The sequence below is a fragment of the Chenopodium album genome, chromosome 4 (assembly GCF_948465745.1).
Source record: "Chenopodium album chromosome 4, dcCheAlbu1.1, whole genome shotgun sequence".
NCBI lineage: Eukaryota > Viridiplantae > Streptophyta > Magnoliopsida > Caryophyllales > Amaranthaceae > Chenopodium > Chenopodium album.
Genome location: NC_137837.1, coordinates 12,881,215 through 12,952,853, shown reverse-complemented (window position 1 = coordinate 12,952,853; position 71,639 = coordinate 12,881,215). Strand labels below are relative to the sequence as shown.

Below are 71,639 nucleotides of genomic sequence, written 5' to 3'. Positions count from 1 at the left end.
CAAACCAGCGCCCGCTGGGTATCCATCGGGCCAGACAGAAGCTCGCTCGTGGCTGGGCGTATCGAGCTTCGGGCGGTGGTCGTGTGCTAGTTTGCAGGGCAGATTTGCAGAGGCTGTAACTTTTGTTCTAGAGATTTTATAAAGTTATGTGACCTATCGTTGGAAAGCTCTTCAACTCTAGTTTCCAACACAATTTGAATCGCTTCAATCCAATATGTTAAACTCAAGTTATGATCAAAATAGTGACCAAAGGTCAGTTTTGACACTTTGCAAATCTTTGTTTTTCTTCGTTTTAAACTCAAATTTATTTCCGTAAGATGCATAGCGACCCTTGTGGATGCTGTATTCATTCCTCATGCATATAAATATCAAAATAAGCTTCCACAAACATATATCCTTTATTTAGCAATCCTCGATCCATCGACTTTTCATCCTTTCAATGCCCGATTCTTCCAAAACTACTCCGAAAGCGTCCAAATGACTATGAAATCACCTAAAACATTAAGAAAAATACAAACGAATCGTAATAGAGCACAAAAGAAACAAACAATTGCGACCTAAAAAACGCCTAAAAGACCTAAAAAGCAACTATAAAACTACCATAAACGTGCATTTAAAACCCATATAAATGTGACTCATCAGAATCCTCAAAAGGTCTCGTGGCTTGTTACTCCTTTTGGTGATTTTTACTCCTTTTGTTCTCCATTTTCATCTCTTATTGTTTGGTATATATTAGTGGGTGTGTAAACCTTATGTAAACTGATTTTGATTTATTTTACCCTCAATTATTAATAAGAGAAGATTAAGGGTGGAGTCCTCAAGAGATCCTGTGGTTTTTTACTCTTCATATCGAAGAGGTTTTCCTCGTATAATTATCTATATTAATTGAATTATTATTGCTAGTTTGTGCTTTGTTGAATTGTTGTTGCTGTCCATTAATTGGTTTAGTTGGTGAATTAGTTTGGGTTGATTGGTAAATAATTTTTGGTTGATTATCTTGATTGTGTGACATTGTGGCCTTGTGGCGTTGTTGCGACCCCCTTTCAATCTCTACAATATTGAGTGTGTAGCACGAAATCACTTTAATTTTTACAGGATATAGCATAATTCCTCTGTTCTTTTTAATTGACACGTTTCTTTTTAGTTGACATGTTTCTTTAGTCACGTTTGCTAATGCACAAATTCAACCCTTCATGTCTTTAATTACCGAAAAGAAAAAATTATGAAAAATTGATATTATGTAAATATATATCGTGACGAATATAACAAGATCTCACATGACTATATTTTTTATTATGTATAAAGCACAAAAAACGGTTAAAGGGAAGTGGGTGAATAGTGCTAAAGTCAAAACGTGTCAACTAAAAAAAACGGAGGTAGTATATTTTAGAGTAATAAGTTGTATGAGGAAATATAGTTAACTAAATCACAAATTCTTATATGTAGCTGGCTAGTGTGTCCAGCTATTATAGGGGTTACTTTGTTAGTGTAATATGGTTACTTGGTAGTGTTAAAAGGAGTTACTTCGTCGGTGTTATAGGGTTAATTGATTAGTATTATAGGGGTTATTCGGACAATATTACAGGAGTTACTTGATCGGTGTTATAAGGGTTACTTTGTTATTTTATAAGTGGTCACGCGGTGTGGCCAGCCAAACACAAGATCAGCTGAAAAGACCTTTTTTCTGCGATACACCAAGTCGTCAAGACCATCTTAATTCCCGAAGCTATAATCGTCTATTAAGTTAAAAATTAACCAATCAAATACTTAGTAAAGTGTGTTAATAACTTTGAAACCTAATCAAATTACTAATTTTTGTAGTACGAAAATCTTATACCATATAGAGTATCATGATGTCATTGATGGTGAAATCAAACTGCCAATAATAGGCGTTCCGACCCATTATTACGACATATATTACACACTGAATTGCTCCCATGTCTATTATGAATCTACTAGATCGTGGAGAGTTATGATACATTTGCAGCAACATGTCCTTGTAAATTAATAAATAATATTATAAACCAAATTTAAATTATGGAAAGGGATTTATATAAACAAGCTTATATTAGTTAAAAATGAGTTATCATAATGAGTTAATTAAGTAAACTGATAAATTTATTACCTTAATAACAATTAAGGCAGCTAAAAAAACTGTTTTTTTTTTAAGTTTGCCCACCCGGTTCACCGGAGATTAGCTCCGATTATATCCGAATTTGACTCGGGTAGCACACCTGACTTATGGTGGGTGAGTCTCCCAACAAAAGTTTCTTCATATGGTGAGGCTCGAACCTGAGACCTCTCTTAAGCGACATCAAGTTGCTTATCATTTGAGCCAACTTTTGATACCAATATTGATGAAAGGAGATTCAAGGACAATGTTTTATAAAAAGTGGGTTCAAATGATTTTTTGTGGATAATGCAAAAGTGTTGGAAGGATAAGGGCAAGAAAAGGGTAGGCGACTTGTGGCAAATGGGATCCATGATGATTAGCTATGTTGCTTTTTAATCGTCACATTAGTGAGCGATGATGGTAGATCAATAAAGCTTTTGATATATAAACCGAGTGTTTACTTGGTTAGTTATTTTGTGGGTAAATTATGGCATATTTGTCTTACCTTTGTTGAAGTTACAAAACATAATATTCACGGTGTCAAGTTTAGGAAAGATTTTAGATTAAACTATACCCAACTTCAATCCACTATTGGAAGATTTCAGTTTTTGAACTCTATTACAAATATCTCTCAACAAAGAATGACTGAAATGGAAACCTCAATTGTAACTTTAATTCTTATGGTTTGTGAGGTGGCTGAAAAAACACAGGTACCAAATGCGGATATAACACCAAGAAACTTATGGTGATTAAGCACATCTATAATCTATCTATACTATATACTAATATATTCGAAGTGTTATGGAATTTATTAATTTATAAATAATGTTACGTAATTTGTTACGCTATTTGGGTAGAGAGTTCTCCATAATAGCATTGTTGTTCGGGGTAATCTGTTAAAGCGTGGAATGAATGTTGATGAGATTTGCCCTTGCTGTTGTGATAATGTTGAATCCTTGAAGCATGCTCTTTTTCTTTTTCAGGCTGCCCGTATGATATGGTATGTTTCTCCCCTACGCCTTGATCAGGGGCGGACCTTTGTGAAGGTTCACAAGGGCTTGGCCCCTGAAAGGTTTTTGTAAAAAAAATTAAGGTGTATAACTTAAAGCTCAAATATGCTACATTGCCATTTAAGCCAAATTAGCAATACGTCTATTCTTTTGTTATTTAAAATATGATTTTTTTTCTTAATTAATTTATTCACTTGTATCAAACTCTATAATTCATATTTTAACACACCATATAAAAATTAATTACCTCTGTTTTTTTTTTGTTTTTTTTTTTTGCAACTTTGAAATATTTTATATCTCTCAAATAATTCTCCAAAGTTGCAAAGAATATAAAACAGAGGTAGTAAAAAACACATAAATTAATTGTGCTATTTACTATTGAGCAATTTCTATCTTATTCCTGGAGTACCATGAACAAGGTACTCTAGTTCGTATATGTTATTTTTAATAAGTACATATTATTTTATATTTGTATGCTATTTTTTTGTTTAACTATATAAGTGAATAACATATTGTTTTTGTAAAGTAACATAATATTATTTAAGCAAAATAAGATAAGGTTTAGGCAAAATAACTTTATCATTATTAGAATGGAGTATCATTTATATAATACTAACTCTGTTATCAATATTGTCATGCATGATTTATCATGTTAAAAGTTTTTGGCCCCCGATAAAAAAAGTTTCAAGATCCGCCACTGGCCTTGATGTCTCACACATGAATATGAATTCCATTTTGGGTTGGCTGCAAGCTCTGGCTACTATGTACACTAAGATTTCTTGGTGGGATCTTGTTTGGTGTATTCTGTGGGGCATGTGGCTGAGACGTAACGCCTTTTTGTTTGAAAAGAAATATTTTTCGGTGGAGTAGGTCATAGGAAAAGCATCTAGCCTTGTGGCTGAGTTTGACAAGGCAAATGAGTTGAGTGTTTGTATGGTTGGTAATGCAGGCGGGAGTCCCCAATCTTGGTCTCCACCTAGAATGGACACTTTGAAAATTAACTCTGATGATGCGTGTTTTGTTGACAACATTATTGGTTTTGGGGTTGTGATGAGGGATGGGGTGGGGAGTGTAATGGTGGCTACCTGCTGTACAAAGTTGGGTTCTTACGAAATCGAAGCTGCTGAGGCTACTCGTCATGCCTTGTCTATTGCTTTGGAAGCTGGCCTACAACACGTGATTCTTGAGGTGGACTGTTTGAATCTCTATCATAAGCTAAAAAAGGGCTCTTGTGAACTGTCTGATGTTGGTACAATTATTAGTGATATTCTACATTTAGCTAAGCTTCGTATCTCTTTTGACCTCTCTTATGTGGGAAGAAAAGGGAATAATGTTGTTCATAATTTAGCAAATGTTAGAGCAACTCCAATGGTAAGCTAATTATGAAATTAGCTTGCCATGCCACCTAGGATTACAAAGCTAATCTACCTTGTAGCTAATTAATCCCACAATGGTTAAGCTAATTTTCAATAATTTTTTTTATTTATTTTATTTTTTTTTAATTCCCACAATTTGCTAAGCTAATTAGCTTAGCTAAGCAAATAGCTTTGCCCAGCTAATTTGGTAATGCAATTCCAATGGTTAAGCTAATTATTTATTAGTTTCATAAATTGCAAGCTAGTCCTAATTTTACACTGTTGGAGTTGCTCTTAGTAGGACTCTTAGAGATTTAAGGGAGTGGATTGTAAAACTTCCCGCTTCTGTCACCCTTGATGCTACTTGTGATGTAAGAGATGTAACTTAAACTCTCTTTTGTTTTGTTTTAGTGTTGCTCCTTTTGTGTGTCAAAAAAAAATGTTAATATATTACTTTTAGGAGTAGAGCCAGAATTTGTTTATGGGCAAACATAATATATGTATTATTATACTCTATTACAAATTGAACTATAACACACTTAACATAAAAGGTTGTAATGTTTAATTCATAACCAAAACCAAAGGGATGTCATGGCTCATGCCAGCTTCCTGGTTCCGCCACTGATTACTTCATCAATTATTATTTAACTTTTTCAATATATTTAACTACATCTATTTTAAGTATAGTATGTTGAAGCTTGAAAGTTTTGATGGTGATGAATTTAAACTAAGCAAACTTCGAATCTAATAAGAGTTTTCTAAGTGTTGTGATCTAGACATGTGAAGTTGACTTTGAAAGTGGAAGAGTAACTTTGTTTATCAAGACATTCTAGAAAGCTCAAGGAAAGTTAAGATAGAGAGAAGAAGAGTTCCCTCACAGGAACTAATAAAGTTCCTTTACAGGAACCTAAAGACGGCAAGGCATGAAAGTGAATTGGTCGTCTGCGACAAAGACAACAATTTCTGAAAAACTTGGTCTGCGAATTTCAAGTTTAAGACTGGAAGAATATTGACGACATGAACTTAGTCCTGGATTGCGTGAAGCCTAAGTATCCTACGTGATTAAAGTATTGGCGCAACAATTTAGTTTAAATAATGTTTCATCTTTAGAAATTGTTGTAAATATGTTAAGTAGGTTATGCATGAGATTTATTAGAAAATATGACAAAAGCTTGGCAAGCGTATTAGATTTAGAAAATTAAAAAGATAATTTTTAAGAAAGGATTTTCATTGGAAAAAGATTTATTTTCTTAAAAACTGATTATCTGAAAGGATTTTATTCTGTAAGATTATTTATCTTTATTAAATTTTCCTAAAAGATTTTCTTCAAAGATTTACTTAAAATCGTGTTTTTAGATTAAGGAAAAATTACATGTTTATCTTTTAAAACCCTACTTTCTATACAAGCTAGACTTGTATATATAGTAGAAATCTGAAAATACATTTTTGCGAGTTTATGCATGAAGAATCTCTAAGGGTGCTTAATTGTGTAAGTTTGCCAAGCCTTTAGCTTTGTCATAGTATTTTCGGATTTCATGCATTGCTTGCCTCTCATATAATAAGTCTATACTTTGTAATTGGTTGGGATCTTGGGTGTGTTATTGTATCAAATCTTTGCATACAATAGTGAGATTTGTACTTAGGAAGTACGAGTGAGTCTAGGTCAAGGACATAGACTGGGTAGGATAGAGTCCTACTCTGTAGCAAGTTCATTATGGAACTTGTGAGTAAAAGGTTTGATTATAATAGGTTTGTAACTTGTAAGGTTTGCCCTATTACAGTGAATTGGTTTTGTTTGGAAATCCTTTAGAAGGGTCGAGGTTTTACTTCCAGTTGGGCCCCGGAAGGTTTCCTCGTAATACATTGTGTGCTTTTCTAGTTCCTTTAACGTTTCTTTACATTTTGCGAAAAATAGTCATTAGGAACTCACATACAATTCGCCCCCCCCCCCCCCTCTTGTAGTGTTCTTCTGAACTAACATAGTACCAATAAATTAATCATTATAAGGTTACATATGCGAAATTGATCTAAAATCTAATTTATACAAACAATAAATTATTACTTACATGTACAATGTATGTAAAAAATAATACTATCTTCGTTACAGGTTATGTGCAACGATTTGACATAAAGTAGAGAGGAAAAATGTCTAATCGTTGCACATAACCTGTAACGGAGGTAGTATAATTTAAAAATATGTATCATTTTGTAGTTGATAATTTGTGAGTTAATATAAAGTATTATTTTGACTTATAGATAATTGCAACTAATTTGAAATTTACTTAAATACTTTTCTATTACATAAAGCTTGTTAATTTATTGTAACGAGTTTCTTTTGATTAGGCGGGAGAGTTTAAAACAAACATAACTGATTTTGGAGATCGGTGCGATTATAGCCATTATTGGAGCTATAATTCTTACCTTTTATGAGGGAATTGTTCTAAATTTTGCACCTCGTAAGCTATAAGTTCCCGAGGTTGTCCACATATATCCTAAGAGGGAAGAGCCACGTTGAAATATCATGATTATTACGGCATTCTTGCAGCTATTGACAACTCTTTCTTTTTAGCATTGTCAAATTTAATTAGAGTTACTAGTGTCTTTTATTTAAATTTTGTTAACTTTACCTCTTCTATACTTAGGTACCATGTTTCTCATAAAATTCAATGTGTATGGTTTGATTAACATTTTAGAGCAAGTAATTAGAATGCTACACAAATTCTCCAAGGGCTTCAAGGATAATATTGGGAATGGGAGCAATTTAATATGTCATATTTGCCGTAATTAAGGATAAAAAATAGGGATATTGGCAAATTATTTTCACCATGATGTGTTATCTTAAGATTATCAATATATTATTTTTTAAGCTATTATTAAAAAATGTTTTATTTGATGATTAATAATCTGATTTAATTGGTTTAATTGTAGGCAATTACCTCTTCTGGTCTCTAATGATGATTTTAGCTACATGGTGTAATGCGAAAATAGCTCATATTTTATAACTACAATGTTTAGACTACTCACCTTCATAATAGTTTTTATACTTAGCCCATTCATTTTAAATAGCCCCTTCACTTATGAAGGTACATATTTTTAATAATGCTGCCATTATTTAGATTAATAAATAAAAAAAATGTAGCAAATGTTTCCTAATTAATATCGTGTTTTTGTTTTTGCAGCATGATTGGATTCATTGTTGTACTTATAACAGGATTTTATCTTGTGATTTGAGGTAACAAAGATATAGCAAGGATATTTCCTCCAGAGATGAGGAGGAGAGGACGTAAAAGTTAATTCACACTTGGGTTCTTTTCTCCAACATCCTCTTATTAGGGTCTGTTCTGATTTACTAAACTGAACTGATGGAGATGAACTGAACTGAACTGATGGAGATGAACTGAACTGTTTATCAGAGAACGAAATTAGGAACTGGACTAATTGGAGCTGAACTGAACTGAACTTAACCTGAAGAGAACAGACCCTTAATTTGTTGCATTTTTTTTTTTTTGAAATTTGTATCGAACTGTGTATGGAGGAGTATGGATGATATCATTTGACAAGAAAGATAATCTCAAGTACTTGGATTATTAGTGGATAGTTAGGGACTATTTTTTTTTTTTATTGTAAGGATGATATTACATTAATTTTATTGTAAGGCGATCCATTTAAGGGTAACTTTAACTATTTTTATGCTAACTTAACCCCTTAAAGGGTAACTTTTAATTTGTCGTTAGTTTGAATTTTATTTTAACGTGTAATTTCTTATAGATGCATGATTACGTACTATAAAGACTAATATGATTAATCTAATACGAAGTACATAATAAGGTTTTTGTAAGATGAAATTTACTATTAGAAAATAATAGCTTTTGAAGCATAAATGGGAAACTTTGAATACTTTTAAGGTAACTTTAACTCGTTTTACAATAAATTAACGTAAATTCGCCTTTTTAAAGAATTTGTGTTTTTTCAATATAAAAGAGTGCGTTGATTTTGAGGGTGGTACTCATGGTAGATTTGAAGCAAAAAAGCTACACATACATCCAATGTATGTGTATGTAGGAGCCACATACATTATTATATGGCAGCATATTATTGGTAGTTAATATGGCCCCAAACTCCACTAATTGTAAATTTTCATTCAAATTTGAATTGAAATTTTTTATTTAATATAATGTTTAAAATTCAAATGTTTTGTCATTTCCAAAGCTAGTAATTTAATATATTTCTATTTTTATTTTTATTTTTTTATTTTTTTTTATTTATTTAAGAAAACTGTTCATTTCTTTATGAACATCGTTCTAGAGAAATAGCTAAAGGGTGACCATGGAAGGTGGGAAAAAAAAACTTTGAATCTGCTTCATTATCGTTATATAATCTTGAAAGACATCCTCAGTCAAATTAATCGATGTAATTGGACAAATTAATCGAATTTAATTGGAAAAATTAAACCACGTGAGATTATTAAGAATTTCAAGTTTTAATTAAGAATGTAAATTGGTGTAATTATTTTCAACTTTTATGGGGCTGATGAATATGGTGAATGATGAAGGAGGAGGCCAAAGTTCAGAGATTCAAAGCAACCAAAAAAAAAGAAAGAAAAAGAAATAGGTAAGAGAAACAGAATAAAATTGTGGAAACTAGTGTAATTATTTGCAATTACAATGATTTATTTTTCCACCATTAATCGTCTCCAAGGAAATGGGCCTATTTGCAGAATATATCCTTTATCTACCGGACTACTGAAATGAGTCTTCTTGTTCTTCTTCTCGATTTCAAATGATTTTGTATTTTGAGTTGGAATTACAATAATTGTTAAAGATACAAAATTAACCTATTGATAAATAAATAAATATGACATTTGAAGGCCGATAACAATAATAGTTGTAAATGGTGTAAGGTCGTGGACAATGGCGAAAACCCCCCAATAATTTCAAACATTGTTGTTTGATAGTATTTTAGTAACACAAGAAGTTGTCTTTGGTAAGCTCATATCTTAAAACGACACAACAGTTCATAATATAATGTTTGAAATTTTTTAAGTAACTCAAGAAGCTATGTGATGAAAGCTAGCTTTAATTAATTGATAGATATGCAAACATTGACATGTTGTTACTGATTTCGATTCTTCACTGGCACATATTTTTCTATTTTATACCTTTTGTTGTAACCCTTACAATGATCTTGTGCGATTATTTTTTTAATTATAGTTACAAAAGTAGAATTTGTAATTTTAAATCAACATTAGTCTTAGCTTGTGTAATTGTATTTGTTTCAAATAATTTCATGTTATGAGAAAAAAAAAATAAAAATAAAAAAAAGTCGTTCTTATCAAGTCCTTAGAGATCTATAGTACTATATAAAGAGAAAGGCCATTTTGGTTGATAAATTTGACTTTTCCCAAAATGCCCTTTTCTTTATGCATAATTACATCTTAAAAAAAAAAAAAACTTCCTTTAGGCGGTATATTCAACAAAAATAACTTCTCTTAGGCGGTTATTAGCCTATTTATTCGGTTTACTTACCACTTCAAAACTTCTCTTTTGTTGTTTTGCATACTATTCAATTGCATACATTTATATACTATATATATACTAATACATTTGCATCACTTTTTCTCATGTTAGTTTTTCTTTTTATTTCGTCTTTTACTTTTATAGATCTTTCCTTTTTCCTTTCCTTTTTTCATGGGTATAATGACTATAATCTAATGGTTTATACAATAATTATATTATATAATTATACTTTTTTTTTTTTTTTTTTTTTTTTTTTTTTTTTTTTTTTTTTTACAGAATAGATATACTGATTTCAGTTCACTTTTCATTTTATATAGTACGTCGTACTAATCTTTCCTTTTTTTCATGGGTTATAATCTAATATTTCATACGTTAAGTAATTATTTATATACGAAGTAGGTTGACAAAAAATATTTATATATTTAAGTTGCATCACTTTTTCAGGATTTCATTGTAATCTAAATCTTCCACTCACTAATTTTACATGGATAATTTTTGTAAGTATCTTCAGTTGTTCTTCATTATTTCTTTAAGTAAACTCGGATAAATTTTATATCGATCCGCAATACTTTGTTATTTACATAGAAAATTTGTAGGTGGCTTAATATTAAGAATTTTTCTACGTACTTGGATAATTTGTTGAATACTTTGTTAGTTTATATATATATATATATATATATATATATATATATATATATATATATATATATATATATATATATATATATATATATATATATATATATATATATATATATATATATATATATATATATATATATATATATATATATATATATATATATATATATATATATATATATATATATTTCTGTATAGTTGATTTTTTGTAATTTAATTTGTCATTTGTTTTGGTTAGAGGAAGTAAAAGGTTAAAGCAACTCCAATGGTAAGCTACAAAGGCTTGTAGCTTGCTTTGCCATGTCAACTTTTAGAGGTACAACCTTTTTAAGCTAAAAAGTACTTCAATGGTAGTTGTAGCTTGATTTTCCACATCAATATTATTTTTATTTAAAATTGTAAAAATAAAAAAAATAAATAATTAAAAAAAATAATAAAAAATAACTATGAAAAGTGAAAGATACAGATTACAATCATTACATTACGAGTGAATTTGTTACGTAAAACCTATTGTCTTGTAAACTCCTATTAAAAAAAAAATAATAAAAATAAAAATAAAAAAATCTTCTCACCAAAAAAAAAGGTCAATATCACTTATCTATATGTCAGTTTTTTTTAGGAGACTTTTGAAATTTTGAAATAAATATTAAGAAATTTTGAAATAAAAACTTTGGGTTGTTCATCCTCAATACATATGTCAGTTGATAATAATGAAAATAATATCTTAATATTTATTTTTGTAGAAAAAGATAAAAAATGATATTTTTAATTTAATTTATAAATGTTTAATATCTTTAAGCAGTGTAGCTTAACTCGGCAGTACTACTCAAGAGAGCAGGTATTTTAATAGTGCTCCAATGGTTAAGCAACATTTTTATTATTTTTCATATTTGCAAGCAAGTCCTTAAAAAACACCATTGGAGATGCTCTTATGGCCTATTACAGTGGTTGCCAAAGTTTCGGTTAAATTTGATTGTTTTTTGGTTGGTAATTTTGGTATGAAGTAGTAAATATAATTTATTGATCAAGTGATTGCAATTGATTATTTAGTAATATTTTATAAGTATTCGCTCTTTATTAATGCGCACAGTTTTTATTTTGGGAGAAAATTTTAAGTTTGATAACTAATAAGGAGAAAATCTTAAAAGTTTCGGTGTATTAATTCATCTTTGAATGGAATAAATATTAATTAGAAACATCAATAAGATTTGGAAGGATATAAGTATATACGGAGTAGTGTTTTTTTAACATGTTGAGTTATACGATATGTTTTCTCATTACACATGAATTTTTCTAAATAATATTTAAACTATTTAAAACATCTTATATTTTTTGCACGCATTGCGTGCGCCTCTAACCTTGTTTAGATAATGTGAGAAAGACATAATAAATGGAAAGTAATAAGATATGAAGGAGAATTAGTAAAGCAAATCTAGTAAATAACAATATACTTTCACATCAATAATAAGCGTTGAATAAGATCACAAAGAAGAATTAGTAAAGGTAATCAAGTTAACAACAATAATATAATATATAATAGACTTGTAAATTGAATTATTTAGGTCCTTTATATCAATTTGTCATTCCTTTTTGATTTATCATAACATATTTCGATCTACTCCGTATTATATTTCAGTTTAGGCTTTGTTTGTTTCAATATTAGTAAAAAAAAAAGAAGGGAAAATAAAATAAAGAAAAACTATATCATCCAATGTTCTAGTTTGATATTAATGGGTTGTCAAGCTGTAAAAACTAGGTAATGGACAATTTAGTTCCCTCTAGGTTTACTCTTTGGGAGGGTTTTTTTGGTTCCCTTTAAGGTTTCTTCTTAGGAGGGTTTTTCTAACCTCCATTGCTAGATTTTTTCTACTTTTTTTGAAGGTTTTCTTTCAGTCTTTTCTTTTCTCTTTTTTTTTTTTTTTTTTTTCTGATCTCAATTGTAAATTTTTGTAGGAGTTTCCACCAGTGTTTTTACCGGTGGTAAGCCCCAAAAAACTTTTAAATTGCTTTCAATGGATCTAGTCTTTATGATGGTGCTTATTTTATTAGGCTTAATTTATTTTTTTGTTCGTCTGCTAAAGATTGAAGATTTAGGGTTTCGCGGTCTTCAAAAGTATCTAGAAGGCCATATGAGTTTTTTCACCTAAGCAACTACTAATCCGTGGAACTCAAGCCGAATTAGTGCTAACTCACAGATTGTATTGCTTCAGATGAAGTTTTTATTAAGGCGATCGTTGATCAAATCTGCAATGTAACTAGTTGTAAGTTAATTTGTACTTGTGTTGGAATTTTAGATTTCCTGGGAATTTTTTGTGAGTGTCGTTTGGTTATTATTCATAAATGAAATCTCTTTTCTTCTTGTAAAAAAAATGTTCTATTTTGATATAAGTAAAGGAAAAGAATAGAATACACTATTATTATTCTTTCAAAAAAAATAAAAAAAAAATTGAAGAGAATCTATTATTTATTACTCCCTCCGTTTCATAATTAAAAGTCAATTTCTAACATTTATTACTCACATAATAAAGAAAAATAGGCTTCTAATTATAAAACAGAGGGAGTATCATTGTAGACACTCATTTGTGTGTCCCCAAAACCAAACCCAGTGATGAGTACCTTTCACGTCAAATCATAATCGAATGAGCTGAAAGTGTGGAAAGTCTAGTGTTGCGGTTAGTTTTTAATTCTTTTCTTTCTCTTTGTTTTTGAAAACCTATTTTAAGAAAACAATCAATCCAGTTTGGTTTGGTCCATGACAAGGGTCCAATAATAGTATAGTTGGGTCGGGTTCGAAAAGAGCTTTCCAACGATGTGTTATAAGCCCAATTCCGATGAATAATGAGGAAGTTATGGCCAAAATAATAAACTGGGTCCGGTTTGATATTTATATGCGGCCCAATAATCTAGAGGAGGGCCTAATATTGATTTATCATTCATAATTTAATTAGCATTGATAAATTGACTTTAGTTGACTTTTAAGAGTTTTAATTAGAATAAAAGAAGTGTTTTTAAGGAAAATATAATTTTACCCTCTCGTACAGCTAAATTTTATCAAAATAAGAAAATGCGTGGAAATTTATTTCCAGCGTCTGGCTGGCGACAGGACCAGCGTCTGGCGACAGACCTGGCATCTGGCGACAGACCTAGTGTTTGGCGCTGCACTCCAGCGTTTGGCGACAGGCGCGTGTTTGGCGTTGCGGTCGTGTTTTATTCTTTTCAAAACTCTGATTTGTTTTTTATCATATCCGGCTGATTTTCTCTATAAATAGCCTCCTAAAACCTCCGTTTTCAATCACCAAGTCTCATCAAGAATCTCTTGATTACTCTCTCCCTCTCTCTCTCTCTCTCTCTCTCTCTTTTCTAAACTAGCTTTTGCACACAAAATTCTGCATTCACAAGATCTAGAAACACCTAGCCAAGTTCGAAGTTGTCTTCGCTCTAGACGTGAAAGGTTTTAATTTCTGAGGGTTTGGTCCCAAATCTCTCTTTTGATTATTTAATTTAATTGTTTGATTATTATTTTTCTTGAAGTTACTAACGTGTGTATTTTGTTATTAGAAAGAGGTACGAGGCATCCAAGTAAGTGCTTTAATTGATTTATTGATATTATGATATAGAAATCATGTTTAGGTTGTTATTTTAATTTCTAGTATCATGTTAGGATGTTTTGATCTTCCTACTTCCTAGTATCATGTTTAGTGTAATAACTATAATTTCTAATATCAAATATGACAATTGTGATTCCTGCGATGCTTCCTATTCGTTTCCTAATATTCATGTTAGTATCATGTTAGGGCTAAAGCTTTGATTTTTATGTTTAGTGACATGCTAAGGTTTGTTATTAATCTTGTTAGTATCATGCCTAGGATCTTGCAATTATTATGCTTTAACATGATTATGATCATGATCGTGATTATTATTATAATTATGTTGATTATGATTATTATTATGTTGTTTGATGTTTATTATTTTTTATTGCTTGATCACGCCTTTTATGCATGTTTAAAGGGAATTGGTACTTGTAATCACGCTTAATAAGATAATTAATAATCTTATTTAGGGTTAATATGATTATAATTCAAGTGAACGCCAATAATAGTTTTGTTTGTGCATTAATATTCAACCAACATAGATAAATAGGTTTAGGGTAAACCTAATGATTGCATGTTAGTCAGAAAGTGCACATGAATACGATCAGAATAAAGTAGAGGCCTATTATTAGGGCAGGTTCAATCTCTTTTAGGTTGGATTTGTACCTTCATCCCCGAACTTCCAGTCATGGTTCCAGACCTATTGGAGTTAACAATCTCCTGGATCGTTAAGGGGTGTAACCTTCACCTTATGAACGGTTTACAAATTCCTAAAACTTGTTGGCGACTCTTTTGCTCTATCTTCTTTCCCTTTGGACGCCATCATGCTTAACTGTATGATCACAGTGGGGTTCAAGTTAGGGGTAATGCTTGAAATATTTCCTACAATCATATTAATAAAGGAAGAGAAGGGAGGGAAAAACTAATTTTAAACTTGAAATATTTAATTTCTTTCTTTCCTCCCAAATTCCTCCAATTTTGGGAAGAAAATGAAAGATTTTGTGAATGAGACTTTTCCTTCCATTTTCTTCATTTCTTATTAAAAACAGAAGATTATGGGTGGACTTCTGAAAAGGTCTCGTGGCTTTTTATTCCTTTTGGTGATTTTCACTTCTTTTGTTCCCTATTTTCATCTCTTTTGGTGATTTCAATTCCTTTTGTTCCATTTTCATCTCTTATTGTTTGGTACATATTGGTGGTTGTATGTAAACCTTATGTAAACTGATTTTGATTTTATTTTACCCTCAATTATTAATAAGAGAATATTAAGGGTGGACTTCTCAAGAGATTCTGTGGTTGTGTACTATTCACATCGAAGAGGTTAGTTTTCCTCATATAATTCTCTATATTGATTGAATTATTATTGCTTGTTTGTTCTTTGTTGAATTGTTGTTGCTGTCCACTACTTGGTTTAGTTGGTGAATTGATCTTGGCCTGGTGAATTAGTTTGGGTTGATTGGTAAGAGTATTTGGTTGATTATCTTAATTGTATGACATTGTGGTGTTATTGTGACCCCCTTCGTTCCAATCCCTACAATATTGTATGTGTAGCACGCAACTACTTAATTTTTACAGGATATAGCATATATTATAGAGTAATAAGTTGTAAGAGAAAATATAGTTAATTAAATCACAAATTGTTATATGTGGCAAGCCACACCGTGTGTCCAACTATTAATATAGGGTTACTTTGTTAGTTTAATATGGTTACTTGGCCAGTGTTAAAGAAGTTACTTCGTCAGTGTTATAGGGTTACTCGGTTAGTATTATAGGGGTTACTCGGACATTATTAGATGAGTTACTTGGTCGGTGTTATAAGGGTTACTTTGTTCTTTTATAAGTGGTTGCGCAGTGGCCAGCTAGCCACATACAAGATGAACTGAAAAGACCCATTTTCCGCGATACACCAAGTCGTTAGGATCATCATGAGTTCCGAAGCTATAATCGTCTATTAAGTTAAAAATTAACAAATTAACCAATCAGTTACTTAATAAAGTTTATTAATAACTTATAAACGTAATCAAATTACTAATTTTGGTAATACGAAAATGTTATACCATGTAGAGTGTCATGATAGTGAAATCAAACCGTCAATAAATTGCTCCCATGTCTACTATGAATACACTAGATTATGGAGAATTATGATACATTTGCAACAACATGTCCTCTAGATTAAAAATAATATTATAAACTAAATTTAAATTATGAAAAGGGAGGTATATAAACAAGCTCATTAGTTAATAATAACTTATCATAATTAATTAATGTAAATTGATAAATTTAATACCTCAATAACAATTAAGGCAGCTGAAAAAACATAGCTACCAAATATGGATATAACACCAAGAAGCTTATGCTGATTGAGCACATCTATAATCTATCTATACTATATACTAATATACTTACATACTTCATAGTGTTAAGGGATTTATTAATTTTTAAATGATGTTACGTAATTTATTAATATATTACTTTATCGATTATTTTTTAACTTTTTCAATATCTTTAATTACATCTATTTTATTATAAAACCAATACATTAATCATTATAAGGAAATAATATCCGATATTGATCTTAAATTTAATATATACAAAATGGTTTAATAGATGCAAACAATATATTACTTATATGTACAATATATGTACAAAAATAATATATTGCAAAAATAATATCCTAAAAAAAAAAATGTACAAAAATAATATAATTTAAAAATATGTATCATTTTGTAGTTGATAATTTGTGAGTTAAGATAAAGTGTTCTTTTGACTTATAGGTAATTGCAATTAATTTGAAATTTTACTTAATACATAAAGCTTGTTAATTTATTGTAATGAGTTTCTGTTGATTAGGAAGGAGAATTTAAACGTACATAGCTGATTTTGAAAATCTAAAGTGTTAGGTGTGATTATACCCATTGTTGGAGCTATAATTCTTACCTTTTATAAGGGAGTTGATCCATGAGCTATAAGTTCCCGAGGTTGTCCACATATATCATAAGAACGCCAAGAGTCACATGTGTTGAAATATCATGATTATATGACATTCTTACGGCTATTGGCTTTGGCAGCATTTTCTTTTCAGCGTTGTCAAATGTAATTGAGGTATAGCCGTATAATAGTGTATTTTATTTAGATTTTGTTAACTTTACCTCTTCTATAATTGAGTACCAAGTTTCTCATAAAACTCAATGTGTATGGTTTGATTAACATTATGAGGCAAGTTATTAGAATGTTACCCAGATTCCTCGAGAGCTTCAGAACTAATATTGGGAATAAGAGCAATTTAATGTGCAATATTTGCCACAAATTAAGGATCATAAATTGGGATATTGGCGAATTGTTTTCACCATGATGTATTATCTTATAAGATTTTTAGTATATTATTTTTAAATTATTATTAAAATTTGTTTTATTTGATGATTACTAATCTGATTTGATTGGTTTAATTGTAGGCAATAGACAATTACCTCTTCTAATCTAATGATGATTTTAACTACATGATGTAACGCGACAATAACTCATTTTTTACTACAATGTTTAGCCCACTCACCTTTATCATGGTTGCTATACTTAGCTCATTCATTTTAAATGAGCCCCTTCACTTAGGAAGGTACATATTTTTAATAATACAACCATTATTTAGATTAATAAATAAAAAAATGTAGCAAATGTTTCCTAATTAATATTGTGTTTTGTTTTTGCAACATGGATTGATTGTACTTAAATAGGATTTTATCTTGTGATTTGAGGTAAAAAAAAATGATAATTTCTTCGAGATATGAGGAGGAGAGGACATAAAAGTTAATTCATACTTGGTTTCTTATATCCAACATCCTCTTAATTTGTTGCATCATTTTTTTCTTTTTTTTTATAGAAAATTGTATGGAACTGTTTATGGAGTATGGATGATATCATTTGACAAGAAAGATATTCTCAAGTAGTATAAGGCGAGTGTACATTAATTTTATTGTAAGACGATCCATTTAAGGGTAACTTTAACTATTTTTATGCTAACTTTAGAGCATCTTCAATGATAAGATAATTGTTAAATTAACTTGGTATGCCACGTATAATTTTAAGCGAATCCTCTTTGTAGCTATTTTGTGTCCTAATGGTTATCTAATAGCTTGCTAATTAAATAAGCTTGACTTTCTCAGTTAGATTTATAAATTTAATTATTTTAATATATTAATCTTCAAAAAAAATTGGAAACTTTTTTCTCAAGCAAATTAGCTTGGACAACTAATTGTACTTTTTAGCTCCAATGAAAAAACTAGTAGCTACAAACTGTTAAGAATTGCAAGCAAGTCCCTAGCTACAACCATTGGAGTTGCTCTTAACCCCTTAAAGGGTAACTTTAATTTGTCGTTGGTTTGAATTTTATTTTAATATGTAATTTCTTATAGATGCATGATTACGTACTATAAAGACTATTATGATTAATCTAGTACATAATAAGTTCTTTTGTAAGATGAAATTTATTATTAGAAAAATAATAACTTTTTAAGTATAAAGGGTAATTTTAAATACTTTTAAGATAACTTAAACCTGTCTTATAATAAATTAACGTACACCTGTTTTTTTTTATAGAGAATTTGTGTTTTTTCAATATAAAAGATTGTGTTGTTTTGAGGTGGTACTTGTGGTAGGTTTGAAGTAGTGTAATTGAAAGTGTTATAACAACTTTTTCATCATACGAAGTACTAATAGCTTAAGGGTGTGTTTGGCATCATTGTCGTTTTTGATTTTTTTGTTTTTTTCTCCTAAAATAAAACAAAACAGTGTTTGGTAAAATAGCTTAAAAAAACAACTTTACACTAATTTTAGAGAAACTAAAACAAAAAACCTAAAACATTTCAAAGCATTTTTTGATGTTTTGTTTTTTAAAAAATTAAACACTATCAAAACCCACGCTCATATCTTTTATTCAAAAAAAAAAAAAAAAAAAAAAAAAAAAAAAAAAAACCACGCTGATATCTCCTTTAATATTTCATCTTTCTTCCTCAAGCCCTAAGAGCAAGCAATTACAATGCCTTTTCTCTCTTTTATCTTAATTTCCTTTGTAATTACCATACATTTCTCCCTATTGTTCTTACTATGTTTTTGTTGGTGAAATTGAATTTCTTTTATCAAAATTGTTTATTTTTGTTCTTAAATTTTTCTGAATTTATAATTGTTCTTTGTAGAATTTTTATACAATTTATTTTGGGTTCTTGTATTTGGGTTCATGAAAGTTCAGTCCTATCGCCATTGTATAAAATCGCCTAAGTTGTGATGAGATTTGGTTCTTGATAAAGTATGAATTTTTAATCTCATCACCATGGGAAATTTTTTATAGTTGGTACTATTGCCATTGTAAATTTTCAGATGTTGAATAATAAACCTCTCAAGTGTCACCTCGTGTAAGTGTCCCACATTGGTTGAAAAAGAAAGAGTTAAACACTTTATAAGGCTAAGGGGCTACTCTTCTTATTGCCATATGGTTTTGGGATGGAACGTCATTGGACTTGTGAAGTGGACTCTCTCTCTTAGTTTGCGGGTGCGGCCCAGACCCGCATTTAATATGGTATTAGTGTCAGGCCCACGGTATGGGACCTCTAATGGTTTGAGTATATTGCTAGGCTCAAAGTTTGGGACCTTTAATGACATTAAGTATTCTGGGCCAAATTGAATTAGATCAAGTGATGAGTTTTGTCATAATAAATGCAATATCTATATCCCTATCTCTATTATCCACGAAGAAGTTTAACATCATGAATACAACATTAACAGATTTGTGCAAAACTAAACTCTCTGTGTATTCGTAATAGTGTTGATATACAAGGTTGGCAAGCAGGCAACCTTTATGTATTCTGCTTACTTTACACCCATAAATTAAACAATGCAAGTATACAACAGCTCTCTATCTCCTCTTTTACTTCTAAAATCTAGTAACAAGAGTATGATTCATAGTTATCATACATTCAATACTATCATCATAACAACAAAAAGACCGAGAAGAAGAAATTAATATAATGGAAAAACAAAAACTATGCACAAATAAATTAGTTGCAAGATGGAACTCTTCAAGCTGAGATATATACGCCCCAGAAGTGAACAAGTGATTCAATTCTTTTGATTTTTGAAATATGAAAGACACTGGCTTACGCTTCCGCTGCAATGTTTATAGTGTTCACTGGTCAGATGAGCATATTAGAACCTCTGCCATGATTACCTGAAAGATATATAAGAGACAAGTTAAGTGCCATTTTCAACAATACTTGCAAAAAATGTTGAGTAAAGAAAATTCCTTTTGATCGGGGATTAATAGTCACAGGTACTATCTTAGAATGATTTTAAATAAAGTAATGCAAAACCACTCAGCACTAGCTAATCTATTACCATGTGCTATACAACAAGACTGTAGAGTCAAAGCTTCATTAAAATTTACAAAAAGGCTGGTAGGAGATGATTGCACCGTTGAAGAAATACAAATTGACAATTGATTAGTTTCAAGGAAGAAATTAAACAGTTGAATACAAATGTAAAAGGACCAGAAATGAGTTTAGAAAATTTACAACAAAGATCCAAATTTTGAGATGTGATAAAAAGTATTTCACCAAAGCACGACTGAATGCGCCCACGGCTTGAGCTTCATTATCCAAGATCAAGTTCATTTCATCAAATTTTTATAATCAATTAAGTATTCTGCCCTATGGTTAAAGAGCAAAAGAAAATAAAAAGGGACAGAAGGTGTAATTTTAAAACACAGACTACAGGCCATTACAAGGCATTTGACTTAAGCTTGAAGAATTGTGTTCAAAACTTTGATTTTTACAATCAAAAAAATTATCTTTGAGCTCAGTACCAGGTAAAGCAGATACATTAAGAATCCCCCTTTTTCAGATTTCAGAGTTCTCTAAAAAACAGAAACAGGGTGCAGCTAAATGCAGAGGATAAGCAACACATAATATCTATACGTAAATACTTACATAGATTCCTAGCTATAGGGGAACACATCTATTTCTAGGAAAGATTCAAGATTATAGCGGAACTCAAGATCAACATAAAGGTAATTTGGTCCCAACACAATTTCAAGGTTTTTACTAATGGGCAAATCCTCTCATGCAAGAAAACAGACATAATACATGACACGAAGAATGTCAATAAAGCACTAACCTTTCTAGTGGGTGAAATTTAACATTCCTTCTGATTCCAATCTTCCGTAATTCTCGGAGGTGAGATACAATCTCCTGTATTAGGCCTTCCTCTCCATTTTTAAGCGTGTTGATAGAATGCTCAATAAAAGACTTGTCAGCTTCGAGTGCTTGTAATCTCTCACTAAGACTGGATACCTCATTAGCAAGTGCTACAATATCAGCTTCCTTAAGCATAACTGCTCCTTGTTCAGCTCCAGCAGACTTGGACTTCTTAAAAGAATGAGCACGTCTTATCAAAGTCTGATGGCTTCCTGTGGGAATGAAGCCAACTTTTTCTGATATTATGCCATTCTCATCAGTTTCTATCTTCACTTGACTCCTTCCAAACAGCTTCGGTTCACATAAATCCTGCCCTTGCTCTTCTGATTGATGACCATTCGTCAAGTCTGAGTATGCTTTATTGCAGCAGAAAGCACTGAGCTTTTTCTCCAGATTAATTAGACACTCAGAAATATATTTCCTTTCATCTTCAATCACTAACAATTGATCTTGTGAACCAATCTTAGTGTTTTCATCCAAGGCATTAAAATTGTTAGGAGCACCTCTACTTTTCTCACTGTCAGTAGTGCATGCATTTGAAGTCGACTCCCCAACATTCTCCAAAAGTGACTCATCTGGATATTTGGTTCGGTAATATTCAAGCTCTGCTTCTAAATCTTGAATCTCTTTCTCTTTCTCTGTTACAAGGTCGTTATACTTATCAAGAGCTTCCATGTCATATTCAGCTTGCTCTTCCATCATCCTTAGGTCATGTGAGGCTTCCATTTGCAAGGCAGCTTTTTCCTCCTGTAGTCTCTGGATCATTGCCATTGTTTCATTTGCAGCGATAGAAGAAGCATTCCTTTCTTCCTCCAACTCTTTCAGCAAAGCAATCAATAACTTTCTATCATGCTCAAGTTGCCGTCTCAACCGATCAAGTTCACTTTCTCCTTCAATTTCACTAACAATACTAAAGTCCAACGAGTCTACTCCAGATTCATTTCTATCAAGGGAAGTCTTAGAATCATTTCTTTCAAGTGAGCGCCTCTTTTGCAAAAGTTTCATCCCAACAGAAGTAGATGAATCATAAGCCTTGAGCTCATCAAGATTCCTAGAAACCCCAGGGCTCAATATATCATTGTAAAGAAATTCTGATCCTCGAGACAATTGTGAGAGCAAAATTTTTAAATCTGCACTGACTCTTGGTGAGTCCTTTCCAGACAGCTGCTCGGCCAGCTTACCAGACAACTGCCTACCCTTGCTGCTGATAGCTAGCTGATATGCATCACCAAGATCCAAATGACTAGGCTTTTGCAAGCCACCATCCTTATGTTCAGACCTCGCCTTTGAGCTATTAAGACATGTATTACTTTGCAAGCTCTCAAACTCCTTAATTTTGTCAGTTCCATGTCCCAATGCTTGCGCGTTGCCAGATTCTTCAATTTCCAAGTCATTTGAGTCATTGACATCCACTTTTTCCTCCACAATTCCATCTTCAATATTTGCTGCAAGCAGTAGCAGATCCAGGATTGTCAAATAGGGTGAGCACAATTATAAAAATATTATAGTTCAATTTTGTTTTAATAAATGCCCTCTGAAACTAAAACAATGTTATAGCTCATAAGTAATACCCATTTTTAAGGAAAAAAAAAGGTATTAGAAAACTGAGGAAATTAAAAAAGGGGAAATATTAGAAAAGTAAAACAGAAAACTTAAGTCGATTGTGAACTCAGACCCCATGACCTTCCGGAGATAAGTTAAGTGTGGAGTAAAGGAATTGCTAGCAAGCTAGACTGCTAGAGCCTTATCATTAGTAAGATATGCATCAACATATTTGTACAGAGGGTATACAAGTGTCTACCCTTTGCGCTATATAAATCCACCACTTATGCAAGTCAGAGGTATCAGGGTTTAATACTATGCCAGGAACACCTGTATATATTGCAGGCCTAAGGCAAGAAGCAGATAATAAGATACGCTTCCTAGTCCCTCCATCACAAAATATCTCACTTCAGAGATTTCCAGATTACGGCCTTGTTTGGCAAGTGGCTGTTGGCGGTTGGCTGTTGGCTGGTTCACTTGGCTTGTTTGACCAGCTGGTATGTTTGGCTGTTTATAATGGCTTTTGAAATTGGCTGTTAAAGCTGACTGTTTATAAAAGTGTTTGGTAAATTAATTGTTGGTAGTTGGCTGTTTATTAGATAATTTGTGGGCCAACAAGCCAAAAGCCAACATAAAAGCTACTCAAAGCAGCTTTTTCATTTTGGCTTAAAAGCCAGCTTTTTCACTGGCTAAAAAGCCAATTACCAAACACATATTTTGGCTGTTTGACCTCATAAAAAAGCCAAAAGCTAACCAAAAAGCCACCAAAAAGCCATTTACCAAACATGGCCTACGTGTTCATTATTCTCTGATATAATAACAAACTGTGTCACTTTATTTAAAATCTTCTGCTTAAAACTGATACAGGTGGAAAGAATTATATGGTAAAAATCGTTAAACCATATGAAACATATCAATTCAAATTTATTTCAAGTGAATTAACGATATGAACTGAACATTATCACAATGAGCTGACACTATAGTAACAAACTAACAAAGTGGCATTAGTTCTCTTCTAATTTTCCAATTACTTTCATATCAAAATTTCACAAGGACCAATAAGGCACCAGAGGAGGGGGGGGGGGTAATTATATAGAGCACTGCAATAAAGATTAAAACTTAAAATGGGATAATTAAGGAAAATACAAGGAACAAATCTTCTCCACTTACATCCATCTACTGGAGTGCTGATAAAGACATTTCCATCATTTTGTGACTTCAACACATCATTCAAAGGTTTTGAATCTGTTGATGCAGATGTATCAAGATTACTATGAATCTCTTGCCAATTAAGTTCTTCCAATCCGTGACCAATAGCAGAAGCAGGCGCTACTGATGGGTCGTCATGGAGATCAATGATGTTGGATTGCGCCAGATGTAATGTTTCTGAGGGTTCAGGTGATATAATTTTTAGATCAACTGGCATGTCAGAGACAAGATCATCTTCGGATACAGAAACAAAGGTTTTAATTGGTGTAGAATCTAATATGATGTCTCTTAGAGGATCATGAGACATCAATGGTCTTGAGTCTTCAGCATCAGACATCTGAATATCTGATTCAGCATCAGAGGTGACTTTCAGCTCTGTGTATCCAAATTGATCCAAAGAAACCTCAGTTTTTCTTCCACTCTCAACAGATGGTTGCAGTGACTTAGTTTCCTTTTTCAAATTGATAAGATCTTGGCAAATTTCCCTGCTCATAGGCAAGTCAGGGTCGGTGTCATCAAACCCAAGCGACTTAGTCTGAAGCAATGTTTGGGCATGATGTCTTGAGGTCCACAGCTCATTGCAACAGCAACAATGCTTCATGTTCAAGCCCTCAGTCTTCTGATCATTAATTACTGAGTCATCATCAACACCACTAAGATCTTCTCCTCCCAACTTACCAACTAATAACCTGTATGTTTCAGCATTGGATTTATCTTTTGTAGCAAAAGAGAAGAGACAACTTTCACACATCCCACGAACATCAACAAGCTTCTCATGAAAATGACAGTAGACCATAGATGAGATCTCCAACTTGTGTTTTCCACATATCATATCCCGGTAAAATCCAACCTTTTCACTTCCAAGAATGTGATCAATCCTTGAACATAGCAAACAAGGGAGAGGCAGTTCACAATAACGAGCAAATTTTGTGATCAAGTAACCAAATAGCCCATAAACAAGAAGCAAAACAATAAGCACCCATTCAAGTAGAGCTGATGCCAATACCGTCCTAAATGACCTATGGTGTTTTTGTGATTCGGATGACAACCGAAATAATCTGTCCATCCCAGCAGATTACAAAATCATATGCAGAACACAGGAAAGAAACAAAATCAGATGAAGCACGCTAACTGACCCAAGTTGAATTCAGTAACACCGGTGGAAAGCTGAAGCACATCTTCTGATTAACCAAGAAAACAATAATAGAGATCAGATCATAAAACCATCAATCTGAAAACCTCAACTCACTATCTACATAAGCTAGCTGTTAATAAAGTCTCTTTCCAATACAACATGATCATGGTTAAACTATAAAAGATACAATAGGTTATAAACTAAGATATAAATCACCAAATAGCATCCTTCATGCAAGATGATGTCAAATTGTCAATGCAACAGTAAATCAAACACAAATCCCATGTGGGATCAAAATCTAGAAAACAACAAAACTTCCTCGATTACGATCCATGCAAATATCAATCTAAACAGGGGAAATTCTAACATGATCAACCAAAAAAAGAAAGAATATGATAATAAAATCACAATTTCCAAAATCCATCATCAAATATGTCTACAAATTCTAAACCCCACCAAACAAAAGTACAAAACCCATGAAAAATTACCAAATTTACAAATGAATAACAACAAACAGGAACAAATTCTTACAAATTCAGTGAAGAAAACAAAAACCCAGAAACCATATATCCTCTGTTTTTATACCCTCTTTCTCTGTCTCAGAAGCAAATCATCAAACAGTTTCAGTGCAATGGAGAATGAACAAAAAAGCTGCCACTTTTTGAGTCTTGAGATTATAAGAGAGAGAATGCAATTAAAATATGATCAAGGGTTATAATTAATGAAGACAGATCTGCACGTAGTGATCAAATTAAGCCATGAAAATCAAAGAAATGAAAATGGGGTCAAAAGATCAAATGAATGGAAAATGCCGACTAAGGAAAAAGTCGGCTGACCGAAAGTAATGAAGCCACCTTAGTTGGTTGGTAATGGTCCCATTAACATATTGTTTTCAGTCATGAATTTGTGGATTTTCTTTATGTCTTTCAGATGAAAATGAAAGATTTGGGATGGAACCTAATAACTATTTTTAGGTGAGATCATGATTGGTTCAATAATGGTAGTGCAATTTGGCTAACCTCAATTCTATGTGTGCTACAAAGTTGATTTTTATGTGATTTAAGATCAATTAATCGTGTTACTTTAAATTATATACGAGTATTTTTTGTTAATTACCTATATGTAAAAAAAAAAAAAAAAAATGTATTCTTTGTGTGTGTTTTTATTAATTTGCACATTTATAAAAACATAGTTCTGATCATAATATTATAGCATATCATTATTAATATGCAATAGTTTGATTTGTACATAGTCAAGTTTTAAAATAACCAATAACATATACTTCCTCTGTTACATAAATCTCGCAACAAAGGAATATTTTATGTCTCACAAATAATACCCTTTGTTGCGAATAACATGTAACAGAGGGAGTAAATGTTTGATTGATAGATAAAATTCCAGATTTCAAACATAAAACATGAAGAAAGATGATCTAAATCTTTTGGCAATCTTTAGGGGATGTTTAAAGCTAAGCTTATAATATAGTTAGTGAAAATGTGAGATGGAATAAAGAAACGCTTTTTATTTGATGGCCAAATTCATTTGTTTTAATTGGTTTTGTTGTTAGCAGTCAAATATCATCACATATTGAAAATAATTCCGTCGAATTGATACTTCTAATTACTTTTTTTGTCAAAAAAAATTAATGTAAGACCAACAAGTAACAAGCAAGCCTATTCGTTGAATTAATGAAGCTATCATGCAAGCCCCATTCACAATTACGCTTAATTAAAGCCACATGAAAAACTTCATTTAGGAGTAACATAAACATGTTATTCCTTAGAAAGCTCCATAATTTCATATTCCAATGTCACAAGTATCACATCAACTTGCCTTTGTTCTAAAAAGCTTAGCTTCCTTGATTTTATTGTTTCACAAAGTATTGGAAGCGGCACCCAATGTTTTTGTGCGTGTCATTTTTTCATCATATCTTCCTTTGTCTTCAGCAAACATTGTTTCACAAAGTATTGGAAGCGGCAACTACAATAGATTTTTCAATTTCCTCCTCATCTTAGAAATCCTAAATACATTAGCAATATATCATCTTCATCTTTTTGCGATGAAGAACACGTTTCCACCCGATGACAAAGTGGTGGTGGTTACGGCGAAAGAGAGAAGCGAAGTCATTCATGGCGAAAGAGAGAGAACGTTTAAGAGAATTGAAGAGGATGGAGAGGAGAGAAAAAATAAAGATTGTTGATTATATTTGTCCATAACTTATGCTTGAATTGTTTGATAAGTGCTTGAGATTCTCAGATTTTTTAGAAAATGCCCAAAAAATTGTATTGAGGCTTTCTTATGTTATGTACAATTGTTGTGGTTGTCCCATATGATTATATGTTGAATTGTGACCATTTTGATGACAGATGCATAATTTTGGTTGAGAAATGAGCAAGTTATGTTATACTCATGACCTTCAGTACGAGCTCTTCAATAGAGGTTTCGCCATTGTTATACATATCATCAAACAAATTATACATATCCTCAAACAAGTTATACATATCCTCCATCAAATAATTTATATATATCCTCTACTGGCTGGATGATATCCTCAACTGGCTGGCCGGATGATATCATGGCTGGATGATTTCCTCTATTGGCTATTGTAGACACCCATTTGTGTCTCCCCAAAACCAAACCCAGTGATGAGTACCTTTCACATCGAATCATAATCGAATAAAGTGAAAATGTGGAAAATTTAGTGTTGCGGATAGTTTTAATTTCTTTTCTCTTCTTTCTGTTTTTGAAAACTTATTTTAAGAAAACAGTCAATCCAGTTTGGATGGTCCATGATATGGGTCTAATAATAGTGTAGTTGGATGGGGCTTGAAAAGAGCTTTCCGACGATATATTATAAGCCCAATTTCGATGAATATTGAGGAAGTTATGGCCAATTTACTGAACTGGGCCCGGTTTAAGCCTTACATGCGGCCCAATGATCTAGAAGAGGGCCTAATATGGATTTATCATTCCTAATGCAATTAGGAATGGTTTTAGTCTTCTAGATTATTCTAGAAGGTTCTTTTCATTCCTAATTCAATTAGCATTGATAAATTGACTTTTGTTGACTTTTCAAATTTTTAATTAAAATCAAAGAACATTTTTGAGGAAAAATACGAGTTTATCCTCCTGTACGGCAATTTCTATCTAATTTTAAGAAAACGCGTGAATTTCTGAGTTAGCGCCAAACGCCAGCTGTAGCGCCTGACGCTACGCTTGGCGCCTAGCGCCAGCCTTAGCGTCTGGCGCTAAGGTCAGCGTTTGGCGCTAATTCCTGTTTTACGCGTCAGAACTCTGTTTTTGATGTTTTATCTTTTTGGCTGATTTTCTCTATAAATAACATCGTAAAAACTCCGTTTTCATTCACCTACATTCACCAATTCTCATTCTCTCATTCACCAACTCTCATCAAAGTTTTCTTGATTACTTTCTCTCTCTCTCTTTTCTAAACTAGCTTCTTTCAAATATAAAAATTCCGCATTCATTAGACTTAGATACACCTAGCCATATTCGAAGTTGCCTTCACCCTAGACGTGAAAGGTTTTAATTTCTGAGGGTTTGGTCCTAAATCTCTCTTTCAATTATTTAATTTAATTGTTTGTTTATTATTTTCCTTGAAGTTACTAACTCGTGTATTTTGCTATTAGAAAGAGGTACGAGGCATCCAAGTAAGTGCTTTAATTGACTTATTGATATTATGATATAGAAATCATGCTTAGATTGTTATTTTGATTCCTAGTATCATGTTAGGATGTTTTGATCTTCCTAGTATCATGTCTAGGGTAACTCTAATGTCAATTATGATTTTTATGATGCCTTTTATTGTCTTTCCTAATATTCATGTTAGTATCATGTTAGGGTTAAAGCTTTGATTTTTATTGCTTAGTGACATGCTAGGGTTTGTTATTAATCTTGTTAGTATCATGCCTAGGATCTTGCTATTATTATGCTTTATTGTTAACATGATTATTATGATTATTTTTATTATTATTATTGTGATTATATTATTATTATGATTATGATTATGTTGCTTGATATATTTATTTTTATTGCTTGATCACACCTTTTATGCATGTTTAAAGGGAATTAGTACTTGTAATCACGCTTAATAAGATAATTAATAATCTTATTTAGGGTTAATATGATTATAATTCAAGTGATCGTCAATAATAGATTTATTTGTGCATTAAATTCAACCAACATAGATAAACAGGTTTAGGGTAAATCTATTGATTGTATGTTAGTCAGAAAGCGCACATGAATACGATCTGAATAAAGTAGAGGCCTATTATTAGGGCAGGTTCAATCTCTTTTAGGTTGGATTTGTACCTTCATCCCCGAACCCTATTTGGTTCAAGACCTTATGGAGTTGACGATCTCTTGGATCGTTAAGGGGTGTAACCTTCACCTTGTGAACGGTTTACAAGTTCCTAAAAAAACTTGTTGGCGACTCTTTTGCTCTATCTTCTTTCCCTTTGGACGCCACCGTACTTTAGTGTATGATCACAGTGGGGTTCAAGCTAGGGATTAACGCTTGAAATATTCCCTACAGCTATACAAAGGATATTATAGACACAATCATAAATGATATCATGGCTAACCTGATCAAATGTTTTGTTAGTCCAGCGGGTTTTTGATATTCTCTATTGGCTGGATGATATCTTATCTTTTATTGGCTGGATGAAATCCTCTATTGGCTATACAAAGGATATTATAGACACAATCATAAATGATATCATATAGCCAATAGAGGAAATCATCCAGCCAATAAAAGATAAGATATCATCCAGCCAATAGAGAATATGAAAAACCCGCTGGACTGACAAAACATTTGATCAATCAGGACTGAAGCAATACCTTCTCTTATTGTTTTGGGGTTCTTCGAACTCCTAATCTTAGTTTTGATCATTAATGTATGTCTCATTACCTCATACAAGTTAGAATTTTATATAAGCAAAAAATTATAAATCCATGTTGGAAAGAACAAAATGACAATTGTCGAAATGTAGTGAACAACTATTGTATAAGATGATTCCTCTCTATCTCGATGCACTAGTATACATGAAGAGGTCGCCTCTCAAGATTAGCACGCATTGAAATTTTAGAGGTGTAATAATGAAAGTATTTTTCGTGTTTTTGCTGCGTGTTTATAGAAGTTGTGAAGGTTGGATTCACCCATACCCATATCTATTGAACCTATTGGCTCTACTCATCTGCTCCATCCTTATTCATTTGTAAAATGTTTGTGCGGTATAATAAAATATTTAGTACAAACACAAAGGTTGAACTAAATGAAACATTAAAATGATTACAAGGTCAAAATAACTAAAATAAGGCTACTACTCAAATAAAGTACCGATCAACAAAGCTAAGTACATATACACTAATAGGAAACAAGCACACTAACATGTTTCACCTCAGGTACAAATAATAAAGATAATAAATAATAATTGTCCTACAATGACACTTGATAAACACTCAATTGACTCACTCAGTCACTTGACTTAATTTTCAATAAAAAAGTATTTTTTGTTAAATTGAACGAGTTTCCACCTTTTCTAGACCTATCTTGGGAGCAAGTCGGACTTGTTTCATAACCTATATATGCCACTTATATAGTGATGAAAATTTTAGCTCATAATCGTGATAAAGATAGTACAATGTCCTGTACCACATTAGGAATCATGATTATAATAAAACCATAACCACCCCCATAGATTATATATTCAATTTAAATCTTCCAATAGTTTTAACGTGAATATATACTCTTATAATTTACGAGATATATCAATTTACTAATAACAATGATGACTCACACAAATACACAATAATAAATTATACTACGTATAATTAACTTAACACTTCCTTTTATTTCTTTATTAATTAGTGATCAAGAATATTATTTATTGTATTAATTTAATTTTACGTTCATCCTTCGGGTATGCAAAACTAGTACTATCATATACAACTTCAGTGCATAAACACCTTAAAATCATTTCTTAATAATTATTTCTCGATTCAACCAAGACAATGCATGATTGAGAATTGAAAAAATGAAGCATAGTAATTCTTTTTTTTTTCCTCCTCTTAAAAAAAAAATAAAATAAAAAAAAAAAACAAAAAAAAAAAACAAGGCTTTAATAATCTCAAATTTGGCCAATTATTTTTTGTAAACAATCCTACCTTTGACAGATTCTATAATTAAATAATCTCAACTTCAATTATCTTGGAATAATCCCAACTTTAAGGGGTATTGACTTTTATCAAGCCCAAGTGACCGATTACTTGTTAAATAGTGTTTTTTTTGGAAATTTTGATTTTTACCACCTTCAAATAACGACTTTGTCGAATTTACCACCTCTAAAAAAAACATTTACTTTACCACCTCATAAAAAAAAATTAAACATCAGTTTTACCACCAATCACCTCCAACTAACGGATTCCGTCCAAAAATCCGTTAGTGGGGCCTACCCTGCACATGTGTCACCGTATTATTGGGTAAGTTTTAAAAAAAAAATTTTAAAAAAATTAAAAAATCCCCGTCCATCAAGCAACCGGTGGTTGCTGCCACCGTCGGGACCCCCACCGCCAAACCGGCTACGACCACCCCCACTACCTAACCGTTACGACCAGCCCCCACCACCTAACCGCTATCAGCCACCGTCGAAACCCCAGCCACCGCACCAATTTCGACCTTAAAACCCTAGCCACCACCTAACAGCTACGACCAACCCCACCACCTAACAGCTACGACCAACCCCACCAATTTTCGACCTCAAAACCCTAGCCACCACCTAATAGCTACGACCAACCCCACCACCTAACCGCTACCACCGCACACCACAGTCGCACCGATTTCTACCTCTTTCCACCAATTTCCGACCTCAAAACCCTAGCCACCACCTAACACCTACGACCAACCCCACCACCATCCAAACCCAGACCAGAAACCACCGCCACCCAGATGCGAAACCACCGCGACCCGATACCATCACCACCCAGACGCGAAACCACCGCAACCCACCCCAGCCAACCTAACCCCAAAACCAACCTAACCCCAAACTAGAAACCACGCCACCCAGACGCGAAACCATCGCGACCCGAAACCACCACCACCTAGACGCGAAACCCACACGAAATTTCGACCAACCGAGGTAATTGATGTCGTTGCTGGTTGGTTGACATGGAAGATCGGGGAAGATGAAGAAGAAACGTCAAAAATGTGGGCCATACTAACGGATTCATGGACGGAATCCGGTAGTTGGTGGTAAAATCGAAGTTTTGGAAATTTTGGTGGTGGTAAAGTAAATCTTTTTTTTGGAGGTGGTAAATTCAATTAAGTGGTTATTTGAAGGTGGTAAAAATCAAAATTTCCTTTTTTTTTTTTTATGTTTTTCTTCCCTTTGATTCCAGTCAACTCCCAACTACCACCCCTTTGACCGCCCTCCAAGCCATCAGCTTCCACCTTCCCCTCTTTCCATTCCCCTTTCCCAGCCACCTCAATAATAGGCACCTTTGAAATTGACCACCTTCTCCCCCTTCCACCCCTCCCTTGAAACCGAAAAATGCCAAATCATCAAACCACTGTAGGAGTTTATAAGTATTATAAGCGGAATTTCATGAATCATATTCATACGCACATAAATCAGGATCGCATGCATAACACACAAGAATCACATAATCATTCCTTTGAAGTGTGATCTCCACGTAGCTATTCGATCGGCAAATCAGGGAGAGAATAAAGCCCCAAGCGTGACTCCTCTACTTAGTCCATGGGGTTAGAACGAGCCATCCACCAATATTAGGTTGGTCGGGTGAAGGAGGAAAACCATGATCACCAACTCTAATGGACAACCGACCACCGCACTAACTACCACCACCACAAGGCACACCACTAGCACCGAGAGAGGGGAGAGCTGTGAGAGAGAGAGAGAGTTTGAGAAGCTTGGTTTCGTGTTTGCTAAGCTAATTAGGATTTCAACTTAACAATAAAATTGTTCTGTTGAATTACCTGGACACCTAGTCTATTTATAATCATATTATAATTAGACTAGATTACGAAGCCCAAAACCTTTCAAACCTACTCCGATCCTATGGCCGGCCACCTAGAGTGATGAGGCCCATCATGGGCCTCTTCCTCTAATGCTCGATCTAAGCCCTTTGTGTGACCTTATAGGATCTGTCTAATTGGACTTTGGCCTATTTTACTTGCCCAAAGACCGTTCGTGCCTCTAGCTATGATATAACGACGACCCAAAAGTATGAACTTAATTATCTTCATAATTTGATCCAAAAAGTCGTTAGTTGGCCCCACATAGTATACGTGTCAGTTATATATTGGATTTCAAAAAAAAACAAAAATAAAAAAATGAAAAACCCTAAAATCCTAACCCAGCCATCGTACTCACCACCGGCGTCGGTTCCTCCCGCCCACCGCCTCTGCTGGTTCCCCCAACTGACCACCCACGACCGACGCACCACCCTAACCCTTAAACGCCATACCCAGCTCAGCCTTAGCCCCAATTTAATTCAATTTTTGTGTTAGGGTTCAGGTGATGGCGGATTTTAGGTTGGTGTGGGTTGGGTTTCGACGACGGTTTTGGGTAGGGGAGAGAATTTTGGCGACAATGATGGTGTGGGAGAGGATTTCGGTGACGTGGGTGGTATTTGGGTTGAGTGGGAGAGGATTTTGGCAGCGACGGGGGTGGTTTTTGGGTTGGTGTGGGAAGGGTTTTGGCGACGTGGGTGGTTTTCGGGGAGGGGGAAGGCAAAATTCGACAGTGTGGGAAGGATTTCGGCGACGTGGGTGGTTTTGGTGGGGGAGATGGGTGTCGGCGACCTGGGGTATCGGCAGCTGAGGCAAGGCGGCACCGGTGGTGGGGCTAGCTGGGTTATGGGCTTTCTTTTTTTTATTCATTTTTTAAAACCTATAGGCTATTGATACGTGTTAAATTATGGCCCCCACTAACGGATTCCATCCAAGAATTCGTTAAGTGGTGGTGAAACCAATTTTTTTTGGTTTTTTGTGGTGTTATAATACAAGTTTTTTTTGTTGTGTTAGAATCAAAATTTGTGTTTTTTTCAGGTGTTATTTTCTAAAATTTCCTTTGATCAATTCATACATCTAGTAATTGCACTTGACAAAGACATAAATTCTTCAACCCCACTCATGAAACCTTCACCCCCTTTCAAAAACCCCAAAACAAAGCACCCCTTTGTCGAAAAACCCAACACCATCGAAAATCTCCACCACCGCAAAGAAAAAGGGTGGAAAAAGGGTGGAAAAAGGAGAAATTTGGGTTGACAATGCAATGTCGGAGTAGGTTTTGGAATGGTTGTGGGTGGTGTAGGTGGTTAAGAGGGGGTGGTCGCGGCTAGGGGGAGGGGTGTGTTGGACTTAATGATTTTGATGATGACACAACCTCACTTGCTTACATACTAATAAGAGCCTGATTGTTTAAGTGTGTGGTCAGATGCAATGACTAGGAGAATTAAGTGTCATGCAAAGATACCATGAGAAACAGGAAAGCCAGAAACAGAGCTATCCATAAAGAAGAGTTCCTTTGCAAGAACTGGTGCTTCAGAAATGAAGACTTGAGAAGAGAAGGTTCCCCTCAGGGAACAGAAGCTTTAGAGAAGAAGCCTCACCAGAGAAGAGAAGTTCCTCTCAAGGAACAGAAGCCTCGGAGTAGAAGCTTCATCAGAAAACATGAAGACTAAATATATTTTTATATTTTAGGATTTATGTAAGTATAAGATATTAAGTTGCACTCGAAAATTTTGTGTGAAATTGGTCTAAAAAGATAAAATTGTGCATGCTAGTTTTTAGGAAAATTGTTACTTTCTAACGTTTATCTTTTTCCAAATTAAAAGGGATTTTATTTCTGATTTTCGAAAATATCTTCTGCAAATAAAATCTCCCACGTTTTCAAAAAAATTGCGGCCTACTCCTCCATGATTTTCTTCAAGTCATGGTCTTGCACATTAAGGAGCTCATGTTTCCTTAATTTTAGGAACATGATCTTCTTAGTGGGTTGGAGTAGTGGCGCAGTGGATTTGCTGCACAAAGAGGATTTTCCAAAGCGTTTGTTGATCTATAAATAGCTGTTGATTTCTGTTGGAAAATCTCACCCTTGCTCACATAAGTTTTCAAGCTTTAATTCGAGTTAAGAGTCCAATTCCACACAAGTTAAATAGAGTGTTCTTAATGTTCTTATACTAGAGTTTTATTTTTCTTTCGAGTTGTAATTTGGGGAATGGGGAAGTTTGAGTGAACTTCTGTGTATGAGAAAGAGAATAGAAAGAGAAGAGAAAGAGAGGAGAGAAGTGAGAAGAGAAGAGTGACAAGTTGGGTGACTTGTTCCTCGGGGTTTTAGGTTCGTTGAGGAACTTGAAGTTTAAGTCTTTAGTTTGTAATAGGACCATTTGCCCTATTCTAGTGAAGATTCTTTTCCTAAAATCCCAAGTGGTCGTGGTTTTTCTCCTTGTTAGGGCCAAGGAGTTTTCCGCGTAAAAATCTCTCTTGCATCTTTTAGTTCCTTTAGTTAATCTTTCTGTTCCTTTAGCTTACTTAGTTTTAATTCTACAAAAAGTTTAGCTAAACTCTCATACTACAATTCAACCCCCCCCCCCCCCCCCTTCTTGTAGTATTCTTTGAAACAACAGGATGGTAGAGGTGAGGGGAGGGTGGAAGGGTTGGGGAACGAGTGGTTGGCAGGGTTTGGGAGGGTCGGGCTTATTTGACTTTATTATTTAATTTTTTGGAGCAATCACGTATTGACAAGTGTACATGCAACTTGTTATAACAAGTTGATCACCAATTGAGTCTAATAAATAAAAACACATCGTAAATTTGGAAATAGTTTAGAAAATATAAAATTGAGATTATTTTTTAAAAATCGGCTATAATTAATATGTGGAAAGCTAAACGTCGCCCTCGAATATCTAACTAACGCCCGCAAAATAAATTAAAATTACATTCTTACCCTTTTTATAAAAAAAAAAAAAAATAACCCTCAAACAAAATTACCTCCCTCCCCCAACAAAACCCTCATTCCTTACTCACTCTCATTCTCTCTCTAAACAAACCACCACCACCACATCCACCTCCACCACCACAACATCCACCGCCGCCACCACTATCACCGCAGATAAAAGCGCCGGAGCAGTGGTTGAGCGCCGATCTACACCGTGATAATGCCGCGGAAGGACAAAAGCAAGTCAATCGCCGGCGGAGAAGAGGTTTGTGTTTTTTTTTTTTTTATTTTCTGAAATCCAGGCAAACGCCTGATTTTTTCGCACAACCATGGCTGAAACGCCTAGTTCGTGCGTACAGCCGTGTGGTTGTACGAAAAATCTGGGCGGTTGAGGTGAAACGCCCAGTTTTTTCGTACAACCACACGGTTGTACGCACGAACCAGGCGTTTCAGCCATGGTTGTTCGAAAAAACTGGGCGTTTGCCTGGGTTTTTATTTTTTTTTAAATTCGTTTTTTTTTTTTTTTTTTTTGGTATTGGGTTTTAATTGCTTGGCTTTCAATTTGTAAATTCGTTGTTGTTATTATTATTAAGAACTGTTTGGAAATTGGAAATTAAATAATCAACTAAAGTTCAAGATTTTTGGGTTTTAATCAACTAAAGTGAAGGACTTCAATTGCTTGGGTTTTAGTTGTTGATTTTGGGATTTGTTAGTGTAGATTTAATTTTTGTAATGCTTTAATTTTAATTCAATCATAAATGGTTTTAGCATCTTGTGTAACAAAGTAGTGAGATATCTATGCTTTGTGCTCATATATTCACACCCTATACATTTTAATATGACTTTACAATCGGATTATAAATATGTAGTAGTTAGTTGTATTGTGTTTGAGAAATGACGTTGTTGGCAATATTTGTACTCTGTATATAATGGATTTTCTTTAAGTGCTGTTGGATTGATTAAGAGTTATTATTGTTTTAGATATTAGCCTCGTAGATGTTCCAACCATTACTATCTATCTCGATGCCCGTATAGAATTTCTTGGAAGTTTTTTTTGAGAATTTTCGTGATGTTTAGTTTGAAGTTTTGTTGATATTTTGGGTGGTTTGTGTTGATATATAGTTGATGAGGATTAAATATGATTTCGAATTCATCTATATGAAAATACTTGTTGAGCATTCTTGATTCTTTTTCATTTTTCAGATTTTCATACTATAAGCAATGGTTATTGGCTGATTTTTATATTCCTATACTTGTTGATCCTTTTTTTTATCTACTATAAAGATGTGAGTAGGAAAATGGGTTTTGATAAGATTTTAAATGTTGCTTGCTCCGTTACTTCAAGATTGTCTTGACTTTACCCTACTCCAAAATTGACTAGAAAGATAGCTTTTTTTTACCGATAGAAATTTTAAAATCGGCAATTTGATTAGTCTATGTGCAAGTTCCTTATATTTCTCGAATTAACGTGAATGTGTAATGATAGTTTGGTTTCGGTCATTATTTCTTATTTCTTATAGTTGATGGTGATACTAGTATTATATCATTACTTTATGTCGGCTAATGCAAGATTAACTAAGGAATAATGTAGAAATATTGTTTGTTGGATTTTGTTATAAATAATTGGATGATATGTGTACTAGTTTATTATTTGGTTAAAAGTTTGAATATTTAGTTGTTAATTATTAGAAATTTGTTGGATTTTGTTATATATAATTGGATGATATGTGTACTAGTTTATTATTTGGTTAAAATTTTGAATATTTAGTTGTTAATTATTAGAAATTTGTTGGATTTTGTTATTATTAATTGGATGATATGTGTACTAGTTTATTATTTGGTTGAAAGTTTGAATATTTAGTTGTTAATTATTAAAAATATTAGTTGGTTGATTTTGTTAGTATTAATGCCATTTTATTCTAAATTTAGAATGTAGTCGAGGGTTCTGGTCCACGGCATGCTAGATCACGCGGCATTAACGCGTCGGTTAGGAGAGATAGGGGGCCGGGGATTAGTATACGGGAAGGTAGTTCTTTACCGGAGCGCGACAGAGAAGTGGGTAGTTCTGGGACTTATTTGGATGAGCGGGAGGGAGCCGGTCCTAATCCTTTGTTGAGGACTACTAGCTCGGTTTCGGGTTCAGGTTCGAGATACGATGATGATGGACCTGAGGACGATGATGCTGATGTTGAGGAGCAGCCGACTGTCGTGACGAGAGGTCCTGATGGGAGATTTACGAGTTCACGACCACCTCGATCTGTAGCACCTTGGCTTGTTCAGGGGCCGATGGACGGTGGACCCGATGTTGGGACCGTTCTTCCTAGTTTTGGGGCCCATGTTGCTCGATATATTTGGGACGGGCATGATCGACGGTTTTTGCGGTGTCATACTAGAGCTAGTGTGTGTAGATTATTGAGTGAATGGATGGAGGGATTTACGGCAGACACTGCTACGCGGATACGACAGACAGGGTTGTCGCACCTGCCGAGCATTATGCACGACCACCTTGATTTTCCGCTAATTTCTGCTTTTGTGGAGAGATGGCAGCCAGATACAAACACCTTCCACCTACCTTTTGGTGAGATGACCATCATGTTGCACGACGTTTACCACATACTTGGTATTCGGGTTGAAGGTGATATGGTTTCCGAGGATCTATCTAGTGACCGGTATAGGACATTTGCAGCTGAGTTGTTACAGTTGACTACAGAGGAGCTACAGGTCAAGACTCAGACTGCCATATATAGGAATGGTGGCGTCCATACTGACTAGATTTTTGATAGGTGTCGTACTGTAGAGACTACAGAGGAGGTTCAGGTCATTGGTTACATGTGGGTCCTTTTGGGTAACACGCTCTTTACTGACAAGAGCGGTTGTCGTACCCACCCTTCTTTCCTCACTGAGTTGTTTGTGGAGCATAACCTGGAGAGGTTGACGAGATACTCCTGGGGTTCAGCCACACTAGCGTACTTGTATCGTCAGCTCGGGCATGCCACCCGAAATGGATGTGATTCTATCGCGGGTTGTCTAACTCTTCTCCAGTCTTGGATATATGAGTACTTTCCATGTTTTCGGCCTCACTAGGGTGTGTTGACGCGAGACGTTCCATATGCACGTGCAGGGTTATGGGATGTTGGTATGGCGCGGAAGCATCAACAGCGTCTCGTGTCCTTTCGTACTCGACTTGACCAGCTGGGTGACCATGAGGTATAAATAGATACGTAATACTATTTGTTTTACAATGCTTTAATTTACAGTTGATTTACTCTTGTATTAATTTGTAGGTATGATGGTTGCCGTACGGAGCTTTTCCTGCATTACAGGTGCCTAGGACTGCGTTTACTGGATGTATTCGATATCGAGGCATCATAGAGCCATATATGCCTGGTCGAGTTGTTCGACAGTTGGGGTTTATACAGGAGGTTCCCGGTGACATGATTAGGCCTGATGATGCTCATAGACCAGTTAGTGTTAAGTCTTATAGGGTCAGTTTTTCAACTCAGATGACTACTCGCATGTGGAATGGTTTTGTTCCCGGTGCTGCGTTCAGTCTTCTGCTTGGTGGATATACTAGAGTTCCGCCTGGCGGACATACTTGTGCACCTGACTACCTATCATGGTTTAGGAGAGTTAGTCATCCTATCGTCACTCCTAATGTTGAGGATGATCACGGTCTTCCTGAGAGGACCAACGTTGATTACGTAAGTTTTTTATTACTTGTTTTTTTTTATTTAATTTATTTTTCCTATTATTATTAATATAATTATAACTGTTTATACAGTGGGTAGGACGATTCATGGTTACAGCACAGCGATCACTTAGTGAGTACCCTACACTATCGAGAGACACCAGAGCAATGTTGGAGCAAGTGATTTCTGATTGGAATGCAATAAATGGACTTGCTGATTAGTTGTAATATTTATTTGTAGCTTGGACTTTATTTTTTTTATTAGACTATGTTTTGGATGTTGACTATGTTTTGGATGTTGTTAGTGGCCATTTAAGTTTTACACATTTGTTGGAAATAATCAAGTTGACATTTATGTTTGAGTTTTTTTTTTTTTTTTTTTTTTTTATTTTCTAATAGACTGTGTACTTGCTTCACAAAAGAAATGCTTAAAATAAATTAAAAAAATAACCATGTTTATTAATAAAGTTAAAATAAAGTTGAATCAAAATCCACAACAATACTCAACGGTACTCAAGAGTTGATTAATATCTGCCACAATTGAAGCCTTCTATCGTACCTTCTCTCCCACCCGTTTACACTTGCCTGTCGAGCGTTAAACCACATTGGTGAAATTGGAGGTAGTGGGTGGTCATGTTCCATATGCAACCGAATGAAATGCGATCCACCAACAGTTCCAATCACAAACTCCCCAGAAGGCCTATCTAAAGGTCCACGATTGTTCAACGGCAAAACAGTAGTAGATGGATAGTAGCTCGACGGTCTATTTCCTACTCCATAACAAATCACCACCACATTCCATAATGTGGCAATAGCAAAAAAATCCTGTTGTGCTACCATCCAGTGCTCCTCTCCACACGCATCACCATCCCATCTAATCCGGTCTATCTCCCTTTGCAGTCCTGAACCAACCCCTTGGCCCCATATGTCGTAGTAAATCATGTTGTACAGCCAAGGGTGAGAACCAACCTCATTTGCCATTTGATGCCGAACCAATCGCCACTCCTCCTGAGTTCCGTACAATAAATCTGCTACGCAACGAAATCCGCAGTTCCCATCACCAATTACATCCTTAACACCTACGACGTAAGGCCAAATGATGTTGGGAATAGCGTAGCTGTATCTGCATTGGCGCATGTCGAACCCAGTACCTACAAAATTAAAAACATAATATGACATATAGTTAAATTAAAATTTAGGATGAATAAACATATTATTTAAATCGATGATCACCTGTATTAGATGGGGGCGATCTACTTCTAGATCAATTCTCTTGCCCACTACGTTCAACATGCTCAAAAAATGAAGGATCCCGCCTATTACGATTCTCGGGTGGTCGTCCCCTTACACGGGGGTTGACTCTAGGCTCCTGAAGGTCATCGTAGTTAGGATCCATCTCACCCTCAATAACTCGTGACACGTGCCTAAGCATCACAGGATCACTGGCAATAACCTGATCAACAAGGGTGCGGAAATGAGCTCGATCCTCATCATTTTCATCAACTATATTAGGAATGTCGACACCATCTCCAATGACAAGGGTCCTCCAAAATGGATGAATATTCTTAGAATACAACCCCTTCCCTGCAGCAATCGAGTCATATATTTGGCACGCACAAGGTAAGCCGTGGGTAGTACGTAGAGCACACCCACAGCGTCGATGAATATCCGTACTCAACCCTCGCATTCTGTTTGTCTCACCGAGAAGAATAGACAGACAATAGTGGGATACCTTTCCGTTCAGCTGATGTAAAGGCTTATGCTTGTACTTCTGACCATGACTTGTTCTACATGCCTCCAATCCATTACGAATGGCTATGATCTTGTTCTCAATCGAGCAGTGCACTTGAGCCCAAACCGTGTCCAAAGAGCCTGTTGAACTGTCAATCCAACACTTCAATGCTGAATGCTGGCTCTCAACCCTGCAGTTGTTAACATTGCTAAAGTGTAGTACCTGGTTTGTCCAAAACAATACAAACTTCTCCTTGTGTACGAGCCAAGTGTCCATAACATATTCAATCACTTTCGGCCATCGACTCCACTTGGTTTTCAGCACTGCAAGTTCTCTGTTATATGCCTCTTCAGATGTAGCATTAATCACAAGCCTCCACCTCCCATTTTTGAACTTGGCACCAATCTCCTTTTTTTTTTCAAACATGGAAGTAACCTTCGCCTCAACATCTTTGTTAATATGCCACACACACAACATGTGTCTTGTGTTTGGAAACACGCTCTTCAACGCTGCACAAAGGCCAAGCTCCCTATCTGTCAGTAGTACCGATGGCTCTCTATGATAACCGATCAACAACCTCAAGCACTCAAGCACCCACCGATAACTTTCCTGAGACTCTGACCTCATGAATGCGTATGCAACAAGAAAGTTTTGATTAGTCGGTGTAACCCCAACAATCTCAAAGAATGGCATGCCGTATCGATTCGTCTTGTAAGTGGAATCCATACCTATCACGTACGGGTATGTGCGAAGCAAATTTGTCATGATCGGGTGTGCCATGAAAGCATGTTGCAACACATTGTTGGAATCAGTAAAAACCCAAGTGAGGTATTTGCTCTGTCTGGCCAAATGAAGCACCTGGTGAACTACTTCTCTTCCTTCAAATTGCTCCATTCTTATTTTACTTCTGCAGTTGTAGACATGCCTGATGTTAGGATGGTCTCCGGGAAACTTTTCTACAAGAGTTCTCATGATATGTCGAGGTGGCACCTGTGCCTGAGTCATGTCACGCACTACCTGCTTAGCAGCAATACTAAAACCACTAATTTGTCGATGTCCCTCGGGATAAACAACCAAAGAATGATTGTGAGTTCCGTTCAAGCAACTAAGCTTCCAACCATTTACTACTTTGACATACTCAACCTTGAGTTTGAAGGGACAATTGTTTGCCTTGCTTTTGGTGGCTTTGCGTATCGCGTTCATCATGTCTTTTATCATGCCCTTTTTTCCACGATCACAACTCACATATCGATACGGTCGACCACTCCGATCGGTCTTGTAAGAAGCCTTCACTAACATAAATCCGAGCGGTCGACAAACATTTTGTGCCCATAGAACAGCATCCTCAAAACTCGGAAACACTTCGTTTGTCAAAAAATGTCCACTATAGTCCACACCGTCACCATCCTCGGACTCAGAATCCTATATAAATATTAATAAAAGTTAGAACCAAAGAAGACGACTAATAGTAATAACAACAATAACAATACAACTAATTATAAAAAAAACTTTCAACCATAATAATGACAATAACAATAATAATAACAATAACAATAATAATAATAATAATAATAATAACTAATTTTAATAACAATAATAATTTCAAAAGTATAAAATCCAATGACAATCAACCAATACGTGAAATAAAAAATTAAAAAAAAAAAAAGAAAAATCGAAACCCAGGAAACGCCTAGGATTTTCGAATGACCTAGGCTAAAACGCCTAGTTTTTTCGAAACATCCTAGGATATTCGAAAAAACTAGGCGTTTCAGCCTAGGTCATTCGAAAATCCTAGGCGTTTTCTGGGTTTCGATTTTTTTTAAAAAATTAACGCAACGTACCGATTCTGATCGGTTCGACGAGCCTTCGGCAAGCGTCAAAGGTTGTGTTTCTGGTATTTCGTTGTTGTCCATAAGATCTAACGAAATTGATTTTGCAAAATTTATAAAATTTGTTTGATTTCACGGTGGTTGGGGTGGTTGTTCGATGAAGGTCGGTGGCCGTTCACCACTAGAGAGAGCGGTAAAAAAATTTGTGTCCAGTAAAAGTATGAAATTAAGGTAAAATTAATTATTTTTATAATCGTTATAATAAGGTTAAATACGTAATTTAATTTCATTTTGCGGGCGTTAATTAGAAAATCGAGGGCGATATTAAGACTAATTTTTCCATCTATATTTTTGTGCCAAAATTAGGGGGCAATAGTGTAAATCCAAATTTGTAGATGAATGAATTCCAACATCTTGACCAAAATACCCTTTGTATCACTTTCTCAACCCTACACTGCATCTAGGCAATTCCCAACACAACCCTGCTACGTTGTGCATTCTCTTCTTCTCATCTCCTCTTTGTTGTTTGCCCCTTTGTAATTCCCCCAATTTTTCCATCAATTCCTTCATTACCCTTTTCTTTCTTCTCTTCGATTTCATCACTATACCCGCCAATTTTCTCTCTCCTCCCTCGTTCGAATTTCTGTTAATTCTCCCCCTTTTCGTCTTCCTCCTCCTTCCATCAATCCCAATTTCTGATTTTGGGGGTTTCTTACCTCGATTTGTTCGAGATTGTTCCCTTTCTGTGTTCCATGAATTGGGTTTACAAGATTTGAGGAATACCCAGTTCGAATTTGATGATTTACACTGTTTTTTGATGCTCAATTGATGGATCAAAACCCAAATTCTTGGGTTAGGGTTCTATAATTCAGAGGTACTGTTGTTAATTTCGTGCATTTCTCTTTGATTTTCTTTGTTTTGGGTAAACCCCACTTCGTTATTTTGAGTAATTTTGTTTTCTAACTGAAGCTCATTGAGGTTTTTTTATTTGTTCTTATTTTTTTTGTATCTTAACTATATGATTCATATGCTTTAAAGTTTGTGAGTTTAATTTTTGATGTTATATAAATTATAGATCATGGTTTAATTCTGCTGAATGTTAATATTTGCAACTTTATTGGCAACTAACTACTACCTCCGTTACAGGTTATGTGCAACGATTTGACATAAAGTAGAGAGGAAAAATGTCTAATCGTTGCTCATAACCTATAACGGAGGTAGTATAATAAGATGTGTTGGTATTTACTTCAGCATTTTTCAGTCTATTTTCAGCCTAATTAACAGATTAGCATATCATATATAAAGTAGAAGTGATTTACTTCTCTGGCTTGTCACTCTCAGAGAGCCAAAAACTTTTACTACTAATTAGACTGTAATAGGAAGTACTCTACTCTTTTGAGGTAGCTGAATTAGGACCTTGGAGATCGAAAGATCTCACCTTGTCGTCGAGTTTGAGGAATGTTGACTATGGTTCGAGTTATTTCGCATAGTGAATTAGTAAGGTGAAAGGAAGTTTTTCTTTGTTATCTTACATCCTATAAGGAATTTGGTGACCACCTAATTTATCGAAAAGACCTTTTACTTTTTAATATACAGAGTTCCCTTTTAAAATTTTAAGATTTTCAATGTTAAATTACTATGAGTTGTTGCATACAAAGTATGTGGTTTGAAATGTAAAGCATGCATAGGATGCATTTAGACATAATACTTCAAAAGCCAACTCTTTCAGCAGTTTTGTTTCTTACTTAAAAGATCTAAAACACCCCTACTTTTATTATTATTAATGCTAATGTAATAAGAGTTGTTGAATATCGATTTTCATTTAATTCTACGCACACATAGCATGCTTATGGATCTGTGTTTCTACAAGTGAGGGTTAAAAGAGAGGCTAGAGTTTGTTGTGATTTCTTCCACTCAGGGTGCATCTTGGATTTTGTTGTGATTTCTTTCACTCAGGGTGCATCTTGGAGTTTGTTGTGATTTCTTTCAGTTGATTGATATGTGCCTATTTTTAGATTTCTATGTTGTATGCTTCTTTGGTTATAGAATGCTTAATCAGTTAATTCTACTTGTCTCATAGGTTGTTGATGCCACTGATGACTGTACATTATTGAGAGTATTCAGCATCTTGCTTGCACAGTTGAATTGGTGAAGTTTGCAAATAGTAAATCTTCATTAAATTATGGCAAATCATGACGTTATCCTTGGGGAAAATCATGGAATGGATATAGGTCATGACCGGCAGCTGGTCCTTGCCCATAATCATTCCCTAGGTCATGAACATGAACTGGGTTTGAGAGAAAGGCATGAGCAGGAACTAGGTTTAGAAAATGCCCACAACCATGATGAATTGGCTTTGGAACAGAGCCATGACCATGAATCGAGTGATGGGCATCATTATGAGCAAAGCAGTGATTTGCATATGGAGCATAAACCTGATAACGAAAGCCATGAATTTTCTTCGCAGAACAATGATTTAAGTATGGTAGAGCACAATGAGCTGACTGTTTCCGGCAATCAAAACCTTGATGAGGATTTGGAGTTAGATATTGATCAAAATCATGAAATGGGAATTGAAGCTATTGATGACATGGTTGTTCAGGAGCCAGAATATGTACTTAGTCATGTTATTCAGGCGCGTTCTTTGGTTGTTAGCCCTAGCCATGAGATCCGTGTAGGGCAGGAATTCCCAGATGTCAAGAGTTGTCGCAGAGCTTTAAGGGACATGGCAATTGCTCTACACTTTGAAATGCAGACCATAAAATCTGATAAAACTCGCTTTACTGCCAAATGTGCAGCTGAAGGATGCCCCTGGCGTGTGCATGCTGCGAAGCTTCCTGGGCCACCTACTTTCACAATCAGAACCCTTTATGAGCTCCATACCTGCAATGGCATAGGTCATCTAGGCCACCAGCAAGCATCAGTTCAGTGGGTGGCTAATTCTGTCGAACAACGTTTGAGAGAGAATCCTAACTGTAAGCCTAAGGAGATACTAGAAGAGATCCATCGGGTACATGGGATCACCTTGTCATACAAGCAGGCCTGGCGGGGAAAGGAGCGTATCATGGCAGCTATGCGTGGATCCTTTGAAGAAGGTTATCGGCTTCTGCCACAATATTGCGAGCAAATTAAACGCACAAATCCGGGCAGTATTGCTTCTGTTTACGCTAGTCCAGAAGATGGCTGCTTCCAGCGGCTCTTTATATCATTCCACGCATCTATATATGGTTTCCTAAATGCTTGTCGACCACTTCTTGGACTTGATAGGACCTATTTGAAAAGCAAGTACTTGGGAACTTTGTTGTTGGCCACTGGTTTTGATGGGGATGGTGCTCTCTTTCCTTTGGCATTTGGTGTAGTTGACGAGGAAAATGATGAGAACTGGATGTGGTTTCTATCAGAACTCCACAATTTGCTTGAGACTAATACTGAAAATATGCCAAGGCTTACCATTTTGTCCGACAGGCACAAGGGTATTGTTGATGGAGTGGAAGCAAATTTTCCTACTGCTTTTCATGGATTTTGCATGCGTCATTTGAGTGAAAGCTTTCGGAAGGAGTTTAATAACACAATGCTTGTCAACCTTTTATGGGAAGCTGCTCAAGCTCTTACCATAATTGAATTTGAAGCAAAAGTTTTGGAAATAGAGGAGATGTCACAAGATGCTGCATTTTGGATTAGAAGAATTCCACCCCGCTTATGGGCTACAGCATATTTTGAGGGGACACGATTTGGGCATCTGACTGCAAATATAGTTGAATCTCTAAATATTTGGCTTCTTGAAGCTTCTGGGCTCCCAATCATTCAGATGATGGAGTGCATACGGAGGCAGCTAATGACTTGGTTTAATGAACGACGTGAAACCAGCATGCAGTGGACATCGATACTTGTTCCAACTGCTGAAAGGCGTGTTGAAGAGGCAATTGAGCATGCTCGCTCTTTCCAAGTTCTCCGTGCAAATGAGGCAGAGTTTGAAGTTATAACAAATGAAGGATCTAATTTTGTGGATATTCGAAATCGTTGCTGTCTTTGCAGGGGATGGCAGCTGTATGGTCTACCATGTGCCCATGCTGTGTCTGCGCTACTTTCCTGCAGACAGAATGTACATCGCTTTACAGAAAGTTGTTTCACCGTTGCAACTTATCGGAAGGCATACTCACAGACTATACATCCAATTCCAGACAAGTCATTGTGGAAAGAGTTGTCTGAAGAGGACTCGGATGCTACCAGATCTGATGGGGCTATCATTAACCCTGCTACCAAATCTGATGGAACTATTATTAACCCTGCTACCAAATCTGATGGGACTATCATTAACCCACCCAAGTCTCTTCGCCCTCCTGGAAGACCTAGGAAAAAAAGAGTTCGAGCTGAAGATCGTGGCCGTGTTAAACGGATTGTGCACTGTAGTCGTTGCAACCAGACAGGTCATTTCAGAACTACTTGTGCCGCACCTATATAGATTTTTATGTGAAGATTGGCAAATCAGGTGATTATCATGTGTTCTATATATTAGTTAAATAGAAACTTCAAGTTTCTTGTAAGCCTCTTATTTTTTTTATGCAGCATTCTAGTTAGTTAGAATAGCTTGTCTATATTGGTCTCTTTCCTATTATTAGGAAAATATGTGAACAAAGCATTAGCTGCTATATACCTATTCATAACGAATAATACAATTACTGTGGAAGAGCTTATTCATGTTAATTTCACAATAAAGATAGATCTTTTTATAGACTTCCAAATACGAGGCCACACAGCTATCTTTGATATAGTAGTTCTCGGCTTCTATGGATGTTGTGTGCAGTGGATATAAAGGCTGATGAATATTCTTTCCAGGTTCTTGGGTGAGTTAGATGGACCTTTATGTATGATATGTTACTCCCGTTACACATTTACTGATTTACACTAATAGATTTGGCTTGAGGAAGGGTTCTTTATGATATCCCATTCATAACTCATCTTGTTTCCATCAAAATTGGATATTGGAATTGTTGATCTTAATCTGCGGTGCACAGGGTTTACCTCTTGATTAACCTGAAGATCGTATGTTGTGAACGTGTTTATGCTTCTCTTTAAAACGGCATCAGTTTTTACCCTTGATGATTTAAGCAAATTCTCATTGAATGTTGCAACTGTGCTTATGCTTATCTCTGATAGAATATTTCAACTTACAGAGCAAGTTTAGCCCTAAGTCTTAAGACTTGGATATGACATCATTTTTGGTGGTTTCCATTGAAAATGATGTCATCAAATTCTTGTTAAGACTCACTAAGACTTACACAAATTTATCACTTTAGCCCTAAGACTTTAAACATTTGACATATTATATGTAGAAAAGTGTAAAAAAAAAAAAAGAGAGATAATAAAAATAAAATTGAGGTGGGTGAAGTGGGTCCCAATCTCAAGTCTTAAGTTGAGTCTTGAAATTTCAAGACTCAACTTGAGACTTGCTTGAGATTTTTGAAGAAAAGTGGGAAAAGTCTTAAGCATAAGTCTTAAGACTCAAAATAATGATGTCACCCTAAGTCTTAAAACTAGGGGCTAAACTTGCTCTAAGCAAAGCTCTAAACTCACCTAATCATTCTTGATATACGTCTCCTTTATTAATTACTCTGTACTTTGTAGTATATAGGAATAGATGAAGAGAGAAGATGTATAGTTTTGGCCACCCTTATAACAAGGGAACAGAGACCAAGTGCATGATCTCATTTTGTTATACATCTCCCACGATTAGTACATCTAGGCCTTTTGACATGCAAAACAATGTTGTTTCTGGTGTAAGCATATCCTTAACCTAGATGCAGTTATGACTGTGTTTATGGTTTGTAAAAGCATAGATGTAGCCTTCAAACCTCCTATTGTATAAACCATTACAAGACACCCAAAAAAAGGGTGTTGGTGCGGAATTCCAACACTTTGGCTGCTGTGTAAAGTAACCCTTTAAGACAAAATTATAAGATACCAAACTCTTACTACCTCCGTGGCTCCGTACCCCAACATATGGCTTATGTTTGTGTTTTTTCATGGTATTTAAGAAATAGGAAGAGAAAGCAAATGAAGTACATTAATAAAAATGAGAAGTACAATTATAGACAAAAGTTAGAGAGAGTAGATATCAGTACAATAGATGTGCAAAATTGAAGAGTAATGTACAAATTAAATGAATAAAGTAAAAAAAAATAAAATAATAAAAGATGAGGGTATAATGGTTTTTACATACTATTAAAAAATAAAAACAACAATATTTTGACTTTTAAGTCTCCAGAATAGGAAAACAATATTCATATTATGGGACGGAGGAAGTACTATATACCCGAACGGGATGTTTGGAATGTTAGAATGGGATTGTGAATTAATTGATGGGAATACATTAAAATATGTCAATAGCTTGTTTGATAGTGGGCGGGAATATATAAAGATTAAGTAACAATTTTACAAAAATAACCTTACTAAAAAAAAATTTCATTCTTCTCATTAATGGCGAAAATGTCATTTTGTATCAATTTCCATTCCCATCCATTTATTATCTACCCTAAACACCCCTGAAATTCCAACAAGGTTCCAATTTTTATACCAATCTCGACAATCCTTAGTTCCTTATAAATTATACAAATCATTTTCAGTAAGCTATTCATAAAGATTACTCCCTTCGTTTTTAAAGTTTTAGGAGAAATTGGTGAAAACAATAATATATGGAGGTAGTGGGGCAAGTGGAAGAATAAAAAATTGTAAAAAGCAAAAGTAGTGGAGAGGATTAGAAGAGAGAAAATATGTGGTGGGTCCACTAGGTGAGAGAAATTAGTTAAATATTGTAAAAGCTTTCCAAATAAGGAAATTGAGCAAGTATTTAAAAACGGCCGAAAAAAAAAAGTGGAGCAAGTATTTAAAAACGGAAGGAGTATTAGGTAATATACTTTTAGGAACCTTGGCGAAATTTTCGAAAAGAGATGATATATTAGTTCTTAACTATCACAAGTCCATCTTGGCATCAGATGAGCTAGAGCTTAAGTTGTTTCTTACCACTTAGCTTAAACGGTGATATTGCTACTTCCTCCGTCCTTTTTTACTTAACCCATTTTGACTTTTACACTATTCATCACTCCTCCTTTGACCGTCTTTTGTGAATGATATATAAGGCAAAAAATATTCATGTGGCATCTTTTTGAATTTTTCTCAATAAGTATTATCATAATATACAACTTTTATAATTTTTACTTATGGAGAAATAAAGTTATTAATCGCTAAAGTTTTGCATTGACAAGCGTGATAAAAAAAAACAGGTCAAGTAAAAAAAAACAGCAGAAGTATTTCCTAATTTCTGTGCCGGTCAATTGTGTTTAATCTAAGACTAGATATGAATTAGATGGGGACTACGCAAGATTTTTGAGATATTAAAATCTTGATATTCAATAGGATATATCTTGATGTAGACACGGTGAGCAATTTTCTTTAACCCAATAAAACTGTCATAGAATGGGTGACTACGATTGGAGTCCATACGTTCACACAAAAACCTGAATTACAAGTTAGTATAGCTAATGTCGCAAACACATGGTAACTTGGGCAGTCAAAAACAGTTTATAGTTATAATTGGAATCTAAAATAGTAATACAGCCTTTCCTATTTAATTATTCGGTGACACTAAATCTAAATGAACAAAGTGACTTGCCAATCTAATAGCCATAATTTCCACCATACACTGATCCATACGCTCCAGGTTGGCTTGCATGTCCAGCACTAGACGGTGCAGATCCATACACTGAAGCAGGAGCAGCATACGAATTATAACCTTGGCTATAACCCTGGTCTGCTGCACCGCCTGCTTGGGATGGTGCTTGGGCTGCCGCTGCCTCTGCCATGAAATTCTGCAAACCATGCATAGACGTTAAACAGCTTTCACTCAAGTTAAGAAAAATGCTGGGAGTAGACTTTTTTTAGCAAGGACACAAGAAAATAACTAAAAATAACTTTAAATATATTCCTTGGATAATTTTACAGACCTAATAATTTTAGTGCAACAAACTACATAAATAATAAGCTCAGAGGACACTAACAAACAGACTGTACATCAACAAGTCATTTCAAACATTACCTGTATCAGCTGCTGAGCTGCTTGAACTTGTGATGCAGTTCCATTTATCTCAACTGTCATTTCTCCAGGAACACCCCTTGTTTCTTGTATGGTGACAGTAGCGCCACTAGCACGCCGAATGTAGCTTATAGTGGAGCCGTTGGTACCGATCACAGCATCTGCATATAATAAAGGGACCTGCATGTGCTGCGTGATCTGCTTTAAGTGAGAAGAGAGTATATAAGTTGTGGAAACTCATGCTGAGAATGGGCACTGAAAAAAGGAGACGGCTAAAACCATGCCCAATGGGCAATGTGTAATTGCTAATTGGGTATATTCTAGTAAGCTCTAACAGCATTAGCATACATCAATCTCAAGTCATCCACTCAGTGTAGTGCCTTGTTCGATTTGATAGCCTCAATCTAAGCAATCCAGATTTAAGGACCAAACTACTTCCTCTATATAATAAAAACTTCCCATACCAGGACCAAACTACTTCCTCTATATAAAAACTTCCAATACCTGTTGGCAACTTGGCACATGAAACAAAAGAATGAGAGAGTTTTTCCACCCTTAATAAACCACCCGTCCCTAATTAAATCTCACCAAGGATCTAGCTTCACACCTGCCCAACCACCCAAACCCCACCCCAAATCGGCTTTTCTGACCACCTCTACGCTGACCCTTTTCTGAGGGCACTCAACCCTTCTTCTATCCTTAACCTTATCCCCTAGCCAATCCCTTTTCCAGTACCTTATTCCTCTCCCCTTTCTCTTACAGGCAAATATTCCCTTCTTTTGCACATTTTGCAACAAATGTTGAAGTGAAGTAGTGTAGAAGAAGAAAAGAAAAAGGAATATATCTAGATTTTTAGTTGGCACAAGAGAGAGGGTTGCTCTGCTTTCTCTCATCCTCAAGCTATTTCTCCCTCATCAGTTCCAAAAAGGATGAATAATAGGGTAAGAAGAATGACAACAGGTAGTTTAAATATTAGTAAGTATATTTACGAAGTTAGTGGGGGTTAGAGTGGGAAAGCAGTTTTCCATGCAGATGGTGCCGAGGGAGAAGGGATGGTTGTGGGGCCGACAGATTTGAGGGAGAAGGGGATAAGTGTTATAATTGGGCTCTGAAGTTACCCTAATACTTGTTAGCAGAGTTTGTAATTTTAGTATTGACACATGGTAAAGGTTAGTAGTAGATGAATATTGCAAAAGGTCAAACATTGTCAATTATTCTAAAATTGTGGAACTCCAGTGTTGTTTAAGTTTTTTGTGTTGCAATTTTAAAATAATCAAGAAAAAGAAGATATTTGAAACAAATTGTAACTACGCTTTCAAAGAGCACAAAATTCTCTCAGCACCATGCATGGAAAGGATTGATATGGCAGCTGCTAATAAATTGGCGACGCTGGGAAGATTTTGGGTTCTTAACTAAATCCTTTTATAGAGACAATCTCACGGCCACACTTAACAGCCACTAAACTATACTTTGTACATAGTAATAACTATCAAACACCCCTCAAAGAATATTATAATCTAGAGAAACTATACACAAGCAGTTAAGCATCACAAACTACAATTCAGCAGTTCTCCAACAAGTAACCATTATACATAGTTAGCATTGACGTGAGAGTATACCCAACACATTAGTCCATATTCATATCTAACACAACAAAGCAGTACAATCACTTTCTTTAATGACAGACCTGTGTGATCATAGATGGTGTAGACTGAGCATTAGATGCACCATGAACACCCATTTGAGGCTCTCTTCCATATGCTGATATCCCTTGGTGAGGCTGCCTATCCGGAGGGGGTGCCATATCTGCTGGTGGATAATAATTGTCAAGTTGACGTGGTGGTGGCATATATTGCATACCAGAACCATAACCGCCATGTCCACCTCCTCCACTTGGTGGAAGACCATGAGGGGGACCCCAAGGCTGAGGTGGCATATGCTCCATGGGAGCACTTGAAGCTTGCATCTGGATGAAGAAAGGCCCATTCCAAGTTAGTTATACTACGTACATATTTGAAATAAACAGATAAAAATGACAATATCTATGGGTAGTTACCTGCTTTTCAAAAACAGGAATTATACTACGGTCAACCAAAAACTTCCTCAGGTGTGTTGCAATCAGTTCAATTGCCCTGTGAACATCAACAGCTTCCCCAACTACTTCAACCACTCGATCTTCTTGAAGAGCAAAAACAGGAAGGTCCTCTGCAGCAATACACAGTAAGATTTAGCATAGTTTGCCAAAATAAAATGTTTAAATGAAACCCAAAGACAAAAATCAAATAACACAAGTCTACAAGACTTGCGGAAGGAAATCTTACTAAAAAATACAATAACACAAAAGAGAGAAAAAAAGGGTAAATCAGATGATATAAGACATATTTTTCCTACTAAATGAGCATAGTTTTTCACTCATGAGCAAATGATTTTGGCTGAACTGTTGTGTGCAAACATTTTGTTTCAAAAAAAAAAAAAAAAAAAAAACCTCCTCCATTGTCTTAAAAGACAATGTGGGGGATACACACCTGTTAGAATATGAGACGAGGATAAAATAGGTGCCAAAGGCCAAAGTCGGATAATATACGACTTGCAAAAGTGAAAATAAAGGTGTAAATCAGATAATTTAAAAATTAAATTTTATAAAAAATAAAAAAATTAAAAATTAAATTAAAAATTAAATTAAAAATTTTTAAAAAAAACTCCATGTTTTACCACCAAAGAGCAAAGTGTTTTTGGCTGAATTACTATGTGCATACGTTAACAGTATGAGAGATAAAAATAAAATAAAATAAAGTATGCCCATAAGTTAGGGAGAGAGATAGAGAGAACCTTTGGCCAAACAAAGTAATAGTGCAAGTAACTAGTCAGTTGCAATTAAAGCAGAGTGAAGGAAGCATATGCACATTCTAACTTAAAAAAATGGAGGATTTAATCCTTCTCATTTTAAGTAATTTTCACTGGAACTCCTCCCTTATACTGATAAGGCCTTGAAGAAAATTAAACAGAATAGCTTCTAAGAATTGATGCCATATAGTACCTTGTCCAAGAACCCTAACAATACAGTTTGCAGTTTCCTGAATTGATTTAACAGTGGCTCCCTGCTTTCCAATCAAACTACCAGCCTGGGTGGCAGGCACTAGCAACCTAGTTGAAACCTTGCTTCCTGCAGGAGGAGCCTGAGCCTGAGAAACATCAGCATCCAGTCCATCGACAATACGTCTATGAACCCTCAAAAGTCCATCCATAGCTGGAGGAAGAGAAGCATCAGGATCCTCCTTAGCTGAAACCATCACCTATAAGCAGAAACATAAAAGCATTAAGAAAGGATAAATACCCCTTTTCACCAACATTTCAGGAACTCAAATTTAAAATCCAGTGGTTTTTTCAAGAATAAATTTTCCTAAGGGCAGGTGGGAAAGGTCAACAAAAGAGAGCTAGAATAAAGTAGAAATTACAGGCGATTCCATAGCCTATAAAAAAAATCAGATCTAGTAACAAATGCCACAATAGGAGTTCCTCACAAGGCAATGTTTAGATCTAGTAACAAATGCCACAATAGGAGTTCCTCACCAGGCCATGGCATAACATCACCAACCCACTTCTGTATCCACTTATCCTAGGCTAGCTAATAACATTTAACTCATTTTAGAAATTCTGATTTTATCAAAAGAATATCTCATCTCCCAGGAATCCAGGAAACTTAGGAAAGATATCACAGGATAAGGGGGAAACAAGAAGATATTGATAAGAATACTCAAACGATCAAAATAAAACAATAACAATAGAACATAGTGATATGACGTTTTCACAACAACAACAAAAAAAAAAACCCACAAAAACTCTCAATGACCACAGGATAAGAAGATTAAATCAAGATTCTGGCAAACCAACACAACCAAAGAGTTCAAGCAAGTGAGCTTTTAACAACACACGGAGTTTTCATAATTCTTATACATTAAGAGCTTCCATGTAACGTCATAAAATCCATCTTGCTAAACCTAAACATAGAAAATAACACCTACTTATCAGTTTCATGAAAATGTAAAATACATATTTAATCAAGTATGGTTATACAATCAATAGTATTATCAAAAGTCAAAGCAAACTACTCACATCACAATGAATGAATCTAGCATTTGAAACACAAAAGTAATATATGGCAGAATATCTCAGCTTGAAAAAATAAAATAATAGCTTGGTCAGTTGGTCTACAAGTTTTTAGTTAGGTAACTTCTCAAATTTTAGCATAGCTGAGATGAGAAATACTGCAACAAGCTAGTTTGTGATATACTTGTATCCCTCTACATCACTCTACATAATTCAGACAGCTCAACAAGTTTTCCCAAAACTTTCAATAAAATTCAGCCAACTGCTACCATGCAGTGCCCAGAAAGCAATTTAAGCTGTTTAAATATGTCAGTGTTGATTTATACAGCTACATACAGTGAAATATAAGCCAAGCATGCGTTAGTTCACTGGTGCCCCAACAGTGCTACAAAACAGTCACACAATTAGAGCCCACATCATTGTTACAAGTTTTCCAAAGCAGCAGAATCACATAAACAAGAACCAATTCAGCATTTTTAAGGATATGATCATAAGTGAAAGCAACATTTGCTGTTTACTAAATCCAGCAACAAGTTTTAAGCATTAAATGCCCAAGTCATAAGCATATAATCTACGAAATATGTAATACACCAAACACCAGAAGTGAATGTACAGGGAAGCATACATCCCAATACAAGAACATGACACACAAACACAGGTTTGCATGCAGGTTCAATACATATAAAGGCAAGCACACTTGAAACTTAATGCACCACATGAAGCATGCAAGTGATCTCAAACACCTAAACATCGGCTTAATCACTTAATAATCTTTCCACCCAGGAGTTACTCTAATTTAAATCTCCCTTCAAAACCCATGTGAAATGAGTTAATCCATGAATCTTTGCTCCTAGTCCATTATTCTCCATTCGTATACCAAGTCTTAAACAGTTCATGTTGTTCAACCTAGAATTAGTCTCATCAACAAAAAGTCATCTTTTAGAAGCTTCAACAATAACCAACATTGTTTAATACCAAACCATTACAATGCTCATCATTAGTCATTAAGAGAAGTAATTTTTTTAGATATAACATATTTTTTTAATACATTCCTCTTCACACCACTAAAAAGACAAGAGTCCCAAACTCTCCCTCGCTCTATACATAAAGTACCCCACTATCTCCTTGATATCTACCTTATCAATACTAACCAATATCACATCATAACCAAATAACTTACCATCGTAAACTATGTAACTTGATAAGCGCCAAGGAAAATGGGAACAAAGGGATTAGTAATCATATAAGAAAGAATTCATTGGGCCCTTGTCCACCTACCCCACAAAAAGGGCCACCCCCCAACACGGCACACCCCCCTGCCAAATGGAACATATATATTAACAAATCCACACCTACTCTCCCACCACCACCACCTCAAACACCAAATATAGGAGTGTCTACAACAAAACCATTTCTATACAATGAGCATGAAAAAGAATAAAATACCTATTGAATAGACAATCTTAATAAACACCTATACAATAAAGCATGTGAACTTAAAATACAAGCTTCTATTTTTGCAAATATTGAGGAAGTAATAATTTAAAATTTAATCAAGATATATATCCTCATCAGGATCATTATATATCAAGAAAAGACACAAAGGGTGAAATAAGATTCACTTCTGGTATTATATATTTAGAATTTAATGAAATAATTGTTTAATTATAAGTTTGCTTGTCGATGATCAGCCAGCTACATTATTTACTAGCCTAGCTTTAAAATCATACATTATGATTATTCCTTTAATTATTTTTTATAACACCAATCACTCTGGCAACTGGCAGTTGTAAACTTAAATTAGTATATTTTCCAGACATTTGTCATAAATAGTTTAGGCATCTTGATTCTAGTGGGGGTTCTTTCAGTTTTTACTTCTTATTCTTTTAATTAAACTTGGTTTAACAATGGGTGAAAGAAGCTCAAAAAGCACCTCTGACTTGGTCATTGATCATAAACATGATAGAGGGAGTTCTTCAACAGAGATGTATAATGCTTGACATGACATCAGCCATCCGGGGCACTGATTTCCAGAAAACAGTGCAGAGCTTCTTACAAAGTACAACTCTTTTTAGCCAAATAAAAACTTTTTTCAGCACTTGTAATGCTCATGCTGATCTCTGCAATCTGGACCTTTGATGCTTCATGTTTGGGATGGCATTGGTATCGTAGCCTTATATAATTGCCAACAGAACCTGCACATATTCATTTTTGTTATTGCAAAACATCAACTTTTTTCACATTTTATGTGTTGATTATTGTGATTCCACTTTATTCTTACATATTTGCATTACATTGCTCATTTTTCATTGAGATAGGCTTCTTGATTCCATCTTCAATTTTTTTTATGAACCTCTTAGCATGATCCGGTGATTCCAGCATCATAAATCTGGTTATTCAGGTGCTTAAAATCTTAATATCTGAGGTAAGCTTCCAAATATGGAACCCAATAAATGTCTTATAACAGCCTTTTTCTCCAATAATAAGCTTTAAAATCTTTAACTGTTGTACTTTGGCAAATTAATTGAGACATCTTTCCATAATTAAATTTAACCAAGCGCACAGCGCATTTTTGTTAGTAAATTGATGTAAAATAATTTTAGTCAGCTATATATGATTGTTATTGTTTCTTATGCAATGAACCAACAAACGCTAAGAATAAGTAGGTCATAGTGAAGAGAGAGTATCTTATTATGGTTTATGGATTTTGTAGCGCCTACTACAATCATTTGAATAGTAGCTAGTGAGTAGTGGGTGCATTAACAAGCAATTTCAATACTGCGGCCAACACCCAAACACTCTATAATCTTGAACAATGTCAATGCCACATTCCATCTTATATGCTTTATCCAGTTTAGAGATCATACACATAAAATGGAATAAATCAATACTGTTAGACCTAACAGTTCTCATATTAATATACGAAGAGGGATATAGACAATAAAGCCGGTAATCAACCTTGCATCAAGGCCAACCACGCAAATGACTGACCAGAGAGCAAGTAAATAGTTGGTTCAACAATTAGAGAAAGATGTAAAAACTTACAGCTCTCTCCTGCGATCCTGGAGGACCGTCCAAAATCTTGATACGCGCCCTGGTCTCCTCAACGATTTTCTTAATATATTCTCCTTTGCGTCCAATGATATTGCCAACCTTTTGGGCGGGTACCAACATCCTGAAAACACTCTCTCCAGGCCACCCAGGCCATTTCTTCTCTACTCCTGCACCTGCCGCCACATTATTTTCCTCATGTTCGTCCTTTTTCTCAAAACTCGAATCAACCGGAGCATCACCCATCTCATTAACTTCATTATCAGGGAATTCTTCTTTCAACTGATCCTCACCCAACTCATGAATAGCCTGCTCTCCCTCTAATGTATGCTCATTCTCATTTTCATTTTCATTTTCAGCATATTCTTGCTCAACAAAATTGTTTTCGGGCTCGTTCGCAGCGAAACTTTGCTCGTTCATAGCCAAGCTTTGATTCTCAGCCTCATTTCCACCAAAATTATACTCTTCAGTCACATTCCCAGCAATAATTTGCTGTTCAAACTCATCAACACCAACATGATGCAATTCAGATTCTTGCACCGCAAAATTCTGCTCTTCGTTGTTTTCGACAAAGTTTTGCTCTGCTTCTGCCATTCTTACAAAACTAGAACCAACATTACAAACAAGAAATCAATATAACAATTGACTAAAAACCACATCAATTCAATAAAGTAAAAAATAAATAAAACCCTAAATTGATTAGCAACGAAATTCAAGCAAAACCCTAAATTGAATAAAATCAACGATTAACACTAGATAGTGAAACTTCTCATTAAAATCATTCAGTAACTGTAACCAATAGTTCAATAGTTCACATTAGTAGAACCCTAGATTGATTAGACTAGCATCGTTATAATCTTTCAATTCACAGCAGAAGAACCCTAACCCTAATTGAATAAAAGTAACGATAAACCCTAGGTTGTAAAATTGATATATGAAGATTAAAAACGAAATCTAACCTTAAAGCTGCTTTGATGGAGGAGAGAGATTTGAAAGAAGAAATGAGAGTGAGGAAGATTCAAGAAGACGAAGAAGAGATAACGTTGTTTGTGAGTGTATCGTCTAGCGGCTCGTCACGGGCGAGGGCTGTTCATTATATATATGCAGCCTAGGTTAAGCCCGGGGAAAACTCTTCATTTTACTTGTAATTTTGTGCTGGTTTTAAATTATGGCAGTGTTTGGTAAACAGCTTATTTGACTAATATTAGCTTATTGACTATTAAATAAGCTAATTTAAGATGTTTGATGGGAAACTTATTTGAAGAGCTTATTTCACTAAATAAGCTCTTTTTGAAAAAGCTCCTTAATTAGCTTATTTATTAATTTTGGTGAAATGACACTTATACCCTCATTTAATTTAAAATCCTACCTAAACTACCTACTCCCATAATTAAGTTGGTCATTTCACATAGTCAATCACCTTTAAACTATCAGCTAATAAAATAAGTTAGTCAAATCAGTTAATACAATCAGCTAGTCAAAATCAACTAACATAATCAAATTCAGCTTTCAACTTTAAGCTATTCACCAAACATGGCCTATGTTAAAGATAAGCTGATTTATGAACAACTACCCGTTTTTTGAATTTTGTTTAAAACCACCCATAAGATGGCAAAGTTGGTCTAGCTCTACCCATAAACGGTTTCCGTCCAATTGAGTCGTTTGTAGGGCCCACTCTTATGGTTTCCTACTCAATTCTCTCCTCCTTCATTACTTTCCCTCTAAACTAATCTGTCAGAAATTTCCGACGGAAATAAATTCCGTCAGAATATATGTTCTTTCCGATGGATTTATAGTCCTTCAGAAATTTTTTCATCGGAATATGATTAAATAATTAAAATCTTTTTTCCCAAACCCTAAACTGTAGCCCTTCCCCCTTTCTCTCTTATTTTCGCCTCTTTTTCTCTCTCCTATGCTCTGTTTCCGTTCTTTTCCTTCTTTCTGCTCTTCTCCTTCTCCTTCTTTCTCCCCTCTTCTCTTCTCTTCTCTTTCCTTTACTCTTCTCTTCACCGCCCTTTCTCTCTCCTCTTTCGTGTATTTATCGTCGCCACGAGCCCGCTTCACCATAAACGAACGCCAAATTCGAGGTTTACATTTCGAACAACATCTACTTAAGGTTTTTCATGTCAAATTCGACCATGAAATTCTAGTTCTAGAGTCTTTATGGTCAAATTTGACCTTTAAAACCCAAATTCGACGTTTTTCGATTGGAATGTGAGGTGTGTCTTCTTTTTCTATCTTTTAATTTGGTTTTTTTTTTTTTCTTCTTCTTTATTTTTATAGCGGTGTGCTTACATTGCGGTGGTTGGAAGGGGTGAGGGGTGGTGAAATAAGGTTGGATTTCGGGTTGTGGCGGGTAGGTGCGGATTTGGGTTAGGGATGCCGGTGGTGGTGGGTTGTTGGTCTTTGTGGGATATGGGTTTCGGTTAGTGGGTTCTAGGTTAGGGGTTTTTGTTAGTGGGTTCTGGGTTAGAAGTTTCGGTTAGTGGGCTGTGGGTTGTAGTGGTGGATCTAGGTCCTTGTGGGTTGTAGGGGTTTTAGCGGTGGTGGGTTGTAATGATTGTGGGTTGTAGTGGATTTGGGTTGTTGTGGGTTTCGGTGGTGGATCTTGGTTGTGGTGGGGGGTCCGGTGGTGGTAGGTTGTGGGTTTGGAGGAAAGGAGGTACAAGTTAGGGGTCGGGCTGGGTTTTTTTTTTTTTTTTTTTTTAAATGACTTTTTCGACGGAATTCTTGTCGAAACTTTCCGGCGGATAAATGTCTGTCGTGAATTTCCGACGGAATTTCCGACAGGGAGAAATCTTGTCCGACGACTTAAATTCCATTGGAAATTCCGTCGGGAAACGGTTTCCGACAGAATTTCCATCGGAATATGTCGTTTTTCCTACAAAAGACGTTTTGACAACCGGTTCCGACGGAAAACGGGGTCTTTTTGACTGAAAAACTCCGTCGGAATTCAACTGTCTTCTAGTAGTGAAAGTTTGATGGTTTTTCAGCTAGTAATCGGAATTTGGATTGTAATTTTTAATTGTGCAATTAGAACATTGATTACAAACGCAATGTGCAATAAACTTTTAAACATGGTTGATTGTTAATCATTACACATAGGACTTGGTTAATTACAAATTAAGATTCATTCCCTGTTTTGTTTCACCTTAAGTTAACTTATTTCAGGAAAAATAAGTTCAGATAAGAGTTAATAAGTTCAAATACGATAAGTTCATGAAAAATAAGTTCAGATAAGTTGTTATAAGGGTTAATTAGGGCTACCCAAGTTCATTTTATAACGAAAATAAATTCTAATAAGGGATAATAAGTTTATATAAGTAAAAATCAGGTGAATATATATAACACCCTCAATATAGAAAATAATTTGTAAACTAAGAATGAGAAAATTTAATTAGAATATACAAAAATAAAGGCTTTTATTTCAATCATTGTTTCGTCATTAGTCATCAATAGTGACTTGTACAATTCCAAAAATAGAAGTGAAAGGCAAAATAAATTATTATAAATGAATACATATAAGCTTCACTAAAGAAGCAACCAACAATCATTAGTGACATTTCCCATAGTAATGTCACTAATGTGCATGTATTACCCTAAAATATGGATATTTTCTTTCTATACCTTTAGTAAGAATAATGGTAAGCTAAAAATTGCTAGAAATTGAAGCAATGGTTGAAATAGCACTTGAAATGCATGCTCATACACTATTTTTCCTTTTCAATTTTCTCATCTGAAGTGTCACGAGCCGTGTTAGTATTGTTGGTGTCATTATTGTCTACATTTTTAGTATCGTCATCTTTGTTTTTACTTCTTGGAGACATCAAAGAATCGAATTTTTCAGTTTTCTCTAACACTATTTCGATCTGGAAACATATACACAGAGATAAGTCATTGGTAAAATTATAGTAAAAGACAACCATAGTAACCGTCATTTATAAAAATAATCATTGACATCTTTTGTACTAGAAAACCATTTAGACATTTATAAGTAATGCAATATCATCGATCATTTATAAAAAAAAAAATAATAATAATAATCTTTGACATTTTTTGTACTTACATTTTTTCCATTATTTGGAAAAGGCTAATGATATTTTATTAATCTAATAAAAATTGATTTTGTTGGTGAATGAAAGACATGTTGCATTTGATTATCATATTTTTAAAAAGCAAAAGAAAAATTACCTTGGCTTTTTGAACCATCCGACCTTTATTTTCATCTTTCATGCCAATAGTGGATGTACATACCTCTATTCTCCAAAGAAAAAAAAAACAATAGGTACATGAAAGATACACTAAAAATCAATGAAAAACAATATAAGTTAAAATGATAGAAGTGAAGAGGTAGAGCAAGCTTATTACTCTTTTGACAAGCAAAACCATTATTCTTTAGAATTTCAGCAATGGTGACAACCGTTGTAATTGCTGTAATACACATACAAGATCAAAATGTGAATATTTTATTGTTAATTGAAATATAATAAAGTGGTCTTAATTAAATATACATTCACTATAAAATTATCAAGTTGTTAGAGATATAATTAAACAACATATATGACTGAGAATCATGATTAGAAATCTAGTAAATATAATGAGCTTGTTTGGCATTATTTTTTCTTTTTAGTTTTCTACTTTTCTATTATTTTTAAAACAAAAAATCAAAAACAAGAAACAAGAAAACAGGGTTCGTTTGGCATCATTGTGGTTTTTGGTTTTTTGTTTTGCAAAATCATATGATATATGTCATATAATGATTTAAAAATTAGTCAAACTTATCAAAATCATGATAATTTTGAAAACTGACAACAAAAAAGTGAAAACACTTTATTCTTATTTCCTGTTTTTGGTTTTTGGTTTTCAAAAAAACTAAAAACAAAAAATAATGCCAAACAAGCATTGAGTTTCCACTTTTTTGTTGTCAGTTTTCAAAATTATTATGACTTTAACAAGTTTAACTAATTTTCGATTCATTATATGACATATATCATATTATTTTGAAAAACAAAAAACCAAAAAAAAAAAAAAACACAGCAACGCCAAACAAATAGTGTAACTATAAGTGCTAATATAGTAAGAAAGTTTGAATCATTTCCCTTTTTATTTTCCAATTGGAGGATAATAAAAGGAATTATAAAGAATTTATATGTTCACAAGAACGTACCCATGCCCAATGCAGAAAGCTCGACCTCATTATGTTGTTGTATGTATCTCTACACCAATAAGGCACAACAAACACATAAACACTAATTAAGTAATTATCATTACAAGGTAAATACAAAATATGACATAATTAATATAAAAATGTTGTAACTAGAACAAAATATTCAACCTTTGCAAGATTAACATAAAAAAACAAAGGTTTTTTGGTATTTGATACTTGAATTCTGTTCTTTTTTGTGGGTGAAAGGGGAGTTACAACAATCACTTCTGTGGATGCCATATTTTCTCTCTTTGTATCCTTGTAGTTTTATCCTCTTGATAGCCTTTTGCTAATAGAAATGTGAGAGAAATTTCTTTTAAGAATTTCAACTTGATTTTGGTAAAAAAATTATGAAAAGGGTTATAATTAAATTCTATTATAGAATGTATAATGATTGGTTATTAATAAAGGTGGGAACATATGCTCTTTTTTTTCTTAGTATTCATCTTCCACGTGGTTGGTTAAATATAAGTTATTTTGGGGTTATTAATTAATCATATTTAGAAGCACTTATTAAAATAGTGTATGAAGAAAATATTTATCTTACATTTCTTGTAATATTGCATATAGTGTCCAATTTAAGCATTTTGACTTATTATAGACAATTTATCTCTAAATGAAAGGCTACATATGAATTTTGTCCTTGTAAATTTTGTCCCTAGCTTGACTATATGCACAATTCTTATCTTCACTAAAGTATCTCATAAGTTAGAATAAAAAGTTTAAACGATTTCAAATGAATGATTATGAAAAGAGAAAATTGCATCTATTGGTCGAAAAAATAATCTTTGTCGATAGATAAGTTATAAAGATATCATTACAAAGTTTATAAAAATAACGAAGAGATAGAGATTAATTTTTCGACGAATAGACTATTTTTTTTATTTTTTATTTTTTATTTTTTGGACAGGAAGTAAAAAAATTTTATTAATAAAAAATAGTCAATATTTAATTATTTTTTGCTAACTAATTAAAGATACTCGTAAAAATTTTGGGTTGACATATGTTGTACTCCCTCCGTTTTTAAATACTTGCTGCATTTCTCCATGCGCGGAATTTTAGGAGAAATTGGAGAAATAATAAAATATAGATGTAGTGGGGTAGGTGGAAGAGTAAAAAATTGTAAAAAGCAAAAGTAGTGGAGAGAATTTGAGGAGAGAGAATATATGTTGGGTCCACTAAGTGAGATAAATTAATTAAATATTGTAAAGCCTTTCCAAATAAGAAAATGGAGCAAGTATTTAAAAACAGCCGAAAAAAAAAGGTAGAGCAAGTATTTAAAAACGGAGGAGTACTGGTTAAATTGAAACTGAAACTTCTTCTTTAAAACAAAGACCCAACTAGTAAATCAAATTTCTTCCAAGGTAGGACAAACGTGTAATTTGGAACTTCTAGTTCTGGACTCCCTAGAAAAAATTTGGGCTATTGGACATTATGGAACTACACCACCCCTTTGTGGCCCAATTTTTGTTTCTCAAAAGGAGAAACACTTGCTAGAGTTCGGTTGATAATAGCTTGATACTTGCTTGATAGAAGTATTAAACATTTTCACTCCATTTTAGTCAAATAAAGCGATGACTATTTTGATTTTATCCTAATGGAGTGGAGACACTCAGACACATATAATTAGAGTGGGATTTCACAATACTTCCTACTCCGTTTCAAATTAGGTGATATAACTCTTTCATCACGTTTATCAACGTATAAATCAAATTGGTAATATCTCTAATTTTCAGTAAAAAAAAACGATAAAATATTAATATTTTGAAAATATCTAAGAATCTACAACAAGATTTTACGTTATTATTTTTTTTCTTATTAATACGAATCATTATTTTTATTTAATTTGTTTACTAATTAAAGAAATCGATACCTATAATTCCAAATACCTTATCAAATTAAAGGGACTTTTTATATAATTTATTAATTTTTTTGACAAAGGATTAATTTACATACATTGAAATAGTTCATGCTAAAACAATAAGAACTAGGTCAATTAAGACCTTTACAACAAAGTTACGAGCAACACTTGCTCTTATGAATGTTAGAAAACAAAGCAACTTAAAAGAACCTGCTTTCATAGTTATCCCATAAGTGTTGGAACCAAAGTGTAGGTAGCCTCGCCTGGATTCTAGCGAGTCGAAGCCTACATTACATGTTATTCCCGCTGTCCTTTTTCCACCAAGGGAGAAGCTTGGGTAATTGATCACGGTAGAAATTCTTTGTAACCTATGGAGCTTGAAAAAACAAAACCATAGCAAGAAATGTAGGAAGATAATATCACGATAACAAGTAGCTTGATTTCTCTCTTTTAAAGGAAAGAAATTCATGATTGGTAGCATACTATGAACCCCAAATAATATGGGAGCAGTGCACAGATTTGAAATTTTGAATGTAATGAGTACAAAACTCATCACAAACCTGGAAAAACTTAAAGAACTCCAATTATAAAATTAGAGCCAACTAACGACGAAACTAAACACCAAACGTTTAAGTCGTATCCTCGCAGCCTAACAGATGAAGAGTCATTAACAAATGACTTTCACCCAACTTGTTCTTCTAGGCAACCCACTACCAAGGAAGTATAAGCCAAAACTGACTACAACAAGGAGACTAACTTCTCCAAATCTCAAACATGAAACAAAGGCAAGGGAAAAGGCATATGTTCCTCTCACCACCCAATACCTAGAGTCTAACCCAAAATTACTTCCCTTACCTCTTCAAGATTGGACAAGTCCACCATGGCCATCCAACCAGAAACTAAACAAGGACACATAACAAGGAGAAAACAATCCAACAAAACCAAATGGGTATACATCCAAGAGCAGAAACTTAAACTAAAACTCAAACATACTAGCTTCACACAAAGAACTAAGGAGAACGAAGACTTACAAAGCCAAAATCAGAGCACCAAAAATCAAAGAAGAAAACCAGAACAGAGAAATTCGAAATCGATCGCAAATCTACGAAACTCTAACCCTAACTTTAAGGGTAGCATGATATTGAATTAAAACTCTTCTCAACCAAATGGTAAATGTTATTAAAGCAGGCATCACTACATCAACTTGTTCTCTTCATTTAAAAGGGTTGTTCTTAGACCTATCAATTCGGGTCAACAGGTCGAGTTCGAGTCCGATTTCGGGTTTTGGGTCAGTTGGTTAGGGTGGTTTGGATTGCTTGAATCAGTACAAACTATGATCATTGGGTCAAATCGGGTCTATTTCGGGTCATTTGGGTCGGTCGGGTTTGGGTTCTCTCTCAATAAAATGGGTTTGGAATTGAGTCGAATTGGGTCGGATCATGAATTGATAGGTCTAGTTGTTCTGATATAATTATAGTAAGGAATGGTCTACTTTGATCCGATGTACCAATTTTACTGAATTTTTATCATTTTTTTCACAAAAATTTGATCATATTTTCACACTATTATATAGAAAAAAAATACATCAACTAATTAAGACCTTGTTTCGATGTATATTACAAGTAATAAGTTAACAAAAACTCGAAAATGAAAAGTTTAAATTACTAATAACTTATTATCTGATATGATATGATTTGCTTTTGATAAAATTAAACATTTCTTTTATTTTCTTTTAAACGTATTACTTACTTTATAAGTTTAAATGGAATAAAACTTTAATCTCTTTAATTATTGATTCATCTTTTTCCGAGATGAAGGGAGTCAAACATACAAATATTCATTACACCTAATCAAGGATTCAAGCAATGCGTTGATATTTCACAACACGTCCATTGATAGCGGCGCAACTTACATAAAGTTAGTTCAATTGTCGGAAGGACCAAGGAGAATGGGAAGCTTGTAATCATATAATTGTACAAATCTAATCAATTAACTAACAAACCAACAAATAATTATTGATTATAATTACAAACGTAAAAATAGTGACAAATTTATTAACTGGCAATCATCATGCACCGCAACGTTTGTAGATTCTTTAGGTAACAAATTAAAAGATGCTTATTTTTGAAGTTTCGTAGAATAACACAAAAGAGAAACTACTTTCCCTTTATACCAATTTTTTAGTTAAGTATCATCCTATAGCAGTGACATATATCCTTTGCTTGGTCTCACATTTAGGATTCTTTCGTGGTACTTACATTTTAACCCCAAAGCCCCATCAACTTTTAGCTAGCTTCAATGGGGAATGAGGAGTAGAGGGATGATTCCATCTCCCCGGTGAGTGACCTAAGTTCAACTTCTCATCCCCCCACCTGTGAATTTAGAGCTGTCAATTCGGGTAAATAAGTCGGGTTCGGGTCGGGTAAGTGTGGGTAGGTTCAACTCTGGTCGAGTCAATTAAGGTTAATGTCGTAAGCTATACGGGCCGGGTTTGGGTTGGGTCATGTTTGAGTCGGGTTATACATCTTATCGGGTTTAGGTCGGGTTAATAATAGGTCAGGTTACATTCGGGTCGGGTGAATAATAGGTCGGGTTTAATTTGGGTTTTCACAAGTTAAAACGGGTTAGGTCCATTCTCAGGTTTGAGTCGGGTTCGGTTGAAGTCAATAATTTGCGGGTTATAACCAAATCAGGTCATTTTCAGGTTTGAGTCAGTTTTAATTCAAGTCAATAATTTGAGGGTTATAATCAAGTCGAGTCATTCTCAGGTTCAAGTTGAGTTCGATTTAAGTCAATAATTTGCGGCTTACAATCAGTTCGGGTCATTTTCTAGTCGGGTCATGTTCTGGTCAGAGTCTCAAATATTGGGTTAATCAGGGTTTCTGGTTGATTTTAGGTCGGGTCCCATCGGGTTCAGATACATTTTTCGGGTCGATTTGTTAATAGTTCATGTAATGACATTCACGTTTAATCATTATCAATTTCTTCATTTATTGTAAGAGAAATAATTTCATATAAGTTTAAATTCGAGCTAATTAATTCAAATAAGTTTAGATAAGATATACATAATAATTGACAACGTAACTATATAACTATACTTTGATCAATATTAATAAGGTGGTCTAAATTGAATTTATAGTGATTTGAAATCGGGTCAGGCCAATAACAGGTTAGGTTGAGTTCAAAATGGGCCAGGAACAATTCGGGTTGAATTTGGTTTGGGTCTACAACAAATCGTGTTGATTTCGAGTCAAATTAGTAACAGATTGGGTTGAATTTCGGGTCGAGTTAGCAATAGGTCGGGTAAAATTCGGGTCAGGTTAATAATAGGTCGAGTGAAATTCGGGTCAGTTTAATAACAAGTCGGGTTAAATTTGGGTCGGTTTAATAGTAGGACGGGTTGAATTCGGGTCGGTTTAATAATAGGCCGGGTTAAATTCGGATCGGGTTAGTAACAGGTAGCTAGGGTTAAATTCGGGTTTTAATGGGTTAAATCGGGTTTGGGTTAGTTTCGATTCAGGTCAATAATTTACGAATTATATTCGGGTCCGAATATTTCCAAGCTGGTTCATGTTCTGATGTTCTAGTTCGGGTCTCAAATATCCCGGTTAACTCGAGTCTAGGGTTGGTTTTTCAGGTCAGTTCAGATCGGGTTTGAGTCACCATTTTTTCGGGTTCAAACGGGTCAGTTAATTATCGGGTTCAGGTCAGTATTTTGGATCGGGTCAACTTTTAATAGCTCTACTTGTGATAGGAGGGGAACCCCCGTATCTTACCATTTAAAAAAAAAAAAACTTTTAGCAATTGGGCTATGGGCCAATTTATTGAGAAAAAGACAAGCCCAAAGAGTTAAATGTACGTACTTAATTTTCTTTATTTTGTTTTTATTTTTTGTAAAAAGTCACATATTTGCTAGGAGTATGTAGCTTAATTAAGCAATACTAGCATGCAATGGTTGATTCCAATACTTTCGGTTAATAGAAAAGACCGAATACTATTGACTTAGATTGTTTATATCAATAATGACTTAATGAGGTTCTTTTTAATTTTGAAAATTTGTTCCTAAAGTGATTTTTTACAAAAAAATTATTATACAATCAAGTAATTATTATAATTAGATCTCTTTTGGCGTTTATATCCAAGCTTAAAATATCACTATTCACTTTGATTTTGGTTAAGTTAAATCCAGGCTTGAATTGCCTCGAAATTCTGAAAATCCTACCACGATCATAAATTCATAATATTTTTTTTTTAAATAAAAAAGGCTATAATGTTGATTTTTTTTTTTTTTTAATTAAATTAACCACAATTTTGCTGCTTGATAGACGTACAGCTAGAAGGGTCTATGTGTTGTTATTCATTAATTAATTTTATTTGTCTAATCACAAAAGATTGCCATCAATTATTCAATGTCATTTACGCATCTCCAATATCAAATTTATTGGACTTTGTAATCCCTGAATCATAATTAATATTTTTAAAAATGATTATTATACTTTAAAGTTTAAAAAGATATGGAACATGTTATATACAGTATGTATGAAAGTGATTTTCATGAAATAATAAATTTCTAAATTTTTACCTAATAATAACTCTACTATCCTAAAGTTGATCAAATTTACTATCATTGCCAATTTGTTTGATCAAGCTAATAATAAATGATTTATATATATATATTAGTCATCTTACAAAGTAAAGTAGTTAACAGGTATTTATTAACCCCTTTACACAAGAAACTAATAAAGTCGAGAGTGAGAGATAGCTCAAGTGGTTAGAGCTTCCTTCCCGATTATAGAAGATCCTATGATTGTTCTCATCACTTGCCTTGTGGCTCATTAAGTACAACTAATAGAGTCACTTAGTCGAATTAATTAGCTCATATAATTAGTTAGGGCCTGTTCTATTCAGCTTATTTTCAGTTTAGTTCAGCTCTAATAAATTTAGTTTAGTTTAGTTCAGTTCTTATCTTAATTTCCTTCTCTCATAAAATATTCAGTTTAGTTCAGTTCCAATAAGTTCAGTTCAGTTTAGTTCAGCTCATTTCAATCAATCAAAACATGTCCTTACTCAATCTTGCTCGCACAACAGCTAACAATTACAGAATATAATAGCTAACCTTTCGTTTTTAAACAAAGCCTATATGTGTATACAATATCGAGTAATGCCATAATGTCATTCCTATGTGTTTATGTTCAATTTCAATTAAACAAATTACACAGTATCATCTAAGTTCTTGCTGGTAAACATCGCGCACTTTCCTAGAGGTGTTCCTAATATAAGCATATTTCAATACGCATATTGTGTCGTGCTTTTTTCATACTCATCATACAATGTCGTGCCTAGCCATCTAGGCCCACCCGAAACTAATGTATGCCATGATTGTCATCCTTGCCGATTGTTGTTAGGTTTTGATGATAGATAACAAATGATGATTATCTAACTAATATGTGTATTGAGATGAGCATGAACAGGCCATGAAGCATAAAGAATGTTGATTACAAATTAGATCATTATTGAAGATTACAAAGTATGAATCGTGCTTGAGTTCCTCAGGGGAACACAAGAAGAAGAGTTCCTCGGGGGAACACAAAGAGAAGAGTTCCTCAAGGGAACACAAAGAGAAGAAGTCTAAATGTTCAAACGTTCTTTTAGACTTTATATGCAACTCCTAAGAAGCACTAGAAGTTGGTTCTTCGACGAAGGGAACAAGCAGCAGTTCCTCAATGGAACAAACAAAGAGAAGTTTCTTT

At 34.4% G+C, this 71,639-nt stretch overlaps 6 protein-coding genes across 8 annotated transcripts; 2 read left to right on the top strand and 4 right to left on the bottom strand.

The window, feature by feature from the left end:
• Positions 1-2,763: 2,763 nt before the first annotated feature.
• On the top strand, positions 2,764-7,714 carry LOC145627677 (uncharacterized). Its single transcript, XM_081680035.1, has 5 exons — positions 2,764-2,823; positions 2,971-3,185; positions 3,783-3,949; positions 4,073-4,494; positions 7,658-7,714. The coding sequence occupies exons 1-5, from the start codon at positions 2,764-2,766 to the stop codon at positions 7,712-7,714; spliced, it is 921 nt and encodes a 306-aa protein (XP_081536161.1).
• Positions 7,715-20,007: 12,293 nt separating this feature from the next.
• On the bottom strand, positions 20,008-26,190 carry LOC145626716 (myosin-binding protein 1-like). The gene is made up of 4 exons (XM_081679180.1): positions 25,882-26,190; positions 24,177-25,396; positions 21,385-22,909; positions 20,008-20,440 (listed from the first exon to the last, which is right to left on the bottom strand). The coding sequence occupies exons 2-4, from the start codon at positions 25,279-25,281 to the stop codon at positions 20,437-20,439; spliced, it is 2,634 nt and encodes an 877-aa protein (XP_081535306.1). The 5' UTR covers positions 25,282-25,396; positions 25,882-26,190; the 3' UTR covers positions 20,008-20,436.
• Positions 26,191-40,527: 14,337 nt separating this feature from the next.
• On the bottom strand, positions 40,528-43,659 carry LOC145627676 (PKS-NRPS hybrid synthetase cheA-like). The gene is made up of 3 exons (XM_081680034.1): positions 43,588-43,659; positions 41,299-43,168; positions 40,528-41,165 (listed from the first exon to the last, which is right to left on the bottom strand). Exons 1-3 carry the CDS (start codon positions 43,657-43,659, stop codon positions 40,528-40,530), a joined length of 2,580 nt encoding a protein of 859 aa, XP_081536160.1.
• A 422-nt stretch (positions 43,660-44,081) lies between these two features.
• LOC145626715 (uncharacterized) lies at positions 44,082-48,517 on the top strand. Its single transcript, XM_081679179.1, has 2 exons — positions 44,082-44,449; positions 45,656-48,517. Exon 2 carries the CDS (start codon positions 45,758-45,760, stop codon positions 48,035-48,037), a length of 2,280 nt encoding a protein of 759 aa, XP_081535305.1. The 5' UTR covers positions 44,082-44,449; positions 45,656-45,757; the 3' UTR covers positions 48,038-48,517.
• A 2,559-nt stretch (positions 48,518-51,076) lies between these two features.
• LOC145628930 (flowering locus K homology domain-like) lies at positions 51,077-59,938 on the bottom strand. Of its 3 annotated transcripts, none has more exons than XM_081681365.1 (7): positions 59,782-59,938; positions 58,817-59,426; positions 54,702-54,957; positions 53,721-53,869; positions 53,352-53,630; positions 51,668-51,865; positions 51,077-51,440 (listed from the first exon to the last, which is right to left on the bottom strand). In XM_081681365.1, exons 2-7 carry the CDS (start codon positions 59,414-59,416, stop codon positions 51,249-51,251), a joined length of 1,674 nt encoding a protein of 557 aa, XP_081537491.1. In that variant the 5' UTR covers positions 59,417-59,426; positions 59,782-59,938; the 3' UTR covers positions 51,077-51,248. The 3 variants fall into 3 exon arrangements, with proteins under 3 accessions (XP_081537491.1, XP_081537492.1, XP_081537493.1); XM_081681366.1 differs by having other exon boundaries at positions 51,668-51,862; XM_081681367.1 differs by having other exon boundaries at positions 51,668-51,853.
• Positions 59,939-62,532: 2,594 nt separating this feature from the next.
• LOC145627675 (uncharacterized protein At2g34160-like) lies at positions 62,533-64,268 on the bottom strand. The gene is made up of 5 exons (XM_081680033.1): positions 64,158-64,268; positions 63,990-64,038; positions 63,191-63,253; positions 63,014-63,078; positions 62,533-62,691 (listed from the first exon to the last, which is right to left on the bottom strand). Exons 1-5 carry the CDS (start codon positions 64,266-64,268, stop codon positions 62,533-62,535), a joined length of 447 nt encoding a protein of 148 aa, XP_081536159.1.
• Positions 64,269-71,639: the final 7,371 nt, after the last annotated feature.

What these genes read in the sequence shown, in the direction of transcription:
- LOC145628930 (XM_081681365.1), bottom strand. Translation starts at nt 59,416, where the DNA reads ATGGCAGAAGCAGAGCAAAACTTTGTCGAAAACAACGAAGAGCAGAAT. An exon ending in CAGGATCGCAGGAGAGAGCT is followed by an intron (nt 54,958 to 58,816) that starts GTAAGTTTTTAC and finishes TTCTGCTTATAG; the next exon opens with GTGATGGTTTCAGCTAAGGA. An exon ending in CAGCTCAGCAGCTGATACAG is followed by an intron (nt 51,441 to 51,667) that starts GTAATGTTTGAA and finishes CATGGTTTGCAG; the next exon opens with AATTTCATGGCAGAGGCAGC.
- LOC145626715 (XM_081679179.1), top strand. Translation starts at nt 45,758, where the DNA reads ATGGCAAATCATGACGTTATCCTTGGGGAAAATCATGGAATGGATATA.
- LOC145627677 (XM_081680035.1), top strand. Translation starts at nt 2,764, where the DNA reads ATGGAAACCTCAATTGTAACTTTAATTCTTATGGTTTGTGAGGTGGCT. An exon ending in AGGTGGCTGAAAAAACACAG is followed by an intron (nt 2,824 to 2,970) that starts GTACCAAATGCG and finishes CTATTTGGGTAG; the next exon opens with AGAGTTCTCCATAATAGCAT. An exon ending in ATGTTAGAGCAACTCCAATG is followed by an intron (nt 4,495 to 7,657) that starts GTAAGCTAATTA and finishes TTGTTTTTGCAG; the next exon opens with CATGATTGGATTCATTGTTG.
- LOC145627675 (XM_081680033.1), bottom strand. Translation starts at nt 64,268, where the DNA reads ATGGCATCCACAGAAGTGATTGTTGTAACTCCCCTTTCACCCACAAAA. An exon ending in TTTATGTTAATCTTGCAAAG is followed by an intron (nt 64,039 to 64,157) that starts GTTGAATATTTT and finishes TTATTGGTGTAG; the next exon opens with AGATACATACAACAACATAA. An exon ending in GCTTTCTGCATTGGGCATGG is followed by an intron (nt 63,254 to 63,989) that starts GTACGTTCTTGT and finishes TGTGTATTACAG; the next exon opens with CAATTACAACGGTTGTCACC.
- LOC145627676 (XM_081680034.1), bottom strand. Translation starts at nt 43,659, where the DNA reads ATGGACAACAACGAAATACCAGAAACACAACCTTTGACGCTTGCCGAA. An exon ending in CGTCGAACCGATCAGAATCG is followed by an intron (nt 43,169 to 43,587) that starts GTACGTTGCGTT and finishes ATATTTATATAG; the next exon opens with GATTCTGAGTCCGAGGATGG. An exon ending in ATTTTTTGAGCATGTTGAAC is followed by an intron (nt 41,166 to 41,298) that starts GTAGTGGGCAAG and finishes TTAATTTTGTAG; the next exon opens with GTACTGGGTTCGACATGCGC.
- LOC145626716 (XM_081679180.1), bottom strand. Translation starts at nt 25,281, where the DNA reads ATGGACAGATTATTTCGGTTGTCATCCGAATCACAAAAACACCATAGG. An exon ending in CAGCACTCCAGTAGATGGAT is followed by an intron (nt 22,910 to 24,176) that starts GTAAGTGGAGAA and finishes TACTGCTTGCAG; the next exon opens with CAAATATTGAAGATGGAATT.